This window comes from Nylanderia fulva, unplaced genomic scaffold (genome assembly GCF_048542155.1).
Source record: "Nylanderia fulva isolate GAGA-0341 unplaced genomic scaffold, ASM4854215v1 Scaffold334, whole genome shotgun sequence".
Taxonomy (NCBI): domain Eukaryota; kingdom Metazoa; phylum Arthropoda; class Insecta; order Hymenoptera; family Formicidae; genus Nylanderia; species Nylanderia fulva.
The window spans coordinates 1,246-73,334 of record NW_028190405.1 but is presented as its reverse complement, the minus strand read 5'-3'; the positions used below and the strand labels follow the sequence as shown (position 1 = coordinate 73,334).

The 72,089-nt window shown below is 36.4% G+C and overlaps 4 protein-coding genes, 1 long non-coding RNA gene and 2 pseudogenes across 6 annotated transcripts; 4 read left to right on the top strand and 3 right to left on the bottom strand.

Annotated features, from left to right (window-relative positions):
* Positions 1-9,560: 9,560 nt before the first annotated feature.
* LOC146722307 (uncharacterized) lies at positions 9,561-11,032 on the bottom strand. The gene is made up of 3 exons (XR_014925231.1): positions 10,869-11,032; positions 10,488-10,575; positions 9,561-9,840 (listed from the first exon to the last, which is right to left on the bottom strand). It is a non-coding gene; the product is annotated as an uncharacterized LOC146722307 (long non-coding RNA).
* A 79-nt stretch (positions 11,033-11,111) lies between these two features.
* On the top strand, positions 11,112-27,916 carry LOC114938809 (uncharacterized). Of its 2 annotated transcripts, XM_085485022.1 has the most exons (8): positions 11,112-11,248; positions 12,277-12,553; positions 12,641-12,817; positions 13,459-13,584; positions 14,301-14,459; positions 14,797-14,913; positions 27,397-27,525; positions 27,660-27,916. In XM_085485022.1, the coding sequence occupies exons 2-8, from the start codon at positions 12,352-12,354 to the stop codon at positions 27,863-27,865; spliced, it is 1,116 nt and encodes a 371-aa protein (XP_085341148.1). In that variant the 5' UTR covers positions 11,112-11,248; positions 12,277-12,351; the 3' UTR covers positions 27,866-27,916. The 2 variants fall into 2 exon arrangements, with proteins under 2 accessions (XP_085341148.1, XP_085341149.1); XM_085485023.1 differs by lacking the exons at positions 11,112-11,248; positions 14,301-14,459 and adding an exon at positions 11,539-11,629.
* Positions 27,917-37,506: 9,590 nt separating this feature from the next.
* Positions 37,507-42,515, top strand: LOC114931224 (uncharacterized). The gene is made up of 5 exons (XM_029303184.2): positions 37,507-37,636; positions 38,695-38,924; positions 39,196-39,355; positions 40,816-40,938; positions 42,312-42,515. Exons 1-5 carry the CDS (start codon positions 37,507-37,509, stop codon positions 42,317-42,319), a joined length of 651 nt encoding a protein of 216 aa, XP_029159017.2. The 3' UTR covers positions 42,320-42,515.
* Positions 42,516-54,190: 11,675 nt separating this feature from the next.
* LOC146722306 (uncharacterized) lies at positions 54,191-55,189 on the top strand (annotated as a pseudogene).
* A 5,171-nt stretch (positions 55,190-60,360) lies between these two features.
* On the bottom strand, positions 60,361-61,529 carry LOC146722305 (uncharacterized). Its single transcript, XM_085485027.1, has one exon. The coding sequence runs from the start codon at positions 61,457-61,459 to the stop codon at positions 60,383-60,385; it is 1,077 nt and encodes a 358-aa protein (XP_085341153.1). The 5' UTR covers positions 61,460-61,529; the 3' UTR covers positions 60,361-60,382.
* A 4,805-nt stretch (positions 61,530-66,334) lies between these two features.
* Positions 66,335-67,076, top strand: LOC146722304 (uncharacterized; annotated as a pseudogene).
* A 980-nt stretch (positions 67,077-68,056) lies between these two features.
* Positions 68,057-69,914, bottom strand: LOC114944787 (uncharacterized). The gene is made up of 5 exons (XM_085485026.1): positions 69,789-69,914; positions 68,573-68,702; positions 68,379-68,495; positions 68,209-68,294; positions 68,057-68,170 (listed from the first exon to the last, which is right to left on the bottom strand). The coding sequence occupies exons 1-5, from the start codon at positions 69,912-69,914 to the stop codon at positions 68,057-68,059; spliced, it is 573 nt and encodes a 190-aa protein (XP_085341152.1).
* Positions 69,915-72,089: the final 2,175 nt, after the last annotated feature.

Below are 72,089 nucleotides of genomic sequence, written 5' to 3'. Positions count from 1 at the left end.
CAGTCGAGTCGTGTGTGCCCTCGCTGTTTGCATCGCCAACAGCAACTCGCACGGTCATAGGTAGTGGCGGCAAGATTCGCCTCGGTGGACCGTAATGTTTCGCGGCGTTGTTCTTGGCGACGCCGGTGGATTTCCTCCCACTCGGCGGCACGACTGCATAGCGCGGAAACGGAGTGCAGTTCGTCCAATCGAACGTATAGCTGGAGTTCCGGGTCGGCGTTTTCGTATAATTGCTCGAGCCGTTCCTGGCTAGTGTAGCCGCCAGCCCGACGCATCATTGTCTGTACGGCGGTAGCGTATCGCGTAAACGCCTCTCCTGGCTTCTGTCGCCGGCCTTGTATTTCCCGTCGTAATTGTCGTTTGTACCCGGGTGATAGATACTGGGCCAAGAAATCCTTTCGGAACCCGGCCCATGTGGACCACTGTTCTCTGGTGTTTCGCCACCACAGAAGGGCGTCGCCCTTTAACAGCTCGGACAGACCGGTGAGAAGATTGTGGTCTTCCAGACCATAGGCCACACTGAGTTCCTCCAGATGCTCGAGGAAAGCGAGGGGGTCCTTACCATCAAAATGGCATCCCCATTTGCGTATCTGGTTGAGGGCCTTAGCCGGGTCGGCTTCTGGTGGTTCGGGGGTTCCGCGTGCACTCCGGTAACGTTCTTCGCGGCTAAGCGGTGCGTGGAGCGTTTCGGCCGCTCCGGTGTTTGACTGATTGGCCATTACGTGGTCTCTTATGCGGCGGCGGAGGTCGATTAATCTCCCTTCTGGGTCTAGATCGCGGGTGGCGAGGTATCGGACGGCTTCCTCTTTATCTAGGCGGTAGATCCACCCAAGCATGTGGATTGCAAACCGGAGTCTCAGACGGTCGAGTCAGGTCCCTGTTCGGGCGCCATGTAACGAAGCACCTTTCCCGACGCCACGGATCGGCTCGTCGGTGCCAGGATTCGGGAAGAGGGGAGACTCAGATTTACAATGACACACGGTTGCTCTGGTAAAAGTAGAGTTTATTCGGGGCCACCTTCCTGTGGTTCTCCCGTGATTCAGACCATTATACACAGCACAATATAATCGGACGAAACGCGACCAGATGATACAGACGCGTACACGACTTATTGCTAGGATTGACCGACAGAAATATTACGGACGAGACGCGACCAGATTATACGGACGCGGACACGACTTATTGCTAGGATTGACGGATAGAAATATTACGGACGAGACGCGACCAGATTATACGGACGCGGACACGACTTATTGCTAGGATTGACGGATAGAAATATTACGGACGAGACGCGACCAGATTATACGGACGCGGACACGACTTATTGCTAGAGTTTCCAACGCGGACACGCGTACGGGCGCCCTGAGAAGGGCGAGCTCCGTCGGGCGCCGGTGACTTTCAGGTAGGACCCGGTGACCGAGGACGCTCGGCCTGCACGACGAGAACGCTCGTCGGCCGGGGTGATTTACGGACAGGACCCGGTGACCGAGGACGCTCGGCCTGCACGACGAGAACGCTCGTCGGCCGGGGTGATTTACGGACAGGACCCGGTGACCGAGAACGCTCGGCCTGCACGACGAGAACGCTCGTCGGCCGGGGTGATTTACGGACAGGACCCGGTGACCGAGGACGCTCGGCCTGCACGACGAGAACGCTCGTCGGCCGGGGTGAGTTACGGACAGGACCCGGTGACCGAGAACGCTCGGCCTGCACGACGAGAACGCTCGTCGGCCGGGGTGAGTTACGGACAGGACCCGGTGACCGAGAACGCTCGGCCTGCACGACGAGAACGCTCGTCGGCCGGGGTGATTTACGGACAGGACCCGGTGACCGAGGACGCTCGGCCTGCACGACGAGAACGCTCGTCGGCCGGGGTGAGTTACGGACAGGACCCGGTGACCGAGAACGCTCGGCCTGCACGACGAGAACGCTCGTCGGCCGGGGTGAGTTACGGACAGGACCCGGTGACCGAGAACGCTCGGCCTGCACGACGAGAACGCTCGTCGGCCGGGGTGAGTTACGGACAGGACCCGGTGACCGAGAACGCTCGGCCTGCACAACGAGAACGCTCGTCGGCCGGGGTGATTTACGGACAGGACCCGGTGACCGAGGACGCTCGGCCTGCACGACGAGAACGCTCGTCGGCCGGGGTGAGTTACGGACAGGACCCGGTGACCGAGAACGCTCGGCCTGCACGACGAGAACGCTCGTCGGCCGGGGTGATTTGGAGTGTGGGAGTTGAGGAGTGATCCCTGAGTACGCTCGAGGGACCAGGACGGGACTGGTCACGAAGTCTCGGCTGCGCCGCTCTTTATACCCGTCGGCCACCCCACTCTAAGACTAGCTTGGAGGGGGTCGAGTGACGGGTGGGGGCGAAAAGGCGGATTTCCAACGTATTCGTGTGGTGGCCCCGAAAGGGGCCGTTTACACGAGCGCGGGCGACTAGTGACGGCTAATCGGGTCGTCACAAGTTTATTGTACATACAAATTAAATTGTGTATGTAAATTAATTGTGTATGTGGATAGATCCCGTAAAGTATTTATGCGTGCATTTATCTATAGTATATGTATTGTAAAAGCTCTAGTATTATTTAAAAATAATAGAAATAGGATCACGGAAAGAACGTAGGAAAGTACTCTCTTGCTTTCCTATGTTATTCCTTGTTCCTGTTATTTTTTATTGTGCAAAAGCTTTTTACTCAGCTTCCTTATGATTGTATGCATGTGTGTGTAAATATATACATAATCTTATCTATTTTTTAATTGTATATTATATGGTATAAGGATCTAAAAATATAAAGATAATATAAGAAAAAAAATGTTTTATAACTTCATATAACTTTATTCAAAATAATTTTCATTTTGCAAATGATATACAATAGCGTTACGTTTCTCAATACCTTCTTCTCGTATAATTTGAGGTATATTTTCGATTTCATATTGTACAGGTTCATTTGGCTGTACAATAATTGGAATATCATCAATGTAATCATTTCGTATTAAGCAAATATTATGTAAAACACAACAAGCACAAATATATTTAGGTATCAAATCAGTTCTTCTCATAGGTAATATATCCAAAAGACTTCGAAATCTTCCTTTTAACAAGCCTATTGTTCTTTCTACCATCATTCTCGCTTCAGACAAACAAATATTATATAATATTTTACTTGTGCATCTGTTAAATGTCCATTATCTTTAAACGGAACCATTATATATTTTTGGATGCCGTATGCGGCATCACCTAATAAATGGCTATTCTCTGGGAAGTTTTCTGCGGTACACATGTCTTCAAAGCCAGATAATCTAAAAACTCTCATGTCATGCACTGACCCTACTTGTCCTGCATAAACATAAGTGATTTTTAATTCATTATCACATATTATCTAAAAAAAAGAGGAAATAATATTATTATTACATATGTCTGCAGAATTTTTATTCATAAAAAAATATAATTTAACATTTTTACAAAAATACCTGTGTCTGTATAGAGTGATAGCCTTTTCTATTTATGTAAGCTTCTGGATGTAATTTCGGTGCTGCAATTTTTATATGAGTACCGTCTATCGCTCCTATCACTTTTGGAAATTTGTATTTGTTTTTAACATGTGTCCAAATATTTTCTGCTCTTACTCTGTCTGGCCATGTAATGAATGTATGAAGATGTGAATATAATGCATTCACAACTTTGTGAACACATCTCCAAGCCGTTGCTTTTCCGACATTGAATCAATCAGCAACACATCTATAGAGTTAATAAATAAATGCTAAATATTAATATAAATTATAAATGTTATAAATTAAATGCTAATGTCATTCAATAAAACTTACCTATACGAATTGGGAGTTGCCATCATCCATATTGCCAAGAGTAATGTCTTCTCTGGTGGAATAGTATGCCTCCCACATTCTTCAGACTGTTTCAATAATTGCAGAGTTGACAGCTCCAATAAAAAAGTAAATGTTGGTCGACTAAGGCTATGGAAAAACATTAAAATATAACATTTTCTATTTAAATTAAACGTTATATAGTTTATTATGAATTATTATTTGTTATTATTAATTAATAAAAAACATAGTAAAAATATTTTATCTATTGTTTATTGCATAAATTAATAATAACAAGCAATTAATAATAATTTATTTTTATTAAATAAATAACTTACCGAAAATGGCTTTTAAAAACATTGCCAGTATAATGCCACACTACATTTTCAACATAATTTTGGCACCGTACTTTAGGTACACGTTTTACATTATTTTTCACTAATAAATTTAATACTTCTGCCGAATCTGAATCATCGTTTGATGATTCATCAGATTCAGCTATTAAATTTATATTTGTTGCAATCAAAAATATTTTCTGATCATTTCTCTCCATTTTATAGATTAATCTGTTGTTTACTTTTGTGTTCACTGCCAGCACTGAAAGTAATGTTCCATTTTAGACATCGTATACGCATTTACAGCACGCTCACAAACATAAAACGCTGTTGATAGCATACTTTTATGACGTCACGCTCACGGCACTGGCAGTGAATTTTGGAACATACCCTTAATAAAGGTAACATTTCATGAGCAGTGAAAAGCAGCAGCATTCTGGAAAGTAACTAGATTCGATGACGTACTTCCGGCGCAAGTTTTTGCTGTTTGAAGTTCATCCTGTTAAACAGCAAAGCAGTAAAAGCGCTAAATAGTTATATGCATATGGACATATATTCGAAAATATGGAACCTCCAGAGGTAAGTTTGTATTAACTATAATATAAAAATATACTATATTATAAAAATAATTGTAAGTTAATAATAGTTAGATAATAATTAGTAATAATAGATACATAGATAAATAGATATATTGTTTTATTATTAAAAATTAATTCAGACGAAATCTATACCCACACGGAACAAAACATCCAATGGACGTCCATATAACCTCCATACCTCCATGCGACCTCTACCTCCACGGTGGACAACAGATGGATTTCTAATAGATATCCATACTATCTCCACAATAGATATCGTCTACAAATTCATCATGGATGTACATTAGACATCTATTATGGATATATGATAGATTTATACATCCTTGCATTGAATAAAATAAAAATTAAGTTTTATTTAAAATTCTTATTTCTGAGAATGTTTTAAAAAATATTGAAAAATTTGTAATTATATATATATTATTCAATTTTCAACTTATATATACGTAACATTTATTAAAACAGTTTTTAAAAATATACTTACATAATAATACAATAGTAATAGCAAGATTAACAAATTGTATGAATCAAAACTTTTTAGATTAAACTGTAATATTTATAAAATTTATTATTAAATATAAAAAATTTTTAATTTTTTAATTAAAAATAGAAAGTATTGAATTTGAAATGACTTTAAATCTTGCAAAAAATACATTAGCTAGTTTTTAATAAAATTACTGTTACAAGTACGCAAATAAATAAATAATGATTAAAAAACATTCAACAATTTAGAAATTAATTCGATAAATAAATATCTCCTAATAATTAATGAAAATTAACGTAGACAATTTTTTTATAATAGAATATATATTTTTATTGATAACGTTTATAAATAAAAGTATAATTATATAATACAATATGTTAATATAAAATTACTACAAGTGTATTTTCAATATATATATAAATTTTTTTGCGACCTTTATTACATAACTCCTAGAATGACAAAGAAAGATAACATACCGAATTTACAAAAGGAAGACTTTTCTCGCTTGATTTTCGGTCTCAATACAAAAACAATGTTCCCAGATTATACATATATATATTTTTTTTCCGATGAGTAACGCGAGGACATTATCTTATAATTAGACAAATTAGGTCGATAAAATAATATATAGATACAAATATTTGTATAGTAATGATAATTGTAATGATGACAAACATGAACGCTTATTCTCTTATGAAAAATTTTCGTATACGAAGATGACGCTGAACGAAAATTGTGTGTTGTGTGTTGTGTGTGTGTGTGTGTGTGTGCGTGTGCGTGCGTGCGTGTATGTGTGTATGTGAGATTGGTATATACTTTTACACAGTTAAAAATATATACCAATCAGAGGGATCGCGCAGCATCATTTTCGCATACGAAAAATTTTCTCGCTCCATTTTCGGTTTCTACGAAAAAAATCTTTCCAGATTATACATATATTAATATAGTTTACCCGAGTAAAGCGAGGACGTCTTATAATTAGACAAATTAGGTCGGTAAAACAATATATATATATTAAAGATACAATTATGTGTATAGTAATGCTAATTGTAATTATACTGACAAACATGAACGCTTATTCTCATATAAAAAATTTTCATATGCGAAGTTGACGTTGTACGAATATTGCGTGTGTGCGTGCGTGCGTGTGTATGTGTGTATATAAAATAAAATATATGTATAATATATATGTGTAAATATATGTATAAAATATATAATACAATATGTTAAATATAAGAGATATAAGAGAGTTTTACACATATATATACATACATATATTTAATGAAGAAAATATATATACATTAAATGCGTGTGTGTGTATGTATATACACACACACACGCGGGCGCGCGCAATGAAAATGCTTATAACGTTACGTTTTGCAGGAGGACATGGAGCAGGTGGCAAATTTACACCAGACTCTTCTTCGCTTTCCGACGAAGAGTAAATTTTTCTCGCTCTATGTTTTCGGTAATATTTTGCTTCCTTTTCCGTGTCCATATCTGACGTGTATAAAGCTTTCTCTGCCTTCGCATAAGCCTTCTGTAAGGACGCTGAAAATATTATAAACATTAAATATTATAAATAAGTAAAATATTTATAAAAGTCAGTAAAACCCTATACTTAAATATAGTACTTACAATATTCGCCAAAAATTCTTATAACTTCTAATGCGGGCCAATCAAACTTTGGTATCTCCTGTTTCTCTACCGCTTTTCGGATTTTTATATCCGTCTTAAAATGCGAGGGATATTTGCATTTATCTTTATTTTGCAACCAAATTTTTGGTATTACTTGAATACCATCCGGGAATTCTGCGACGACAAAGCCTTGATTCGACATCTTCCAATGCGATTCTAAAAAAGAGCTTCTGCGTGTAATATTGTAATAAAAAAAGAAATCAATTTATATAGATGTGTTTTGTGTATATGTGTATTGTTATGTATATGCATTTGTTATGTATATGTAATTGTTGTCTCAACCACAATTTTGTCAGTTTATTTAAATTTTGTCAATTTATTTTAATTTTTTATTTATAAAAGATATTACAAAGCGGAGCGCAATATGTAAATATTATAAATGTGCGGTGCTTATAAGCGGTATTACTGCGAAATATCTTTCATTTTTATATGGCAATTTTATAAATTTAGATCTAATTTTATGTAAAGGCCAGACTTGAATGTCAGATAATTTACTCACTTTAAATATATCCAAATGAACAGAACTACATGGATTATTATAAAGTTCTTCGACAACCTTAAATTTACGACCTACTGCAATATAATTGCCTTCACTCGATGTTGCGATATTTTCCAAACAAACGATATCTTTATCTATGAGACAACAATTATCAGGAGATTTGACTGAAATAATAAAATGAGGAAATTCAATCTTCGAAAATTGTGGATTAAAACAACCTGATATTAGCGGTCCTCTCTCGTGTGGATTCTTTACATTTATTTTTGAAATATTAACATTGTCAGAATTTACTTTACAAAAACTCATTTCCGCATAGCGATTGCTAATTTGCTCCAATGGTTTTTCAGATTTTCTTAAAATAGATTTTAATTCTTTCATAAAATTTTCAAACGGAAAGGCACTGAAAGTATCTAACGGCCCAAATTGTTTTACGCAATCAGTAATGTGTAGAAGCCCGTGAATATTATAAGACACAAATTCGGGCCCGTAAATTTTAATAAAACATTCAACGAAATATCTCAATAATTTGCTCGCGTATTCAATATATTCAGCCGTACTATTATTTTGACATAAAATACGAACAGCAACATGCAAAGTGAGAAAGTTGGAAAATACATCAGGCTTTAATTCTTTTTGCAATACAACGGGACCGGTATATAACAAAAATTGTCTCAATTCGGTTGCTTTCCACTGTGCAAAATCTTCAATTTCTCGCGGTCTTCTCGCAAATTCTTTCGGAATAAAATGCCTGATATCGAGAAGAAATTTGGAAATATTTTGTATTCGTTGCGAGGATAAATATCTAGCATTAAGAGGACCGCATATCCATAATTTTATTAGTTTCTTAACAACGCCGATACATATCAAATGCATATAATCTAATGGAATTTGAGACACAATGTCAAAATTTGGAATATTCAATAGAATAGGACGACCGAGATGGTATTCTTCTTGGGTTTGATTACGAAAGTTAGCGTCTGTTCTTTTTTGCCAATCAAAATCGGGAAAACAAATTCTATTAGCGATAAAATCACCTTCAATTGTACATTTCGAACAGCTAAAATAACCAGTATGTCCTTTAGTAAGCGTAATAAAAGATTTAGCCGGAGCATCACAAATGATAGAATGTATCGACACTGGGAATGTTGTTTCGTTATAAGTTATGCCTTCATTAATTAAAACTGTAACATTTTTTACAAATTGTTCTAAGAATTGATTTGCATCCGCTGGTTTGGTTTTGCCGAAATAACAACCAATAAGAAATACTTTCCCGTGAGGCATAATACGACCTAAAATGGGCCATAATTGATTTGAATTGGATCGAGATATTGGTAAACCATCAATACCGATTTGAATTTTAATAGAAGATGAATTATTACTTTTAGATAAAAATTGCAAAATACTATATTCCATACCCAAATGACAATATTGACCAGGAAATATCTCATTAATTACGTTAGAAGATCGTGGTGTACGTAATAATGTCTTTGCACATTTTGGCAAATTAGAAAAAATTGGATGCACTTTTTTTAAACCAGACAATAAATGTGATAAAGCTACATGAGAAATACGATGCGTAATAGCCCATTGTACTAAAAATGTTTCAAAATCATTGTTTTCGTTTTCTGAATTATTATCCTCTCTGATAAAGTGTGGCAATACATTGTTTAAAGAAACATCAGATTCGGAGATTCTCGTTTCACTAGAATGTGTTAAATTTGCCTCTTGTGTTTCGAAAAGAGTATTATTCAAATTAACATTCCCAGAGTCATCATTATCATTACTCGAAGCGGAATTATTTAAAATTATGTGCGAATTGGATCTACATTCATTATTATCCGAATTATCCGAAGTAAAATTATTTTTAATTTCGTGCAAATTGGCTCTACGTTCTTCATTAAAGACAAGTGAAAATAATGCGTCACTCTCTTCTCGAATTAACTTACGGCGATACCTCGCTGAAATACGCAACAGACATTTGCGTTTCGACATGGTTGATTGGATTTATTATGTAATATTTGTAACGTATACGTGATAAATGTAACGTATTTTTAAAATATGTAAATAATATTACTGTGTGGGTGTGCGTGTGTGTGTGTGTGTGCGTGTGTGTGTGTGTGTGTGTGCGTGCGTGCGTGCGTGCGTGCGTACGTGCGCGCGTGTGTGTGTGTGTGTGTGTGTGTGTGTGTGTGTGCGTGTGCGTGCGTGTGCGTGCGTGCGTGCGTGCGTGCGTTTGCGTGACTGTCAAGTAAAATTATTACAGATTACAAATTATACTTGCTAAATTTTTTTGATTACTCTCCTTGAATCTCCGTTGAATTAATGCGTCTTATACGCATCTACAGCCCATGGGAAGTCAGGAGGAAAAGCGCACGGCGACGAGCTTTAAGGTCGATAATCCTAATAACATTCATGCGAATTAGTATATTCATCATTATATTCGACACGGAATTCTTTACAATTATATGCGAATTGAGGACTCTATACGTTTTTTATTATACAGAAAAGTGTGTAAGTCAAATTTATCATTCTCTTTTCGAGTTTACAGCGTCAGACATTTGCGTTTCGGAGCGATTAATTGCATGTATAGTAATATTTAATCAAATTTAACATTTACAATATATATAAATAATATTTACTGTGTATGTATGTGTAACTGTCAAATAAAAATTATTAAAGATTACAGATTACTTGTTTAATTTTTTTTATAACACTCCTTGTCTAATAGTATATATTGTCCGAGTAATATAATCACAGCTGAATTATTAATTGCATGTATTGTAATATTTACCCAGTCAGAAATCATCCATCGAATTGACATATAATCGACGTCGAAATCATCACAATTACATCGAAGTACATGTAATTTCGATAATTTCGACGTCGATTATATGTCAATTCAATGGGTGATATTTGACTGGATAAATATATATATTACAATACATGATGCCGATTCGATTAATTATTTCTCGCCGGATAACGTTTAACTATATATACGTAAATATGCACACTCAAATAAAAACTATTCAATACTACAGATTATATGCCTTATTTTTTGCCAGCTCTCGTTGTCTACAGTTCATCAGAGGAACGGAACAGCGAACAGCGACGGACTTTATCGCCGGCGACGACGTCCTAAACAACATTCATACATGCAAATTGGCTCTATATTCTATATTCATCTCATTATCCGCAACGAAAGAATTTATAATTACGTGCCAATTGGGAACTCTACGTTTATTACAGACGAGTGTATATGATTCATTACTCTCTTTCTGAATTAATTTTTTGGCGGTATCTCTGGTCATATGCGCGACGGACATTTTGGCGCGCTTTTTATTGCATGTATTATTATTACCGTTTAACTACGTACATACGCACTTTATTCAAATAAAAACTACTTAATATGTATTTCAGATTATACTTGCCTTATTTCTTTGATAGCTCTCCTTGTTCAATGCTAATATCTCCTGTAAAATGCTCACGGCTAATCGACGGCGCGTCTTGCACGGATCGCAGACGGGAACGGAAGAGGAGACGAGCACGGCGACGGTCCGCGGCGTCTGCGAGTCCCTAACAACGCTGGTACATAGCAACGATTGTTAGTTACTATTGTATTATTAATTACAACTAACAATCGTTGCTATGTACCAGCGTTGTTAGGGACTCACAGACGCCGCGGACCGTCGCCGTGCTCGTCTCCTCTTCCGTTCCCGTCTGCGATCCGTGCAAGACGCGCCGTCGATTAGCCGTGAGCATTTTACAGGAGATATTAGCATTGGACAAGGAGAGCTATCAAAAAAATAAGGCAAGTATAATCTGAAATACATATTAAGTAGTTTTTATTTGAATAAAGTGAGTATGTACGTAGTTAAACGGTAATAGTAATACATGCAATAAAAAGCGCGCCAAAATGTCCGTCGCGCATTTGACCAGAGATACCGCCAAAAAATTAATTCAGAAAGAGAGTAATGAATCATATATACTCGTCTGTAATAAACGTAGAGCTCCCAATTGGCACGTAATTATAAATTCTTTCGTTGCGGATAATAAGATGAATATAGAATATAGAGCCAATTTGCATGTATGAATGTTGTTTAGGACGTCGTCGCCGGCGATAAAGTCCGTCGCTGTTCGCTGTTCCGTTCCTCTGATGAACTGTAGACAACGAGAGCTGGCAAAAAATAAGGCATATAATCTGTAGTATTGAATAGTTTTTATTTGAGTGTGCATATTTACGTATATATAGTTAAACGTTATCCGGCGAGAAATAATTAATCGAATCGGCATCATGTATTGTAATATATATATTTATCCAGTCAAATATCACCCATTGAATTGACATATAATCAACGTCGACATTATCGAAATTACATGTACTTCGATGTAATTGTGATGATTTCGACGTCGATTATATGTCAATTCGATGGATGATTTCTGACTGGGTAAATATTACAATACATGCAATTAATAATTCAGCTGTGATTATATTACTCGGACAATATATACTATTAGACAAGGAGTGTTATAAAAAAAATTAAACAAGTAATCTGTAATCTTTAATAATTTTTATTTGACAGTTACACATACATACACAGTAAATATTATTTATATATATTGTAAATGTTAAATTTGATTAAATATTACTATACATGCAATCAATCGCTCCGAAACGCAAATGTCTGACGCTGTAAACTCGAAAAGAGAATGATAAATTTGACTTACACACTTTTCTGTATAATAAAAAACGTATAGAGTCCTCAATTCGCATATAATTGTAAAGAATTCCGTGTCGAATATAATGATGAATATACTAATTCGCATGAATGTTATTAGGATTATCGACCTTAAAGCTCGTCGCCGTGCGCTTTTCCTCCTGACTTCCCGTGGGCTGTAGATGCGTATAAGAAGATGTCGAATCAAGGCTTTGTCGTCGCAGAATTCCCGGATGGTATTCAAGTAATACCAAAAATTTGGTTGCAAAATAAAGATGAATGCAAATATCCCTCGCATTTTAAGACGGATATAAAAATCCGAAAAGCGGTAGAGAAACAGGAGATACCAAAGTTTGATTGGCCCGCATTAGAAGTTATAAGAATTTTTGGCGAATATTGTAAGTACTATATTTAAGTATAGGGTTTTACTGACTTTTATAAATATTTTACTTATTTATAATATTTAATGTTTATAATATTTTCAGCGTCCTTACAGAAGGCTTATGCGAAGGCAGAGAAAGCTTTATACACGTCAGATATGGACACGGAAAAGGAAGCAAAATATTACCGAAAACATAGAGCGAGAAAAATTTACTCTTCGTCGGAAAGCGAAGAAGAGTCTGGTGTAAATTTGCCACCTGCTCCATGTCCTCCTGCAAAACGTAACGTTATAAGCATTTTCATTGCGCGCGCCCGCGTGTATGTGTGTATATACATACACACACACGCATTCAATGTATATATATTTTCTTCATTAAATATATGTATGTATATATGTGTAAAACTCTCTTATATCTCTTATATTTAACATATTGTATTATATATTTTATACATACATTTACACATATATATTTTACATATATTTTATTTTATTAATATATAATAATATATTGTTTTTATGATTCATGTAAAATTATATTATATTTAAATTTCTTTAACTTTTCTTTATATTATAGCTTGAATCACTTTGATGATGTCGCGTATTGGAATCAAAGTTTTCAAAACACGTGGTAAAGTATTTATGGCGAACACAAAGTCACCTTACATCGATTCTAATACGTTACATCATCACCGAAATTCAGTATAATTTCGAACGTTGGACCGTTAAGACGTGTTGATACTTTTATTTTTTCTTTTGTAATAAATAAAATTTAGAGTGGGTCCGATGCATCTGGGAAAATGCTAACGATAAATCGTAATCTTAATTTGAAATAAAATTTAGAGTGTTACAGTGAAATGAGAAGTTCATAAAATCCAGACTATATAAATTCTATCAAAATTAATTACTAAAATCTTGACACAGATCAACGACTCAACGATTCAGATGTATCTCGGATACAATGTAAAACTACATCCAATGTACGCTCTTCCGAAAAATCACAATCATCGCAAATTACAAACTCGAGCTCCCATTCATCATTTTTACAAGGTGAGAATTCGCAACATTACATAAAATTTCATATTTATAATTAATATTATTAAAGTTACATATATATATATGTCAAAGGGTTTGTTCCGAGACAGTTAAAAATCTTACAGTTTTTAAATACATTTTAATAAAGCAAACTGATTGTGACTTAAAAAAGGTTAATGTTTCTTTCCGTTCTCGAGATATTATGTTTTAAAGTCTTCCAATACACTTGCATAATGGCAGCTTTCAGGACAATAGTGATTTCCAGGACTGCCCTGGAATAATTCTATGTATAATGGTGTATTCCAGGACAAATAACAGTGTACGATGCTAAAAATGTTTCTATGTTAAGATAAATTCACATTATTACCCCATTTGTCTTGCTCGCTTTCAGGACGAAAGCGAGCAAAATAAACTTGGCCAATGATATTATGGATGCGTTCGGGGAAACGCGGTTAGCGCTATTAACATTTCTCCTTCGTGTTTCTTCTTTCTAAACAAAAGGAAAAACGAAGAAAAAGAAACGCTGGTAGCGCTCTCCCCGAACACACCCTATGTGTATAATGTGATTTATCCTTAAAATACATGTGATCTAACCCTTATTGCAAAACGTTGGTATTACCGAATGCAACACATGCTGTGTGCCGGTTTTGTATGCAGGTTATATAGCCTTGAATTGCGCGGTACTAATATTAGTTTTGATGAAAATATTTCATTATTTTTGGTATTTTTAGCTTTTTACTTTAGCCAAACTATGTTTTCTTTACTCAAATTGAAACATACTAAAACATTAATAGTTGTGAAATCTACTAGTCTAATTAAAAAGAAAAAAGATTATTTGATAAAATTAGACAATGGAAAACGATGGGTTGGAATATTTCTTTGTAAATCGGGTAAGTAAAATAAACTGATTGTGACCTAAAAAAGTTAAATGTTTCTTTCCGTTCTCGAGATATTATGTTTTAAAGTCTTCCAAGACACTTGTATAATGGCAGCTTTCAGGACAATAGTGATTTCCAGGACTGCCCTGGAATAATTCTATGTATAATGGTGAATTCCAGGATGTGAAAAATAAAATATTATTTAAAATTTTTGGATGTTTAGAACATTATAATAAATATAAATAATAATAAAAAATACAAGAAATTGCAATCATATCCAATTGGTTCAAATGAAAAAATATTTAAAAAATGTTACGGAAAAAATGCAATTAATTTTAGTTATTTTCAGATGAAAGACACACTCTTATAGAAATAAAAAAGAACATAGATACCAACTCACCAAAAATTCTAATAAAGGATGTTAACAAAGGGTCAAGTGACCAATGTGAAAATAATGAAACTACTGGTAATTTTTATATACTGATTTTTTTTATAATTATAATTATTGCCTATTATACTGCATAAATTATATGTGAAAGATCAAATTCTTTAATATTGTTACTTTTAGTATTTAAATACTGAAGTTTCAATATTCTAGCACTGTGCTGTAAGAGAATCTTTGTCGAAAGTACATATCTTAAAATATATCTTATCAGACCTCTATTCTAATATTAAGTAAATCAAATGATACAATAATTTAAGCATTTAATAGAATCTTAATTTAATTTTAATAAAATAAATTTAATTTTAAATAATAAAAATGTATTGCGTGTGAAGAAACATAGAAATGATAGAGAAAAGTATAGAATCGAAAGGATCTGAATAGCTCAGCTGGAAGAGCAGTCGCCCGGCAAGCGAAAGGTCTCGGGTTCGATTCCCGATTCAGCGATTTTCGGATCTATATTTTTCTCTTGCATTCATTTATTTATTTTCCGTAGGGGGGTTAAAGGGGTATTGAAATTAAATCTCAAAATATGAGATTATTTCATATTTAAAATCTTGGCCGTGTCCAAGTAAAAATTTGGTGCCTTGTGCACCGGTATTTAATTCTAACGAAAAATTATTTAGTTTCGTTAGGATAACGCATTGTCATCCGCGATTTGGCTCTTGTTGCCCGTCTTATACGTTAAATTTATATTTATATTACAGAGCCTTGTTAAAACTCTTATATTTGATACACGCTGGCTTAAATAATGCGTTTGTTTACCAACATTAATATATATAACAGAGAAAAGTATAGAATCGAAAGGATCTGAATAGCTCAGCTGGAAGAGCAGTCGCCCGGCAAGCGAAAGGTCTCGGGTTCGATTCCCGATTCAGCGATTTTCGGATCTATATTTTTCTCTTGCATTCATTTATTTATTTTCCGTAGGGGGGTTAAAGGGGTATTGAAATTAAATCTCAAAATATGAGATTATTTCATATTTAAAATCTTGGCCGTGTCCAAGTAAAAATTTGGTGCCTTGTGCACCGGTATTTAATTCTAACGAAAAATTATTTAGTTTCGTTAGGATAACGCATTGTCATCCGCGATTTGGCTCTTGTTGCCCGTCTTATACGTTAAATTTATATTTATATTACATAGCCTTGTTAAAACTCTTATATTTGATACTAACGCTATACTAATTATAAGTAATTTCTATACTAATAATTTGTAACAATCTTCAGAATTGCTTCACAAAGTAAATTTAAGAATGCACAGTTTAACATTGTAGATGCAGTTGGTTCACTGATGCAATTTAGAAGAGCAGTGAAAGATATAATAAATTGGATATATGTATCATTAACAAATTATGAAGTATGTAATAAGATAACATAAAGTAAAGTAATTTAATTTATTTCAATAAAAATATATTTAAAAAATGTGTATTATGTTATAATATTATTAAAAAATTGTTATAAATAATAAACTGCTATTCTACCCAGATAGCACAATAGTTTGCAAAGAGTTCAAAAGAGTTCGCAAAGAATTTAGTGAAGCTTCAATAAATTCTTTGCGAACTCTTTTGAACTCTGCGAACTATTGTGATATCTGGGTAGCATTACGCAGTAATGAAATCTTTGTCGAAAGCAATTTTTAATGGACACAAACAACAATAAAAGCCATACGTGTAAGTTATATTATTAAGAGTAATATTTACAAAGATGTTTTTGAATTATTTGCAGGTAATGAGCCAATTAATATAACAAATAATGACAAATGTGCTTCCAATGCAGACACAATAAATCAGTTTCATATTCAACATGAGGAATCAAATACTATAGTAAACTCATATTTAGATTTGGATGTGAAGTCCGATTTTCACAATGATAAATTACAGAGCAATGTTATAACTAATGAAAATTTACAAAGTCATACATTAGATAAAACTAAATCTTCTAAAAACTATCCTCGAATTATAGAAGACAAGAAATGCAAAATAAATATGACTATTTTATCAAAAAGTAGTGACACAACAGCAAATAGTTCATGTAATACATCTATTCTGGGGAATTTGGAACTTTCTGATGTAAATCTTTGTTCGAAATCGAACGGATAAAGAAAGCTGAAAGGAAGGGCATTAATGTATTACAATCAAATTCATGCAATATAAGCATGCAGCATGCACATTACGTATATAAAACCTTAAATTGTAACAGGCAGACTTTAATATTATTTAAATCGCGCTCGGCCGCACAAGTATACATATACCTCGCGCCTGCGAAAAAAGAAGCGCTTGCGTTAACTTTCACTTTAATCGTAAACACCGCGGTCGCGCGAGAGGAGAGAAAATCAAGTGCCAATAACAACAAAATATGACTTGCTAAAAGGTAAATAATTATCGTAAACGTACTTTCGCCCTTAACATCTCGATCGAACAAGGGAAAATGTTCGCGAAGGTTCTCGAAATCCGGGCCTATATAAACCTCCTCTCTCGTGACCGCGGTGCTCTTTCCGATTGCTCGTCGCGAATAGAGTGTGCTTCTACTTTCCGAAAAAGATCGCTTGTCTTTTTCGGTTTTCTCGTCTAATTACCGTTGCTTGCGGAACAGTCAGTAATTTATTTTCGACCCGGCTTTTCTCTCGTTTATTGCATTCATTTCTTATACATTCGACTCGGCTATCTTTTGGTAATTTCTGTGCGGTAAAACAATTGTAAATTTTGTTAATAGTTGAAATATATTTTTTGTTAACGATACGCGTGTGTCGAGTGTAGTGCCTATCTATCGTCTCGCTTCCGACCGCCCTTTCCCGCTATCCGTTGTGCACATTTTTTGGTCCTTCGAGCCGGATACTTATCCGGAACCTCCTGTTAATCCGGTGCCACGGAAGCGATCGTGATTAAGTGTCGGTGACCAGTGCCCCTGGAAAAGAGAGACAGTGTGAGAGATGGCAGAAACAAAGGCGATCATTGCCACCGCCACGGTACTATACGGCAAGATCTCGCGCGCGTACGACAACTTGCGGAAGCTCGGCGAGGCCAACATCACCCTCGGCGCAGTAGAGGCCCGGCTTCAAAACCTCGAGAAGCTGTGGGAAAAGTTCGACGCAATTAACGATACGTTAGCCGATCGTGTGGAAGAGATAAAACATGATGTCTACGCCAAGCAAGACATCCCGTCATTAGGTGAGGAAGCTTACCTGCAGAATAAGGGCCTCATGCTCGACCTAAAGAGCGCTCTCCAGCGGCGGCTGCAGGCAGCCAGCTCTACCTCGGCCGCGCCAACGACCTCCGCTCCTCGGACAGCGCTGCCAAAAATCCAGCCGCCGACCTTCGCCGGGAAGTACGAAGACTGGCCGTCCTTCCGAGACCTCTTTCAATCCATCATCGGCAGGAACCAGGCAGCCAGACCTGTTGAAAAACTGCATTACCTCAAGCTCTGTGTAAAGGGTGATGCGGAACTGCTAATACGCAATTTGAGTACGACGGATGAAAATTACGAGATCGCCTGGAAGACGTTAAGCAATTTCTACGAGAACAAGAGGTTGTTAACTCGTAACTACCTCAACAACTTTCTGGCTCTTACTAAAATGAAGAGCGAATCCGCAGCTGAGCTAGGGCGACTCTTCCACGGCGTAAAAACAACCGTAAGTTCGCTGAAGAGCATCGATCGTCCCATCGACCGCACGGAGGACCTCTTTGTTCACCTTGTAGTTGAGCTGCTCGATAATCGTTCGCGTCGCGAATGGGAGAGCGTCATCAGCCACACCACCAACCCGCCTACCTACGCCGAATTGGAAGGATTCATAGAGCGACGGCTGCATACCTTAGAGGCTCTGTTTCCTGTGAAGAACGACAGCCGCAGCAGCAGCGACACCAAAGCAACTCGAAGCCATCACGTAAAGAAAACTGAGCCGAAAGACAGGTCCAGAAGTCGGTGCGCCGGTTGCCAGGGGGACCACTTCATAATGTTTTGCAGCAGCTATAAGAAGAAGACGGCTACAGCGCGCATGCAGTTTGTACGCGAACAGAACCTTTGTTCTAACTGCCTGGGGCGCCACCAGCTGACTGAGTGCGCGTCAAAAAAGACCTGTATGACGTGCGGCAGTCGGCACCACTCTTCTCTGCACGACGCCTTCCGCGACGCCGAGACCGCTACGACATCACACGTGGCTCAAGGACAGCCCTTCGCCTCTGTCACTGTGCTGCTCGCCACTGCTCGAGTCCGCGTCCTCGATCGTCACGGATCATGGCATCCCGCCCGAGCTCTGATCGACCAGGGCTCAGAGACGACCATAGTTTCGGAGCGGTTGGTTCAACGACTGCGACTGCCTCGCACGTCTGCCGCCGTCAGCGTCTATGGACTCGGCGAGCAAAGGACGGGAATCGCCAAGGGCAAGGTCAAGCTCACCTTTCGAGCGCTCAACGGTGAGACGTCCAACTCCGTCTCCGCCTTGATTTTGCCGAAGCTGACTCTATTCTCCGGAGGATGCCGCCGAAGCCTGCAATCCTGGACACATCTCAGGGACCTGGAGCTAGCCGATCCAGAATTCCATTCCGCTGATCCAGTAGACCTTCTGCTGGGCGCCGACGTCTACGGATTAATCATCCGCCAGGGTCTGAAAAAGGGAGGTCCTCAGGAACCGGTGGCACAGCAAACTTCGCTAGGCTGGATACTCTCAGGAGCCATCAACGAGAATACACGCTGCCAACGTATGTCCTCCCACCATTGCCAAGTGGAGGAAGACCTCACCTGTTTGGTACGTCGCTTTTGGGAGCAGGAAGAGGTTCGACAGCCGTCTCAGCTCTTCACCAAGGTCGAGCGGGAGTGCGAGGAGCACTATCGTCAGTACCACACACGCAACGCCGATGGCCGGTACGTCGTGCGCCTGCCCACGACGGAATCTTTACCGGATCTCTCTGGAACAATCCGCGCCGCCCGCCGGGCTCTGCAACATACAGAGAAGAAATTTGATCGAGAGAGCGAGTTCAGAGGTATGTATGTCAAATTCATGCAACAGTACTTAGACCTGCGCCACATGATGCCTGCTCCGCCTTCGACTACCACGCGTCCTGGAGCTTGCTAGCGACCGCATCACGGGGTCCTGCGTCCTGACAGCACCTCCTCAAAGCTGAGGGTAGTCTTCAACGGCTCGAGCTCCTTGCCAAACGGAGACTCTCTCAACAGATATCTAGCAACGGGACCGAATCTACTACCTTCTCTGGCCGACATCCTACTGAGTTGGCGACGCCATCGCTACGTCTTCGCAACTGACATCGAGAAGATGTACAGGCAGATCCTTGTGCACCCCGACGACCAATGTCTGCAAAGGATATTATGGAGAGAGAGCAGCAACGACGAAGTAAAGGAGTACTGGCTAAGTACCGTTACTTACGGGTTTTCCTGTGCTCCTTATCTGGCGATCCGTACTTTGCGCCAACTTGCCGAGGATGAGGGACATCGCTACCCGAAGGGAGCTCTCATCCTGCTGAGCGACGTTTACATGGACGACATCCTGGCAGGCGCGGAGACCATGGAGGAAGCCGAGGTCATGATCCAACAGCTGAAGGAGATCTGCAGGGCGGGCGGCTTCTCGCTTAAGAAATGGTCGGCAAACCATTCGCTGTTACTGAACCAAGTGGAGCCCGACGACCGGCTTCGACAAGAGTCTAGATGGTGGCTGCCCGGCGAGAGTCACTCTACGCTCGGTCTAAGATGGCAACCTCGTGACAATCTCTTCGCATTCGCTACCAAAGCGATCACACTGTCGACCTTCAGCAAACGGTCGGTACTTTCGTTGACAGTGAAGATGTTCGACCCTCTTGGCTGGCTGGCACCAACAACGATATTGGCAAAAATCTTTATCCAGTCTACCTGGTTGCTAGGTCTGGATTGGGACGCTCCGCTACCTTGCGACGAAGCGAGAAGATGGTTACGATTCCAGAGCGAACTGCCGGCTCTGGAAAAAGTAATCGTACCTCGATGGCTGGGAGGTGTGACTGAATCAATGTTGGAAATCCACGGATTCGCCGATGCCTCCGAGCGTGCCTACTCCGCAGTGATCTACCTGAAGAGCAAAACAAAGGGCATTACTAAGGTGACTCTCTTAGCTGCCAAAACCAAGGTCGCGCCATTGAAGCAGGTATCATTACCTCGACTGGAGCTATCTGCAGCGACTCTTCTGGCCCGTCTCGTCGCCCACACCTTGCCGATCATCGGAGCTGAAAGAGCACCTCTTCACATGTGGTCAGATTCCACAGTCACGCTCGGCTGGATCCGAGGACATCCATCGACGTGGGCCACCTATGTGGCCAACAGGGTCAGCGAGATACAAACGCTGATTCCTGATGCCCACTGGCATCACGTACCAGGACGAGAAAATCCAGCGGACTGCGCTTCTCGGGGACTATATCCTGGTGAGCTGGTTGACCACCCGCTCTGGTGGCAAGGTCCGGAATGGTTAGCAACGGAGAGCAGCCCGTGGATAAATAGTGGAGAGGAGATTCCAACGGAGGACCTCCCAGAGAGACGAGTCCGGGCCCACGCCGCCGCCGTTGCCGAGCTGGAACCCGAGTCAGAATTGCTGCTGCGCTATTCTTCTCTGACCAGACTGCTGTGGATCACTGCATGGTGCCGTCGCTGGTGGCTGATCCACCGCCAGCTTCGTCACCCTCAAAGCCAGTCGAACGAAATCAGCGCCGACGACCTGACGGAAGCCCGCCTCTCCTGGGTTAGATTGATCCAGGCTGGAAAGTTAAAAGAAGAGATTAGACGGTTGCGACATGGAACGCCGCTGCCGTCGCGAAGCGCCCTGCTGAAACTAAATCCATTTCTGGACAGCGAGGGACTCCTACGCGTCGGCGGGCGCCTCAGCAACGCTGACCTGCCGTATGATGCCACTCATCCGCTAATACTGCCCAGCGAGTCTACCTTCACTAACCTCGTCATCGATGACCACCACCAGCGGACTCTACACGGCGGGACGCAGCTGACTTTATGCTCTTTACGCCAGGAATATTGGGTTCCTCGAGGTCGCTCGCTGGTGAAGAGACGCATCAGCCGATGCGTCAGGTGCATAAGATGGCGAGCCGCCATCCCACAGCCTCTCATGGGCGACCTCCCGGAGCCAAGGGTCAAACCAAGCAGGCCGTTCCTCCACGCCGGCATCGACTACGCCGGACCGGTTTGGATGAGAACCTCTAAGGGTCGCGGACACAAGGCATCGAAAGGTTTTATTGTCGTTTTTATCTGTTTAGCCTCTAGAGCCGTTCACCTCGACGTAGCCTCGGATTACTCCGCCGACGCCTTCATCGCTGCCTTGCGCCGGCTGATCTCCAGGCGTGGGATCTGCATCTCATTGTACAGCGACTGTGGAACCAATTTCGTGAGTGCTGACAGGCAGCTAGGCGCTCTCTTCTCTGCTGCCAGTGCCGACGGACGCCGCATCGCCGCCTTCGCCGCACAGGAGAAAATCCGGTGGCATTTTAATCCACCGGCGGCACCTAACTTCGGCGGTTTGTGGGAAGCCGCTGTGAAGTCCATGAAACACTATCTGCGACGAGTAATAGGTGATGCCCGGCTCACCTATGAGGAGATGGCGACGCTGCTCTCACAGATTGAGGCTTGCCTCAATTCTCGACCGTTGCAGCCCCTGTCCGATGATCCTGAGGACGTAGTGGCTCTCACCCCGGGACACTTCCTAATCGGTTCCGCTCTCTCCGCCGTACCGGAACCGTCGCTCGAGAGAGAACCTTCGGCCCGATTATCGCGCTGGCAGCTCCTGCAACAGATGAGGGACCATTTTTGGTCCCGGTGGTCCAGCGAGTACTTACATACGCTGGCCCATCGGCCAAAATGGTCCCGAGTCAACCAGGAGGCTTGCATCGGTCGGCTGTGTTTGATTCGAAGCGAGCATACTCCACCAACGAGGTGGCCGCTCGCGCGCGTCACGCGCTTGCACCCGGGATCCGACGGCCACGTGCGCGTGGTCGAACTACGTACCGCTAATACCAATTTGACGCGACCCGTAAGCAAGTTAGTATTTTTGACCGACGGCGCCGAAGTTTCACTCGAATCAAAATCACACGTCGTAAGCGATTAACCTAATTTAAAAAAAAAAAAAAAAAACTTCACACTTTCCGCTATTAGATATTCACATTCATTTGCACATCACCGTCATATCGTTGCACTCATGTTATCACCATACTTTGTTACAGGTAGAACACTAAAGATTGTTCCGAATTTCCGCGACGCTTAACCGACACGCGTCTATACTGACGCCCGACACAAACTGCTGATCGGCTCAGCATTCTATTGACAAATTCCGTCGGAGCACGTGCGCTCCACGTGCCAGTCACTCGCTAGCGCGTGAATAGGCGCGCGCCCTTACTTTCGCGCTACGGTTCTTATATTGCAGGTGTACTGCAAGGCGGGCGGAATGTTCGAAATCGAACGGATAAAGAAAGCTGAAAGGAAGGGCATTAATGTATTACAATCAAATTCATGCAATATAAGCATGCAGCATGCACATTACGTATATAAAACCTTAAATTGTAACAGGCAGACTTTAATATTATTTAAATCGCGCTCGGCCGCACAAGTATACATATACCTCGCGCCTGCGAAAAAAGAAGCGCTTGCGTTAACTTTCACTTTAATCGTAAACACCGCGGTCGCGCGAGAGGAGAGAAAATCAAGTGCCAATAACAACAAAATATGACTTGCTAAAAGGTAAATAATTATCGTAAACGTACTTTCGCCCTTAACATCTCGATCGAACAAGGGAAAATGTTCGCGAAGGTTCTCGAAATCCGGGCCTATATAAACCTCCTCTCTCGTGACCGCGGTGCTCTTTCCGATTGCTCGTCGCGAATAGAGTGTGCTTCTACTTTCCGAAAAAGATCGCTTGTCTTTTTCGGTTTTCTCGTCTAATTACCGTTGCTTGCGGAACAGTCAGTAATTTATTTTCGACCCGGCTTTTCTCTCGTTTATTGCATTCATTTCTTATACATTCGACTCGGCTATCTTTTGGTAATTTCTGTGCGGTAAAACAATTGTAAATTTTGTTAATAGTTGAAATATATTTTTTGTTAACGATACGCGTGTGTCGAGTGTAGTGCCTATCTATCGTCTCGCTTCCGACCGCCCTTTCCCGCTATCCGTTGTGCACAATCTTTCTGATGTAAATGTTTCTGATATGAATGGAATAGACATAAATAATTTTGAAAATTGTGGTACAAATTTAAATAATAATAATGGAGAAGAAATGATTCACGAAGTACTAGCTGAAAATAAATCCACGTTTACATCTATCACTGAAAATACTGAACTGGACAGCACTATAGTACCATTTTGTGATTTAAACGGAGTTAAGAATTCTTCTATAAACAACGATATAAATAACAATGACAATAAATTATATTGCAGTAACTCACAAATTGAAAATGTCTCGCAAAATACAGGTATGTATATTTTTATTAATTTGTTCCTTTAAAAAGTATTTAATTATGTTCGCAATATTGGTTTCGCTAAAAACAGTATATTTACAGTATATTTAAAAAGAACAATATTATAAAAGTTAAATTTAGATTTGTTATTAAGCTTAAATAAAATATTTAATAATTTTTATCCATCAAATTGTTACGTAGGGTAATATAAACTAATACTAATTTAATAACTAAAAATATAATATAAACTAATTTTTAATTTTTTTTCTTCGCTCACAATAATAAAAAAGTAACAGTTTACGTAGTTAAGCGTCGTTTACAATGAGATTTTAAAACGTAAGACGTAAGAAATTGAACAATCACAGACAAGATTAGAGAAGAATAATCTCTCTTCGACTGTATTGGTCAATTTCTTAAGTCTTACGTCTAAAAATCTCATTGTAGACGACGCGTTACATATTGTTTATAAATTCTTTTGAATTAAGCTAATTTAATGTAAATAATGTGGTATACTTTTTAAATATAATTTAACTTTAATTTGTTATTTTTAAAAATTAAATTCATTAAGTATTAACTTATTAAATTGTCAATAAATAAAATTTATTAATTTTACTCAATTATTTTCTTTACTTAGCATTTCTATAATTTGATAGAATAATTTGATAAAAATAAAGCATAATATTTTTAACATTCATATATTTTTAAAATAAAATCTTTTAAAATGTTTATTATTTCAGATTTTGAGAAAAATAAAATTTCTAATGTAAGCGATAAAGATTCAGATTATGAACCATCTATTCAGAGTTCAAATGATACTGATATTGAACATACTGATATTGAAATAAATGATGATTTAGAAATTGCAAATAATGAATCTAGCATATTAGCAAATTCTTCAGAAAATGCAAACGAAAAAAATATGTTAGAAAAAGAAATAGAAACATGCAAAGATGATGAATTATTTGTAGAATTGTCTCAAGGGCCCAAAGGAGATAAAAAATATAATTTTTGCTTTTACTGCAATACTATGCAAAGTAAAATTGCTCGGCACCTAGAATTAAAACATAAAAATGAAGAAGAAGTAAAAATGTTTTTATTACTTCCAAAAAAATCTAGAGAGCGAAGAGATGCAATTAGTCAAATAAGAAAAAGAGGCAATTTTAAATATAATACACAGGCATATTTAAATGACGGTTCCATGATTGTTGTAAGAAGACCTACTAAAGAAGAGAAGCAATGTGGTTCTTATTTTTTACCATGTTCTAAGTGTAGAGGACATTATGCAATACATAATCTCAGGCATCATTATCGCATTTGTGCTAAGAAGAAAGATACAACTCGAAATGTATTAAAATTAGCACGAAGCGCTGCACAATCTGTTCATAATCGTGCAAGCCATAAATTAAGAAAGGACATTCTTCCTGTCATGCGAAATGACAATATTTATAAATTAATAAAGTACGATTTATTAATTATACTATACGGAAATTACCTCTGTCAAATTCATAGATTGCAGCATTTAGGAGACCACATACGACAACAATTACGACTTCTTGGACGATATTTAGAAGTATTAAAATCAATAGAACCGGCAATACAAGAATTACAAATGCTATTTGACCCGAAATATTATGATATTGCTATAAAAGCAGTAAATATAATTGCTAAATATAATGAAGACACAGAATCATATGATATACCATATAATGCTACAGCTATGGGCACATGTTTAAAAAAATTATGTAAGATCTTAATCAACGAATTTATTAAACAACATGAATACAAAAAACAAAAATCAGAAAAAAATTTTCTAAAGATTTTAGAAGTCGAATATGGTAGTACCGTTAATAAAACAGTTACAGAAATACAGACTAGAAACAGTCAAAAGAAAAAAGTTAATCTTACGAAAACATCAGATATCAAAAAGTTAACCAATTATTTAGAAGAAATAAGAGTATCTAGCATGCGAGAAATAAAAAATGAATTCACGTTTTGTGCTTGGAAATCACTTGCTGAAGCAATATTAATAATGATTCAAATTTTCAATCGGCGACGTGCAGGAGAGATAGAAAGAGCTTACATTGTTGATTACAAAAATTTCATAAAAATTACAAAAGAGGATGAATTATATAAAAGGTTACCACAAAAAGAAAAAATATCTGCTTTAAAGTACATTCGTTTCACAATTCGTGGCAAGCTAAATCGGAACGTCCCAGTCCTTTTGAATGCTAAAATGAAAGAGGCTTTAGACATAATTTTAAGATATCGGAAATTGGCAGGAGTAAGTTCAAAAAATCCATATATATTTGGATTGCCAGGTGCAGATAAAAAACGATTTAGATATTTAAGAGCGAGTAAATTGATGCGTGAATTTGCTAATCTATGTGGAGCAGAGAACAAAGAAAGCTTACGTGGGACTATTTTACGGAAAAACATGGCAACAAAATGTTCACACTTACCAGATAGTAAAATTTCTCTCATTGCTGATTTTATGGGTCACCATAAGGATATACATAAAAATATTTACAGACAGCCTGTAGTAGAATCTGATATTTTAAATATGGCCAAAATTTTAGAGAAAACTCAAGATATATCTACACATAACACTGATATTGACACTACTAATAATACAAATACTAATACTACTAATTCAAACAGTACAACAGATGCTAATACTTCAGAGAATAGTATTAACGAAATTCAAAGCTTAGGTATTTTAAAAGTTCTTCAATTCTTTTATAATTTTAGAGAATACTTTTATAATATTATACTTATTGTTAGTAATTGTATTAGATTGTATCATATGGAATTGCTGATATTTGATAATTGGATTATTTCGTTCGATTTAAAAAGCTCGAATAAAAAAAGGAATATACAATTTAATATTAAGTAGACAGAAAAATATTATTGCTAATAATGTATATTTTGAGTGTATAAAATCTATTTCCTTAAAAATACAACATTTTTATTTTGACACAAAAACGACAATTTCATATGATAATCTATCATATATATATAAATGAAAAAAGAAAATTTGTATTATATATTTTTTTACATAAAGTTTATTTTTAACAATATAGTTGAAGACGAAGCATCAGAGAATAATTTGCCAAAGAAAATTTTGCTAAAACAAAAAAATGTAAAAAAACGCGCCATAGAAAATATAAATAATTCAGATGAAGAATGTGCGCCAAAAAAGAAACGATTCAGTAAGTCAAATAATATTACAATTATACATGTATATAAAATCATTAAAGAAATGCATACCTTTTTCTTAATATTAAAATTACTTTTCTTAATTTGTGACGATATATTTATAGATTTAATTATAATTTATGTTTAGCACCTCCTTACGGAAAGACCAGAAGAATACGTTGGACTTCTGAAGAAAAGCAAACAGCTTTATTACTCTTCGAAACGAATATTAATAATTCTACTTTACCTTCGTTAAAGGAAATAATATCCAAAACGCGCAAAAACATTTTGAAAAATCGACAGCCAGCAGCAATAAAAACTTGGATACACAATCAATTTCGCAATAAAATATAAATGTCATTAAATAAAAGAAAATTAAAAGTCTTTAAGTCTTAATAAACATAAAGTAACTTAACATAATAAAAATAATTGTGTACAATAAATAAATATAATTACAGAATTATATTTATTTACACAATTATTTTTATTATGTTAAGCTACTTTATGTTCATTAAGACTTAAAAACTTTTAATTTTCTTTTATACTTTATCACTTATACTGATATTACATCTAAATAATCTGTTTCTATGTTTTTTAGTATCGCTTTTTAGTATTTATTCAGTTTTGTTTATTTATATATAAATGTAATATCAGTATAACAGTAATAAAGTGTATGAATAGTCATAAACGTGATAAAGTGTAAAAGAATTATTTTTATTTACATATTTATTTTTATTATAGTAAAGCACTTTGTGTTTATTAAAACTTAGAGACTTTAAATTTCTTTTATTTTTAATTATTTTTATTGCGTTAAGTCACTTTGTATTCATTAAAACTTAGGGACATTTAACTTTCTTCTATTTTGTATTATTTTTATTGCGTTAAGAAACTTTGTGTTCAATAAAACTGATTGTTAGAATCTTTAAATTTTCTTTTATTTTTAATTATTTTTATTGCGTTAAGCCATTTTGTGTTCATTAAAACTTAGAGATCTTTAATCTTCATTTACGTAATTATATTTATATTTTATAATGTTACTTTTTAGGAACTCTTTTATATCTTAGCGCACAGCTTAATTACATACATTTGTAATTACATTAAATATTTTGAAATGAGGTAAATGTTAAAGTAACTATTCTTTCCGTATAAGTAACTATATTTTTAAAAATAATTTTCTTTTATACTAAGACAATGTACTGCAAAACATTATATATTTATATGTAGCTTTAATTTTTTATGTAATATTTGTAATTCATATAAAGATATATACTTTTTCGCCCGCAGACCGCGATATCGAATATCTTTTTAATTCGATTTATATTTTTTTAATTTGTAAGTTCTGTGATTTTTTTAATTTGTAGGTTCTGCGAATATTTGTTTCTGAATTAAAACAGGATAATTATATAAATAGTATAATATAATAATTAATAAAGAATAAATTTTATGATGCACGTTTAATCATGTGTTTCATTAATTTCCTTGAGATTAAAAAAAATACATTTTCTTAAAAACAAAATTTTTTTACTTATAAATTAAAGTGTATTCATTAAAAATTTGTCTTAAATATACTTACAAGGGACATGTCACAACTGTCCGGAACCGATTTGATTCTCCTTGAAATATGTTGTTAAATACACAAATCTAAAAGACACGTATTTTTTTATACGTGCGCAATTTGAGTTTTAAGGGGTGAAACACCCCTTTAAAGAATAACGGTATTTTTCTTTAGGATCAAATATCTGCTAAACTATAAGAGATATAAAGAAAAAACGTACAACAAATTTTAATGGCTTGAAGAGTACTTTAAAGTTATATGAACAAAAATTTTTTTTTTTTTTTTTTTTTTTAAAAAACCCTCACCACCTAATTTTTTTTTTCAAAATTAAAAATTTTGTTTTACCTAATTTAAAGCTTATTTTTTTCCAAATTCAACCATGTGTAATAAAGTTATGTTACGAAATATCATTTTCGAAAATTAATTATAAACGCTCCCGTATATACGCTCATCCGTGCTATGTGCGTAAGTAATTACCGTCGAACAATAAAATATATAAAAAATGTTTTTGTATAATTCTTATTTATGTTTTCTATGTATTTATAACTGTGTATTGTGTATATTTAGATTTTTTTAAAAATGTATTTGCATTTTATATTATTCACTCATTATACACATTACAATAATGATATTCGACAAAAAAATGTTTCAAACATAATGACTTCTTGCACCAAGAACATCTTACTACAGCTATATTATTGCAACCTTCGATATCACATTTTGTTAAAGTTTCGTCTAAACTAAAGTGTACTGGATTTTCGAATTCGTCTGGTCTTTCATTCGTATAACCACTTTTAAACCACGAATATTTAAATAAGTTTTGATATCGTGGGGATGACAATTGATTATGTATCAAAGATTGCAATTTTATTATATTATTTCGTTCATGTAAGTTTATATTACTTTCCAACAGTAAAACCGCATCTGAAAATCTTTTAGCAAAATTTTTCCAAATTCTGAATCCATAAACATCTAATGGTTGTATTTTCCCTGTAGTTCCTTTCGGTATTATCATAGTAGTAATATGTGTTCCAGGAGGTGTTAAATCCGAAATCATATTGGGGCAATGTCCAGTCCATGAATCGATAAGAAGAACGCTATTAGGACCAATGTTTGCGAAATAAGCTTCTTCTAACCACATTTTAAAATGATCTGTACAAAATATAAATGTTAATTTAATAGTTTTTTTATGACTCTTATTAAATTGTTAAATAAAATAAGGTTGTTAAAAAAAGTAATTATAAAAGGAAAATACCTGATGTCATTTTACCAGATTTCGATGCTTTTACAATAACATTTTCTGCTTTAAATAAATTTTCTTGTACTCTTGGTCCAAATTTACCATTAGCTTCTTTTAATACAATAAATAAAGGGGACAACAAATTGCCATTACAGGATATTATTGGTTGTATCGTATATGAATGGGTTGTTGATGATATGGATTGCACGACACGTTCTACTTTCTTTTCTCCCTGGTTAGACAATGATCTTCCAGAGTGAAGTTCCAATTGGAAACCACTTTGATCTGAATTGTAAATATTTTCAGATCCAAACTGTTCAATAAGAGGTTTTACTGTTTCCAGAAAATCATCAGCTGATTTTTGCAAATCAGCAGAATCTTCTAATGTTCTTCTAGTGACAAACTTCGTAACTTTTCTTGAAACAATTCGGTGAGACTTCTTAAATCTTGCTATCCAACTGTGAGATGCTTTAAATATAGGATTTAAATTTCCTATTTCTTCTTGAGCTTGTAAAGCCCATCTTTTTAAATCAATATCATGAACCATGAATCCTGATTCGACAGCTGCAGTAAATTTATCATGTGTAAATTTGGAGATGTAAGATAATTTTTCTGTACGACTTCCACCTGATTGTATTTGTTCTTCCCATCGCCTTAACTGACGTTCAGATGAAACTCTTCTAAATTTATTTTGTACTACTCTTAGAGGACGATTCCTTTTTCTGTCATTACTGTTTTCATCAGTGTCCCGAAATCGCCAATACTCAACAGCTCGTCTTTTATAAGAACTATCAAAATTTGTATCATCATTTGAACAATGAGGATGAGAATTTAAACTATCTTCATGCCATGCTTCTTCGTCATCTTCAATTATTTCAAAACTATGTAATTTATAAGGTTCTTCATAATCGAGATATATTTCTTCCGTTACTTCCACCCCATTATAATAAAAAACGCTATCCAGTAATATTTTTTTAATGTTTTCCTTTAATTCCACTTCTGCTTCAGTTACTGGCGTTTCTGTTAAATATATTGAATTTATTGACACCAATAAAAGTCTAACAACGTTAAGCGGATTGATAATCATATTCAAAGATGTTATATTTTGCTTTCTATTGCAATAAAAGAACAGTTTACACAGATATTATTACAACGAAAAGACTACACCGACTGTGAGAATTATGCTGCTACATGAACAATTTATATTAACTTATCAGAAATACGTCATCACATAATCTTATTTTATTATTTATTTTAACGTATTAAAGATTTTATTGTAAAAATTATAACTTATCTGGAACACGTACACATAATCTTATCTTATGATTCATTTAACGTAAGATATAAAATTTGTTTATGCCAAATATTGCGACATTGGTATTCGCAAGATTCAATTAAAAAATAATTTTATTATAAAATATAATTGTTTTTAATTTTTATAGAAGAAATTAAATATTAAAGAAATAATAAGAAAGCAGGGGGTATATTTAAAAAATTCTTATTAATTATATTTAAAAATTTTTTTTTAAATCTAAATATACACAATACGCAGTTATAAATACATAGAAAACATAAATAAGAATTATACAAAAACATTTTTTATATATTTTATTGTTCGACGGTAATTACTTACGCACATAGCACGGATGAGCGTATATACGGGAGCGTTTATAATTAATTTTCGAAAATGATATTTCGTAACATAACTTTATTACACATGGTTGAATTTGGAAAAAAATAAGCTTTAAATTAGGTAAAACAAAATTTTTAATTTTGAAAAAAAAAATTAGGTGGTGAGGGTTTTTTAAAAAAAAAAAAAAAAAAAAAAATTTTTGTTCATATAACTTTAAAGTACTCTTCAAGCCATTAAAATTTGTTGTACGTTTTTTCTTTATATCTCTTATAGTTTAGCAGATATTTGATCCTAAAGAAAAATACCGTTATTCTTTAAAGGGGTGTTTCACCCCTTAAAACTCAAATTGCGCACGTATAAAAAAATACGTGTCTTTTAGATTTGTGTATTTAACAACATATTTCAAGGAGAATCAAATCGGTTCCGGACAGTTGTGACATGTCCCTTGTTAGACGAAAATTAAGTTTCTGCTAATATACAATGTTCTCCTTTGTATTGATTATTGTCTATTGACTTTAAACAATCATTAGTCGTAAGCGCAAATATAAATAATTTTATTCTCTTATAATTATTAATAAAAAAAATTTTTTTTAAATCATTAACAAAAAACTTAGAATAAATGTACTCGAAGGTACGTTGTTTCTCGGATGTTTAATGTCATATTATTTACAATTTATTTTTGTCCTGGAAATGATCGCTAGGCCACAAAATGGGATATTTTTTCAATTAATAGGCATACAACGAAGCGAAAATAATATTATACATATACAAATATTACTTATAGCTATTCTTTCCATGCTTCGTTGCCTGAGATGCGTGTATCGTGTTATAGTGGGCTAATTTTCACGTCGTGTGCCGATATTCATATTGATAAGAATTACAAATATTGTTATTAAGAATTATTCAGGTTTATTGAAGAAAGTTAACTGTTGTTGTCAGATCACGTTTTCAAAAGTTATACGTCCAATGAATTAAATCTAAAAAAGTAAATATTATTTTCTGGCCTAATGTTCGTTTCAAGAGCATAATAGATTATTATCTATTATAACAAATAATGTGATATTAAATATATATAGTATAATATATATAATATATAATATGTAGTATAACAAATAATGTGATATTAAATAATGATATTAAATAATTTGCCTCGAAATATAAATTATCCTGTAAGTATTGCCTCACAATGAGATGATTTTGCTTATTATTCTGTATAACGGGTTGCAAGTCAAAAGATATTTATTGTTTTCTGGAAAATTTAAATAAAAAAATCATATTATGTAAAAACCCATTAATATACTTATATATTACAGGATAAATGTATTCCAAAGCAAATTATTTATTCAAGTAATTATATAATATTACATTATTTGTGAGAATTTGGTTGTGTCCTGTAAACGAACGTTAGGTTATTTACCCCCAGAAAATATGTACACTTTTTTTAGATTTAACTCATTGGACGTACATATTAACATTTAAAAACACGATCTGATAATAACAGATCTGATAATTAATTAATTTCCTTCTGCGAATATGTGTAATTCTTAACAATACAAATCAGTTCTTAACAATATGAGTATATCAGCACGCGGCGAGAAAATCAGCCCCACTATTACGCAATACACGTGTCACGCATATCAGGCAACGACATATTGGAGGAATGGTTATATAAGTAATATGTGTATATGTATAACATTATTTTCGCTTCGTTGTATATCTGGTAATTGAAAAAAATATACAACCATTTGTGGCCTAGCGTTTGTTTCCAGGACATAGCGGGAAAATTAGTTCATTATGACGCTATAAGTATCACGCATATCAGACAACGAAGCATTGGAGCAATGGCTATGTGTAATTAGTGTATATGTATAATATTATTTCCATTTTGTTATATGTCTGGTAATTGAAAAAAATACAATTATTTTGTGGCCTAGCGTTCGTTTCCAGGACACAACAAAATTTTTATCAATAATACAATATTAAATATATAAATGAAGCACTCGGCTTGGACATTTATTCTAAATCTCTCTCAAATGAATTTCATTTTTTATGTAGATTATTCATCCATTTAATTTGAAAGTGACTTGCATTCCTATTATACAGATGTTCGATAATATATAAAAACGATAAAATCTCGCTGCACGAATATTAGCGTTAGATGGGAAGATAAGTGAGCGATGACAGTCTATTGTGACGCGATATGCGTCATGCATATCATGTTACAATAGACTGATCTCATCGCACTAGAATAAATGTCCGAGCTGAGAGTGCTCCATTCAACTATTTAATATTGTATTATTTATAAAAATTTTATTGTGTCCTGGAAACGAACGCTAGGTCACAAAATGATTGTATTTTTTTCAATTACCAAGCATACAACAAAGCAGATATAATATTATACATATACACATATTACTTACAGCCATTCTTCCAATGCTTTGTTGCCAGGTATACGTGATATTTATCGCGTCATAGTGAAGTAATTTTCCCGCCATGTCCTGGAAACGAACTCTGATATATTTTTATCAATTACCAGGCATACAATAAAGCAGAAATAATTTTATACATATACACATATTATTTATAGCCATTCCTCCAATGCTTCTTTGCCTGATATACGTGATATTTATCGCGTCATAGTGAACTAATTTTCCCTCAATGTCCTGGAAACAAACTTTGATATATTTTTATCAATTATACCAGGCATACAACGAAGCGGGAATAATATTACACATATACACATATTACTTATAGTCATTCCTCCAATTCTTCGTTACCTGATGTGCGTGATATGTATTGCGTCATAGTGCGCAGATTTTCCCGCTGTGTGCTGATATACTCATATTGTTAAGAATTACACAGCTTCACAGAAGAGAGTTAACTAACATAGCCAGATCGCGTTTTCAAATGTTAATATGTACGAGTTAAATCTTAAAAAAAGGTAAATATCATTTTATTTGGTCTGTGTTCGTTTTCAGGGCACAACCAAATTCTTACAAATAATGTGACATTAAATAATGATATTAAATACTTAAATAAAAAATTCGCTTCCTAATGCATATTTTATGAGATTGCGTCACAGTAAGATAAACTTATTTATTATCGGATACTCTGTATAACGGGTGTGCAAGTCAAAAAACAAATTGAAGCATATCTTACTTTTTGCAGTTTTGTTATGAGTAAGTTACATTTTTTATAAATAAATATGTTTTTATGTCATTTGTTTTCAATATTGGTATGAAAAAGTCTCGCTTAAAACCAAAATAACGTTGGTGCAACCGGGAATAATTATAGCATCTAAAGGACCACGCACAAATCGTAGGGAAAAATGGATATCAGTCGATTTGGTTGAAAATTTAGTATGATGTGTATGACGTCCTGATTCAAAGTTCCAATGGGCACAAGGTTTGTGTGACCAGTTTTCGAGATATGGGGGTCAAATGTTGGAAATATAGTCATTTATTTATTGAATTAGACGCAATCGCTACGGTTAGAATTCACGGATCAAGATGAAAATTAGTCAAAGAGTCCCTTGGGACAGTACCCGATAAAAGAAATTAATAAATATGTGTATATACAGGGTGTCTCTAAAATCTGTCCCCGCCCCTGGATTTTAGAAACGACTGTAAATATGAAAAAACGTTTTAGACGAAAGTTGTAGGGTTCGAAGCGAGACATAAGAAGATACTATTAGTTTTTAGGCTGCGTTGTTAAGGTCACATAAAGGTCATCGCCATTTTTTTAAATGGAATTACAATAATTGTTTTATGTACGTAAATTCCTTGTAACATTCTGCATAAAAAGTTATAAGGATAACATGGTCAATAATTGCATCGTTTACGAGATATTTAATATGTAAATCTGACATATTTTGACAAAATATAAGATACCTCATGAAATATTTATTTTTCTATAATCTTACTTTGATACTTTTATGTATAGAATAATGAAACGAATCAATTGGTGCAAAAAAATGCATGATTGTTTATAACAAAAAATGTGTAATTTGCAATGTACTTTTTGTTATAAACAACCATGCGTTTTCTTTACACCAATTGATTCGTCTCATTATTCTGTGCATAAAAGTATTGGGGTAAGAACATCGAAACAAATATTTTACGAGGTATCTTATGTTAAAATGTCAGATTTACATATTAAATATCACGTAAGCGATACACTTTTTGGCCATATTATCCTTACTAACTTTTTATGCAGAATGTTACAAGAAATCTATTTACCTAAAACAATTGTAATTCCATTTGAAAGAAGGACTATGACCTTTATGTGACCTTAACAACGCAGCCTAAGATCAATAGTATCTTCTTATATCTCGCTTCAAACCCTACAACTTTCGTCTGAAACGTTTTTTCATATTTACAGTTGTTTCTGAAATCTAGGGGCGGTCAGATTTCGGAGACACCCTGTATATACACATATTTATTTATCTTTTTCATCGGGTACTGTCCCAAAGCACTCTTTGATTAATTTTCATTCTAATCCATAAATTCTATCCGTAACGATTGCGTCTAACTCGATAAAAAATGGCTATATTTCCAACATTTGACCCCCAATATCTCGAAAACTGGCTACACGAACCTTGTGCCCATTGGAACTTTTGATCAGGACGACATAAACTACATCATACTAAATTTTTAACCAAATCGACTAATATCCATTTTTCCCTATGATTTGTGCGTGCTCCTTTCTATTTAAATGTTTCATCTAATTTTACAGAATACAATTAAACTTTAGTAAAGAATTTGCATGTCAACAGTGTTACGAACTACATATATGCACAATAATGTACACTAACATTGTCTGACTGCATTTCTTTGATTGTATATATCTACGTTAAATGCATTAAATAATAGAAAAAATGAAAATAAATTATTTTGTGGCCTAATGTTTGTTTCCAGGACACAAAGGAATCCTTATCCAAAATATTGTAATATTACCGATTATATACGTATATATTGATTATTGTTCTTATCAAAATTAAATAATATATTTTTTATCCTTCAATTGTATATAGGTGTTTAACATTTGTATACATCTGTTTCTTTTGTATATACGTTTAAATATGCAATTCCTATATGTATATACATAAGTTTTCCAGGACTGTCTTGGAAACTGCCATTTGACATATAATTCTTCCAGGTCAGGCCTGGAACCCTGCAAATGTCTCGGAATATGTCAATAAATGTCGGGAAGTGTCCCAGAATAAACCCTTTGACATATATATATGTATATATATATTTAACTTTCATATACAATATTTAAAATAATACATACAATTTTGTTCTCTACAGCTTCGCCTATTAATGAAGATAGGAATGGAGATGATTTCGGTGCTTCATGTGAAACAGATGCTGAGGAACATATGCCACGTACTATTATTGCTCCAAGAGAGAAAACTCGAGATGGCTTGATACATGCCCATGGTCGGTCAGACAATGAATATTCGCATAACAGCCCTATAATAAAAGGGAAAAATCGAATTAATTCGACACATAATTGGTATGACACCATCGATCCACCATTGACGCCATCGATCGGCTCGAGACATAATGACAATGATGCGGGAAAAATTGGCCGAGTTACTAAGAATACGTACAGTTACTAAGTATACGTACAGAGAAATTGAAAAGGAAAAGGAAAATTTTAATAATCAATTTTCACACGCAGAAGGTCCAATTGGTAAGTAAAGCTGCGTTCGGGAACATCACGCGGATGCACACCGGCCGCTGAAAATTTATACTATGCGTTAGGCCTGTTCTACAATAGAGTCGTAAGCTGTAAGACATAAAAAATTGACCAATCACAGACGAATTAAAATAGAAGAAAAATCGACTGTGATTGGTCAATTTCTTACGTCTTACAGCTTACGACTCTATTGTAGAACAGGTCTAACGCATAGAATAGAGTTTTGGCGGCCGGTGTGCACTCGTGTGATGTTTCCGAACGCAGCTTAAATGTAATGCATGTGTGTGTGTGTGTGTGTGTGTGTGTGTGTGTGTGTGTGTGTAAATACGGTTAAAATACACAATTATGCACTCAATTATTATAAAAAAGGATTATTGAAAAGGTTATATTAAACAAAGTACTTAAAGTATTATTAAAGTGATTATTAAAAAATATTATCGTTAAATTATGCGCATTTTATATATATATATATATATATAAATATAAAATGCGCATAATTTAATAATATTTTTTAATAATCTCTTTACTGGTCCTTTTTATGTTTTTAATAATCATTCTTTTATATGATTTTATACATATCAATGTCCGCAGTATTGTGTATTTTAATCGTTTTCTCTCTCACACACACCCACACACACGTACGCACGCACGTACGCACGCCCGCACACGCTCACGCACACGTTCACACACCCGCGCGCGCGCGCGCACACACACACACACACACACACGCGCGCGCGCGCGTGTAATTTAAATATTTTCAACAGTTTACATTTATTCTTGTATATTTCTGGTTTATCGTTTGAAAGCAGCGTGTAATGCGACTAATTTATGTTTTATAAGCTATTCGTATATTTTATATACTATGCACATTTTATAACGTTTTTTTATTATATGTTTTCGTATTTTTTTTATATTATTATTATAAACGTTAACACATTTATTATATAAATTTATATGCTATTGATACATTACAATTACATATCATGTTGATTTTATAAATCAGTCGTATTACACGTTGCCTTCAAGAAAATAAATACTAATAATATTTGTAGTTGATCATTTAAAAAAATTAACGAGGGAAGTAGCATCAGTAAAATATGATGTGAGGCAAATACTGACCTTAGTAGACATAGTGGACAAAATTAATAAAGACACAGAATGTGAGAGAACACAAATTTCCTTTGAGGGCGCTGAAAACCGGTTTCCCTTGCAAACCGTAGTTCAGTTAGCGGAAGTTGAGGAGATCTTGAAAGCGTCAAATTCCCAACATAACACTGAAATAGTAAGTAAACGCATATAAATTTATATATATAAGATATAAATATTTTACCAATAAAATAATCAGACGCGAAATTATATTTTGATAATTGAACAAATACTGTAACTCACAATTACCATGAAGTTTTACAAGCTTTTATTGCATACATTTTATCGTTCAGATTATTAATAATTTAAAATTGTTATAAATGATTGGAAAGATTGAGAATTTAAAAGAATTTTAAGGAATTATTTAATCTGATAATAATATATTATTTTACCTTTTTATTTTATAGCGCGGATATATCAAATCCATCGGAGGGACAAGTGTCGATGATGCCGTAAAGAGAACATTGTATAAAGTATTCTCCAATAAATTGGCGGAGAGATATAACTGGGAAAGCCGACGCGGAAAGGAACCACTGCAGAAACTGGAAGTGATGAAAGTTATTTTCAGTAAGTTTAAATATTAATTAAACGTAAAAATATGTGATTAAGTAATGCTTTCATATATATACACATAATGACAGATAAAAAAACTGCACACACACACACACACACACACGCGCGCGCGCGCGCGCGCAAATGCAAACTCTCTCTCTCTCTCTCTCTCTCTCTCGCTCTTTCTCTCTGTTATTTTACAGGGTGTCACGGAAATTTGTTGACTATAATTAACGGTCAGTTTTTAACGCACATAAGGAACAAAAAAATAAAAAAATCTTTTAACAGATGACATTTTGCATTTATATTTACATTTAAATAAAGATTGGAAATAATTTTATCACTACAAACAAACGTTTATTTTAAAATACTAATTTAATTAACAGTTTCAGTAATTTATCATGACGCATTGTACTATATGCATGGTCCGTATTCAGAACGCTTTTAAAGATGTTAGCGTGCTTTTTTGTCATTCTATCTTTATTGTTCATTAAACGTGAAATAAGGATAGAATGACAAAAAAGCGCGCTAACATTTTTAAAAGCGCATTCCGAATACGGACAATATAGTACAATGCGCCCTTGATAAATTACTGAAATTAACTGTTATATATATATATTTAATTAGCATTTTGAAATAAACGTTTGTTCGTAGTAATAAAATTATTTCCACAATTATCTTTGTTTAAATGTAAATAAATGCAAAATGTCCTCTGTAAAAAAATTTTTTAATTTTTTTGTTTCTTATGTGCGTTAAAAATTGACCGTTCTGAAACGTGCAGTTCTGAATACGGGTCTATATGTATACCTATATATATAGCTGTTATTTTTAAATACACGTAGGGAGCAGAAAAAATTAAAATATCTTTAAATAGAGGACATTCAGCAGTTTTATTTTCACATAGAGTAAAGACATTCTTATCATTTATAATAAAGTTTTTTTTTAATGACATATTTAAAGTGCATCATTAAAACATCATTGAAACAAAATCATATCTCTTGCGGAAACTATAAATAATTTTACGTAACTTTACGTCTCTTTTGAGATGCCATTCATTGCTTTTAATTCTCACAGCTCTGATCAATTTCCTTTATTATCTTGAACCATCTTTTATAAATCGTTTATTAAATAATAAGTATATTTCCGATATTTGTCTTTACTCTATGTATAAATAAAAATGCCTCTCTTAGAAAATATTTTACTTTTACTGCTTCCTCTCTATGTGCATTTGAAAATGACAGCTGTTTATTTTCAGCAATTTTCCATTCGACACCACGTAGATATTCGTAATGTTTATTATTTTAATCAAATTTAAAAAGTTTTCGATGAATCAATTTATGTGAATAAAATTTTGTGTACTTTTAATCTTTTTGCATTATAAAACTAAAAAAGCAAAATTATTCAAATATAATTTATGCACTCTCTATCTCAATGAATATAAAATAAGAAAGTTAAAACAAAGAAAATGTTTACAGGATCCATACTTCACAATATCCCGGATTCCGACCAGAGAAAAATACAACGACGAGTTATGGAGTGGTTCCGACATTCCAAGGCGAGGCATGAAAATGAGGAGAAGCGGATGAATAGACGCGAAGGTAATGCTTTGTCTAATTTCTTGGAGGACTGCAGTGAATAGAGAAATGAAAAGTTATTAATAATGTCAATGAAAACACAGTTCTCTAATATTGTACTTTAGAATTCCAGTAAAGATAAAGTAAAGCCTGAGACACAATGCAAGGCAATAGCGATAGAAATAGCACAGCACAAATTTCAACCTATAAGAAACCACGTACCAATGGAATGTGGTTTCTTATAGATTGAAATTTGTGCTATGTTATTCCTATCGCTATTGCCTCGCATTGTGTCTCAGGCTTAACGGTAACGTAACATTTTTGGGAACTTTCCAGCAGGTAACACAGGCGACATCAGTGTCCATTAGTGTGAGAGAGAACGTATCAGTGTGTCTCACTTATACTAGTGAACATTGTGTTACACTGTGTCTTGCCGGAAAGCTCCTATTAATATTATAATTTCTCACTTAACAAGATAACTGCAACGTAATTGCAATGTAGCATGCCTTATATATGAAAAATTATAATATTAATGTTACACATTATACTGTTACTTAATGTTTATATGTATTTTAGATGTATACTCATCTTTGACGCTCACTGTATATTAACACTACATTTGATCCTTCCACAAGACCGTAAATTACGTCACATATTGTACATACGTCACATACCACTGTTAAGCTCCTGTCGCAAGACTACAAAGACCGACTCAACTGTCGATCGCGACTACCGACTCTTATCTGACTTATAGGACTTATCTGACCTATAGAACGTATAGGATTTGGTACGCGTATTAAGTGCTCGGTGTAAACAAAGCCTTTAAAAGCGAGCTTTGAGCAACACGCAACCATAAGGGCGGGGGGGGGGGGAGATGCGTGTTGCTCGAAGCTTAATTCTTTCTGACATCACTGGCGCGAACGCTTCGCTTTTACGAGCGAGATGACTACGAGTGCTTTCTATTTAGCAACACAAGTCGACACAAGCATCATTCTGTCTTTTTTCAACAACAGTGAACAACAAAGATAGAATGATACTTGTGTCGACTTGTGTCACTAAATGGAAAGCACCCTACGTTTACACGTCACCCTTAAACGTTTGTATTAATAATAATATCGATGTTATAATTGCGGCGTAAATCGGATCGTATAAACGTAGTCATAAATTGCGCGCTTTCATACAAGTCAACGCGTCAACATTAGCAAGAAGAGGGGCAATGTAATTATATTCTCTCTTCGTCTATATTGGAAATTGTGTGACGAAAAAAAAATATAATTCCAGTGCCCCTTTCTTGCAATAATTTTTATCTACTTTTAATATTGCGTTTGCACTTTTTTTTATCACCCATCTGATGTTTTATATTATACGTGTATATCACACATACTTTTATATTTCAGCAATGTAGCGAGATCGCAGAGACTGGACCGATGAAGACCGATGAAGCCAGTGATATGCGCGGACGAAGCCTCTCCCTGTTAGAATTGTTCCAGGACCTCAATTGTTAAAATCGAAAAATTTTCCTATGCGAAAGACGCTACGCGATTCTTCAGATTGGTATATATTTTTAAATTTAAAAGTATATACCAATCACACATACACACACACACACACACACACACACAGACACAGACACACACAGCACACACGCACGCACACGCACAGCACACACACACACACACACACACACGCTAACACACACACACACACACACGCTAACACACACACACACAACACACACACACAATTTTCGTTCAGCGTCATCTTCGCATACGAAAATTTTTCATAAGAGAATAAGCGTTCATGTTTAATTAGCATTACTATACAAATATTTGTATCTATATATTATTTTATCGACCTAATTTGTCTAATTATAAGATATATGTCCTCGCGTTACTCGGAAAAAAAAAATATATATATATGTATGATTTGAGAAGTTTTTGTATTGAGAACGAAAATGGAGCGAGAAAAGTCTTCATAAATTTGTAAATGCGTTTATCTTTCTTTTTGTCGTTCTTGGAGTTAGATAAGTCGCAGAAAAATTTATATGTACATTATAAATACTTATATTAATTTTATTCCATAAAAAATACTTATATTAATTTTATATTAATATATTGTATATTAGTTTTACTTGTATTCATAAACATATTTATTTCATCAATAAAAATATTTTCTGTTAATAAAAAAATTGTCTACATTAATTTACAGCGAAGTAAACTAAAACAAAATCAAAAATCTACATCTATATGTCTTCCAATTAACGTCTATTTATTATCTATCAAAGCTCCATGAAATATCTATGATTGCTCCATATTACGTCCAAATTGCTCCATGGTATACTCCATATTACGTCCATACAATATCCATGAATACGTCTAATGGATGTCGAATGGATATATGAATTGCGGAACTGTGGATGTCTAGTAGACGTCTATAGGAGGTTTCGTGGACGTCTAATAGAGGTTTTGAATTTCCTTGATGGATGTCTAGTGGACATCCATTAGAGGTTTTTGTTCCGTGTGGGTATATAATTGAATTTGTTTACATCATTGGATTAAAAATATTATAGACATATATTTTTGAAACTTTTGAAATTAATAATATATACATACGGTATTTCATTCTTAACTTAGATATGAAATAATTAATCACAAATCATTTGATACATAAATTAGGTTAGATTATAGATTAGGAAACACTCTAATATAATATATATATATATATATATATATATATATTGACAATGCTTACTTTGTTAATAACAATTAACTTATTTATTCTTATTTAAAAATTTATAATGTTTAAATTTTCAGATACAAATGGTAAATACATGTGGAGTATGCGAAATTATTGTTGATGAAAATGAAATTCTTCAACATCCTTGTCTGGAGAATTATAATCGTGTGCATATCGATAACAATCGCTATTTTTATCCAGTGTGTGGTAAGACAAGTAAAGATTTTATTACATATTGTGAAGTAATAATTTTTAATGGATACGTTATTTATATACATAGACAATGGGACTACCATAAGGCGCAGTGATATAGGCAATAACACAGAAGCCATTGTAGAAGACATTATCAATGTTGAAAATGAACCATCCACAAGTTCACTTAGTACTCAAGAAACTGAGGATATAGAGGAATTACTTATCGAAGAAGTATCTCGAAGAGAAATTCTCTATAATTATAACATTCCCATCACACAGCGTAATAGACTGGCAATCAGTGAGCAATGGCAACAAGTATCAATAATGTTAAATGGTATGTGATGTTAATTTTATGATTATTATCAAAAATAAAACAACAATGTTTGCATTATACATACATTAATACTTATACACATATATATATATATATATATATAATATTAATAGGCCGATTGAGTGCAAAAGAAGCTCAAAAGAAATGGAAAATATTGCGAGACACATTCTGCCGCAAAATAGCTGAAGATAAGCAGCCCAGCGGAGCTGCAGGATCAAAGAAAAAAAAATGGAAGCACTTTGACAGAATGCTGTTTTTAAAGGATACTCTCATTACAAAACAGTATGTATAAATCTAAATTACTTTGTTTTTGGAATTTTAGGAATAAACCTAGATTTATGTAACAAATTTGATTGGACTATTATAACTTCATTAGTGCCATTTCTATTATGTAATTATTATTTAACACTATAGGACTACAACAAATTTAGAATCTAGATCAGGAGAAGCAGCAGACCCCCCCTTGAATAAAAAACGTAACGTAATGATATCAATTATAATTTTTATTCATTCACTGAATAATAATACATATATTTATATGTATTATTCAGTGGATACAAGGGAGTTTAATGAATAATTACGTTACCGATGATTTGTCATGATGTTTTAAGATCCTTATCTTAAATCCATCATAATAAATCCCCTTTTATTTATTGTAAAAATTGTTTTTGTTGTAAGTATTATTTTATTTTTTAGGACGCACAACTCATTCAGATATGAAAGAACCAAATACAGCAATTCAGCAAATTGCAGATGCTATATCTACAATTGCAACTCCTATGCAACCATTAACATTGCCACCATCTCCGACCCTAGACGAAGTAGATGGATTATTTTTGATACTTGGGAATCAGTTAAGGCAACAAACAGAAGAGCGAAAAAGGACTTTAATTTTAGAAATATTGCAATTTATGTATGAAAAATTAAACTTCTAAATGCTATCTAATATTACTTCTTACTATGCTTCGCTTTATTTGCAAGAAAAATATTTTGTATTTTTTTTAAACATATATTTTATAGTATACATAATTTATGATAATACATATTTTATATTGTACGTGGTCCTAATAAATAATTAATTTTTTTATGCAAAATCAAATTTATTTATTTAATGATCCAAAACAGTTTAATAAATAAGTAAATAATAAATATTTAGACGGACTGGATTTCATATTACATTCATTTTACAGCTGTTAATTGATTATAAAAGGAAAAAGAGTTTTCAGATAATTTTACAAGTATGCCAAAGACTTTTGTAGTGTTGTTACATTGATATATCTTTTTATCTAAAAATGGCACGCAAAAATTTTAAGTGTGTATTTTTTCGCTTCTGACGTCACGATTCCGACATGATCGACGAGGAACAAGAAACCTTAATAATTTAATAATGAAATCATAGAAACTATTGTAAGACTGATAAATTTAACATTTATTTATTTAAAAACGTGTACAAACTGCCATGGAATATCGCCTTCTTCATTAAAATAATTCATAAATTTTTGTCGGATTTCAGCAGACGTTCTTGTGTATGTGTGTGTTGAGCAAGAAGACAATGGTTGCAGGACACTGTTGTCTAGTTGCACAATTTTTCTCTAGTTGCCTTCAATAATGGAGCCATCATTTGCTTCTTCGTCAATCATACCAGCAGATATAAATGACTGCTCTCTATTTGATATATCTTTTTTGCGTAGCCAATTGTGTAAAGTTATTGTTGCTTTCACTATGTTTTCAATAGTCTCAACTTTTCCTATGATAGGTTTTCTATATATTCGCCATTGAGCAGCAAGAATCCCAAAAACATTTTCTATTGTTCTTCTTGCTCGACTGAGTCGGTAATTGAAAATCTTCTGTTCTGTTGACAAACGATCTCTTCCAGAAAAAGGACGCATCAAGTATGGACTCAGTGGAAATGCTTCGTCTGCAACTAATGCATAAGGGTACTTGGAACTTCCTTCATAAATTTCTTCGGCAGGTGGAACATTCATTTGTCCCTGTGCAAATTTTTGTCCCATTAACGAATTTTTAAAAACACCACCGTCGCTCTGTCTACCATAGACACCAATGTCAACATATGTGAAAACATAGTTCGCATCACAGATTGCTAGTAATACAATACTGAAGGATTTTTTATAGTTGTAATAAGCAGAGCCACTGTGTTGAGGACTCTGAAAGAAAAATAGAATTTGAGTTATAGAGTAACTGCGTGAATTATATGCAAATTTTGATTCAGATATGCAGAAAACCATTTTATACCTGTATAATAACATGTTTGCCATCCATTGCCCCAATACAATGTGGAAATTGCCATTTAATATTCATTTCATTTGCAATCTCCCTCCATTCTTTATGTGTGTGTAATGGAAGTACAAGAGGGTACAATGCATCCCATATAACTTCACATGTTTCACGAATAATTTGAGAAACTACTGTTTGGCTAACCGAGTACTGGTGTGACATGGATGCCATACTGTCACCACTAGCTAAGTATCTAAAATATTAAAATTTTACTTCTTTCTATTTACAATAAAAGGATAATAGAAAAAACTACATATTACATATTACCTTAAACATATTATGAAACGTTGTTCCGTTTCAATGGGTTCTCGAATGGCATATTGTCGGTGTATTCTTGGCGCAATTAATGCAAGTAACTCTTCAAATTGAGTACAGTTCATCCGAAAATAATTCTTAAATCGGAGATCATCTAATTTCAACATTGGGAATACCAAGTAATAAAATCCTATGCGTCGTCGTTGCTTATAAATCTCAGCCATCCAATATCGTTTCTTTTTGTATTTTTTTTAAATACTTGTGTAAGCTGTCGCTACTACAGCTGCCGCTATTACAGCTTGTTTTTGATTTATTTTTGCATTATACTCATTAATTTTAAGTATACACTCTGTTTGCCACTGATATAATTTTTGATTATACGACATAGTGCTAACGATTTAAAACACTGCACTGGAAACCTATTTCATGGGCAGCGCAGCAATTCTGTGAATTCACCAAACAATACTAGTTAGTTACTAAACTGCTGCTTTTCACTGCTCATGAAATGTTACCTTAATAAGCTTATCTTAAAGTCATGTACGGACTGACTTGAAAATAAACTTACTTTCTAATAAACACGATCTTATTTGATTCAAATAAGGCCATCCAGATTTGAATTATGAATCTGACTAGTTTTGTAGACATGCTTAAGAAGAGAAAGGCATCTTAAAAGACTTTGTGCTTAAGACAGTCTTAAATATAAGAACGGACTATGGAATACCGTCCTTTATTTCAAAAAAATGAGTTTAAATTTCAAAAGAGTTAGCTAAAATCTTTACTTTCGAAAGTCACAGTTGTTTTCCGACATATTTGCTAACCAAAAATGTCTCTAAGTGATCTTACAATAAAATTCTGTGCTATTAACATACTGTCCAATAATAATTTAATGGCACTCATTGGTCGTACATATGTATACATATATATTCACAAATATGTTTCGGCAATGCAGCGCGTGGCCTTATATCCTCACTCAGCGGAATTCTAACTGCGAGAAAAGACGCCGCGTAGCGGCGAAAGTACGAACAAGTGCACGACTTTACGGACGGTTTTCCGCGAGTGCTTTCGCGCGCAGTCTTGTCTGGCGGTGTAGCATATGTTACAGGCGTTTTACTATGAAAATATAATTGTTGCTTAAGGAGATTCTGAACGCCTTTGAGAAGTCTGTTGTTTTTTTCCTGTTTTATTGTCAAAATGTGATGTTAGATAAACTATAAATCTATTTATTGGCTATATGGATTGCTTTTTACATAAAAATTGCTCAGAAATGTATATAGTGCTCGCAAAATTTAAAACTACACTGACTTTTTTCTTAAGGGTTTGAACGGCCAATTTCACATTTATTCGAAACATGATATGCTTTTTTTATTTTTGTGTTCTCCAATCCTCAGGTTGCAAAAATATATTTTTCTAATAAATTTTTTTATAACAATTCTATTAATTTCACAAAGCAATTGGTTTTAACATTTCCACATGAAAAAATATGTATGTAAATATATATTTAGAAATATATGTAAATATTACATATATTTTAAAATATATGTATGTATATTTATATTTTTTTATTTGTTATTGCTTTATAATCATTACTATATTTGCAAAATATAATTTATATATATAAATTATATTATAGAATTATATGTATTTATATTAAATTTTTTTATTTGCTATTATACTTAAGTAATAACTCACTTAATAAAGTAATAACAAATAAAAAAATGTATAATTTAATTTTATTTTTATTCGACACATTTGGATAAAAAATGAGAAATTCTAGAACAAAGGAACATTTTACTTACAGACAAGTGACGCAGTTTACTAAACTTACATTTTATTAACGCTCGTATTTTCATTTCTGATAATAATTCTTTCTAATTTGATAATAGATTTGTAATTAACAGAGAAGTGCGTATAAAAGTACAAATATGTTAGAAGAAATTCTGCTCGAAATTTACAGTACAAATACTCTTCTTTCTTCTGCAAGCGAAGGAAATGTTATCACTTTATCTTCTTTTTTATACTCCACATTTTACATGGTAATTTTTTATATTAAGAATTTAATATATTCGATAAATTAACAAATATTCTTAGAAAACTTGACTTCGACGTAACTAGAAAATTTTATTTAATTATTTCACGACGTTTCGACCATTTGGTTGTGGTCCTTTTCAAGTGAAATTTCTACAACATGATATTACACAATAGTTTTTAACATACGAGAACTCATTTAAGTGTTAAATTAATAAAATAAATATAAATTTTGTAAACAAATTTTGCTCTAAAATAAATGAAATTTTAAGTACATTTAATAATTATCATGAACGTTTAAAATTTACACATGAAAGAGAGACCAATTCTTCTATTAATTTTTTAAATTCTACAGTTATCAGCAATGGGAATAAATTGACAACTAATTGGTTTAGGAAACCTACATGTTCTGGCAGATACATCAATTTTCTTTCGAGTCATCCTATTAAGTACAAAATTAATACGCAATTTACAATTTAGTAGACCATGCAATTTTACTTTCTAACGAACAATTTCATAATACGAATATTGAGATTGTAAAGAACATTTTAATTAATAATTGTTTTCCGGATCATATTATTAATAAGTATGTAAATAAAAGAATTAATGCACTGAATAACAACAGGAATGTTAACGGTCACAATGCAGATAATAACGACAGTTTGAGTAATGATTTAGATAATAACGTTAATGTGAATTCGGCTCAAGATAAGAATTATGTAATTCCACTCGCATACGTTAAGGATGTTAGCGACAGTATTAAAAGGTCACTTAAAAATGCTAACATAAATGTCGTTTATAGTTTGCCAAAAAAGTTGAATAGGCTGATAAAACGAGGTAAAGATTTAATAACTAATGATATTAAAACGAATGTAGTATACAAGATTAATTGTGAAAATTGTAATGCATCATACATTGAACAAACGAAAAGACATTTATGCACTAGAGTGAAGGAACATGCTAGCAATATTAAATTACATGAGTCTAATCATTCGGTTTTGAGCAAACACAGATGTGATTTTGGGCATAACTTTGATTGGAAATCACCGACCATTTTACATAATGAGGAACATGTAAGAAAGAGAGAGATTGCTGAAATGTTCTTTATAAAGAAGCATGACAATACGGTTAACCTACAGAAAGACACCGAGAATTTGACAAACATTTATGACAAAATAATAAAGATTGTTTAGTAACGCGTTTCAAATTTAGTCGTTGACGAAACATCATAACGATGGGACGTGTTCCTCTTTTAACTTTTAACTTTCAACATCATAACGATGGAACGTGTTCCTCTTTTAACTTTTAACTTTCGATTTTAAATAACACCAGTGTGATGTTATGTTAACCTCGGTTTAATTGATGGGTATGTTTATAATATTTATATTTATTTTATTAATTTAACACTTAAATGAGTTCTCGTATGTTAAAAACTATTGTGTAATATTATGTTGTAGAAATTTCACTTGAAAAGGACCACAACCAAATGGTTGAAACGTCGTGAAATAATTAAATAAAATTTGCTAGTTACGTCGAAGTCAAGTTTTCTAAGCTTACTTTCACCACTAGCGACCAATATTAATTTTGATTAATATTAATTTTAATTAACAAATATTGTTTGTAAACAAATCAATTATCAATTTTCAAAAAGTTATTGCATGCTTAGTTTAAACTCGAACATATAAAATTACGGAATATTAAAAAAGATATATTGAGATAAATAATTATAATATAATAAGAAAATATATAAATTAAGTAACAAAAAGCAAAAATTATAAATAGTGTAAAGTTTAATCTGGTCTCAAAAAAAATGGTTGAAAAAAGATTTCATTAACAAAAAAGAATACTATTATTTATTTTCAAGCGTCTCTCTTCTTCCTAAAGCCTATGGGCTCCCCAAGATCCACAAGGAAAATATTTCTTTTAGATTAATAGTTCCCTCAATAAATACTTCTCTATATAATATTGCTTCCTTCTTTCATAAAATTTTAAAAGATAGCCTTCCTAGAGCGGACAGTTTTGTAAATAACAGTTTTGATATATGCAACATTCTATCAGGGAAAACAATACAAGATTCCGACATAATAGTTTCTTTGGACGTTGTTTCATTATTTACTAATGTTTCCGTAGATCTTGCATTAAACGGTATCAATAATAGATGGCATTTTATAGAGTCACACACAAAGATTCCCAAAAATGAATTCATAGGTATGGTAAAATTTATATTAACTTCTACATTTTTCACTTTCAATAACATAACTTACAAACAAATTTATGGGACTCCTATGGGTTCCCCACTTTCTCCGATCATTGCCGATATAGTCATGCAGGACTTGGAAACATTGGTAATTAGTAATTTAAATTGCGAAATGACTTTTTATTTCCGTTATGTAGACGACATTATTTTATGCACTTCCGCTGACAATATTACATATGTTTTGAACGAATTCAACAATTATAATGATAGACTACAATTTACATTGGAAAAAGAGGATAATCGGTGTATAAACTTTTTAGACATAATGATCAAAGTAATAGATAATAAAATTTATTTAGATTGGTATCACAAAAAGACATTCTCAGGTAGATTACTTTCATTTTTTTTAAATCATCCAACTTGTCATAAAATAGGAACAATTTATAACTTGGTAGATAGAGCTTTATTACTATCACATCCGCAATTTCACAAAAAAAATATAGAGAAAGCTATTAACATTTTGCTATCCAACGGTTATCCTCTTGATCTAATTTTCACAGAACGTTTTATTTCTGTCTTTATAACTGTCTTTTTGTCTGTCCGACATATGTGGCGTCACAATCGTTGCAATTCAATTTATAAATAACGTTAGAATTCGTGGGGCAATTATTTCTGTCCTTATGAACTTTTATGAAGTCATTCAATTTTTTAATGCAACGATATCCTACCACTACGTTAGGTCTTCTTATTGCTGAAGCAACTTTCTCAGATATTGATTCTATATATGGTATGACAAAATATTTAATGTTAGTATTAATATTATTAGTATCTGTTATATTGTTATTATTAGGCTTGTTAAATTTCTTAGTTGAGAGATTTTTCAATCTTCAAGAAATTTAACAAGCCTAATAATAACAATATAACAGATACTAATAATATTAATACTAACATTAAATATTTTGTCATACCATATATAGAATCAATATCTGAGAAAGTTGTTTCAGCAATAAGAAGACCTAACGTAGTGGTAGGATATCGTTGCATTAAAAAATTGAATGACTTCATAAAAGTTCATAAGGACAGAAATAATTGCCCCACGAATTCTAACGTTATTTATAAATTGAATTGCAACGATTGTGACGCCACATATGTCGGACAGACAAAAAGACAGTTAGGAACGAGACTTAAAGAACATAAAAATAATATTAAATTAGACTCTGCTAGACATTCGGTTGTCACGGAACACATTCTAAACGAACAACATACATTTGACTGGGACAACATTAAAATTATGGATCATGAAAAGAATTACCATAAAAGACTAATATCTGAAATGATCCACATTAAAGAACAGAAAAATGGAATTAATTTAAATAAAGACACCGAATTGTTAGACAGTAGTTATTTTGACATACTTAGTAAATTTGCTGAATCATAATTTAGAAAAAACATTGGTAATAAATAAATACATCACGCTCTCTATTTTGACATTTGTTATTCAGACTTCGCAACACACACTTGAAATATCGGGAAAAAGGACTTGTTAAAACGATAATGTAAGTTGAAAGATTTTTTAATTTTTTCTGACATTGATTTAATTCGCGTATTACATCCGCAGCATGTTTAAATGTCGCATAACTTGGCATCTCAGACCAACCGCCTTGCATATCTATTGGTCAACAGCGAAGAATCGTTTTAATTTTATATTTTAATATTTAACTAACTTTGTATTTTTAACATTTAACTTTGTATTTTAATATTTAACTTTTATGTATTGATAAAGACTGTAGTGCAGTCGAAACGTTTACAATTTATATCGTTTCTGTAACGAAATGTTATTTTAATTATCTAACTATTAATAAATTTTTACACCTTATTTATTTGCTCGTTTAGTTGGCCTACTATATTTGATTTTTTTAATTGTGTAAAGTTTAATAAATTTATAGTTTAATATTTTAATAATTTAATTATTTATATATATAAGTTTAATAGTATATAATTAGTATATTATATGTATATATATATATATATATATATATTATACATAAGTAGGAATACTAGGGGGGTTCTAACCCGGGTCCTCTGAGGGGGGTGCGGGGCGGGGGGGTTTTCGGGGGCGAGGGGATATGACGTCACGCGGGCGGGGGGGTCTTATCAGCAGATAAGCTTATCTATGTTTATAAACAAAAGATAAACAATATCTATTACAAAGGGCTACCGACAATCGGGGGGGGGGGGAGGTTGCGTTTCTTCTCTTCATACGTTTATGTTTATAAACAAAAGATAAACAATATCTATTACAAAAGGGCTGCCGACAATCGGGGGAAGGGGGGGGGGTTGCGTTTCTTCTCCTCATACGTTATCTGTATATTTCTAAGAAATATAATCAAATTCTAAGAAGGGCCACCGCTTGGCATGCGCCGACAATCAAGGGGGTTGCGTTTCTTCCCCCATACGTTATCTGTATATTTCTAAGAAATATAATTAAATTCTAAGAAGGGCCGCTTGGATCCGAGCGCCGACAATCAGTTCTCTGAAAATCTAAGATAATCAAATTTTAAGAAGGGCCACCGCTTGGCATACGCCGACAATCAAGGGGGTTGATACATGATCTATACGTATATTTCTAAGAAATATCCAGCGCCGATAACCAGCGGCTGCAGGAATTTATAAACAAAACAAGCGCCGAAAATTTACGTCATCTAAATTTTTCTCGTTCGTACGTTGACGAACAAAGGGTTGATTGGGATATATAACGAGGACCGATGCCGCTGCCGGGCCATAGTACCACTGGCGAGCGCACGCTCTCTTCATTCAAGATGTTTGTCATGCTATCAAGTGCTTCCGACATTCTCAGTTTAAGTGCCGAACAGTTACAATATATTCCGAAGATTGTTTTACTACAAAAGTGTGGATATTTCGTAGAGCATTTGTGGGACAAACTTCCAGAGCATATCAAGACGGATCCGGAGGTTCAGACATATCGTCGCTGCCTCGAACATTACAATCGGCCGTGGATGCGAACGCATATTGACGGTCCAGCACCGATGATCAGGGATTGCAGCGAATGTCAGCGAAAATAGGCTGAGGTTAAAAGTGTGAAAAAGTGCCAGACATAAAAAATGGAGAACATTGAGCGCGACCTGTTGGAGCGTTCCCGCCAAGTCGGCACCTTGGGCGAATATTTCGGATAGCTGCAAGAGTGCGAAGAATTTATCGAAGAGCTGGAAGAACGCAGCCGTGCCAAGCGTCCGCGTCTCTCGATTGGACATAGGCAATCTCTCGTGGCGAGAATAGCGCGACTCGAGGGTGCGAAGGTGCGCTTGCAGAGACAGTATGTCGGTGAATCCATGTTTAGTGGTGGATCCATACCTAGTGGCAGCGGCGGCGGCAATAACGCGCAAAGACTCGTTTGGCGCGAGATCGATACGGCGTTCGATAGCCGTATACTTACCGGTGCGGTAATTAACGTCGACTATATCGAACCGCGTCAGTTTTTGGAAAATGCAGCAGACATTGTAGTCGAGAACATGGAGAATGTGCTGCAGAGACACATCAGTGTAAAAGTGAACACTGTTTTCAACGGCGAATTTGTGTCCGGTGACAAGCGTGCCAATAAAAGTATTAATACGAGAAACTTTGAACTCTTTCGCACGTCCGATGTACGCGAGTGGTACGAGCGCCGCGTAATCGAGCCCACGCTAGCATCGCTAGAAGAGTTCCAGGAACGCGATAGCGGCTGGGCATTGTCGCGGATAATAGATTTGACAGTAAATATCAACAAGTATAATCCTATGCGCGCTGGATGCCATGTCAAATTACCGCAAAAAATTATGGTAAAATGAGCGGTTGTTAATGTGCTATCAGCGGACAATGCGTGTTTCGCATGGTCAGTAGTAGCCGCTCTGTACCCCGCTGAAAGACATATGGAACGAGAATCCTCCTATCCGCATTACACCACAGTGCTGAATCTCCAAAACATTGAGTTTCCAGTGACTGTGAATCAAATTAAAAAGTTTGAACTTGCAAACGACATCTCCGTGAATGTGTACATCATCGAGAACGAGAACATTGTCCCGTTGCGTCTTTCGGAAAAAAAGAAGGACAGGCACGTCAATCTGCTGTACGTGGAAGACGAAAACAGCGTCGGGCATTTTGTTTTGATAAAAAATCTGTCTCGCCTCGTGAGCTCACAGCTGAGCAAAAAGAAATGTAAAAAATTTATATGCGCTCGGTAAGTATATATATATTTATTACACGTAAATTATATTTTAATTAAATTTTCATTAAATTTTTTATTTTTTACAGACGCCTACATTATTTCGGAGCGGTGGATAAATTGCAAGCGCATACGGAAGATTGCGGGAAATTGAACGACTGTGCTATTCGGTTGCCGAGCGACAAGGACAAGTGGCTCAGCTTCGACAACTACACGAGGAAGGAGCGGCTGCCGTTTGTAGTGTACGCCGATCTCGAGTGTGTTTTGGCAAAGACCGAAGATGCCAAAAATTATCAACACCATCAAGTGTTCAGCATCGCGTACTATGTACAGTGTTCGTATGACAGTTCGTTGTCCGCGTACAATTCCCGCCGTAGTGTCGATTGCGTCGCATGGTTCGCCGAACAGCTTAAAAATTTAGCAATCCGCGTAAAAAATATTTTAACGACCAATGTCCCCATGGTAAATTTAACGCCTGACGAGTGGTTAAAATTTCGCACCGCGACGCATTGTCACATTTGTGAAAAACCGTTTGACGAAGACGATACACGCGTCCGCGATCATTGCCACCTCACCGGGCGGTACAGGGGTCCTGCGCATTCAAATTGTAACTTAAATTACAAAGAATCATTTTGTATCCCTATAGTCTTTCACAATCTGTCTGGCTACGACGCACAATTTATTATCAAGGACATAGCCACAGCGTTCGAAGGGGAAATCGAATTACTGCCGATAACAAAGGAAAAATATATATCATTCTCGAAAACTGTTAGATTGACACAAGACAAAAATGCAAAAAATTATATCAAATTACGCTTTATCGATTCGTATAAGTTTCTCAGTGCTAGTCTCGACAAATTAGCGTCATTTTTGGATAAAGATAAACTAAAAATTTTACATTCGGAATATCAAAATTTAACTAATGAAAAATTCAATTTATTGACACGAAAGGGTGTCTTTCCATACGAATATATAGACTGCGTGGACAGATTACAAGACACACGTTTACCGCCGCGCGACTCATTTTACAGTTCCCTGACCGGCGACACAGTATCCGAGAGTGATTACGCGCACGCCGAGACCGTCTGGAGCCGATTCTCCCTTCGAACGCTAGGCGAATATAGCGATTTATATTTAAAAATTGATGTCTTGTTATTGGCCGATATATTTGAGAATTTTCGCGATAGTTGTATAAAAAGTTACGGACTCGATCCCGCGTATTATTATACTCTCCCCGGATATACATGGGACGCCATGTTAAAACATACGAATATAAAATTTGAATTATTAACAGACATTAACATGGTTATGTTTGTCGAACGAGGTATACGCGGCGGCCTTAGTCAATGTTCAGGCCGATACGCACAGGCTAATAACAAGTACATGCAATCGTACGACCCATCGAAACCCTCATCGTACCTCATGTATTTCGATGTAAATAATTTGTACGGATGGGCAATGTGTCAACCATTGCCATATGCTGATTTTCGGTGGGTCGACGATATATCGAATTTTGACGTATCATCTATCGCGTTCGATTCACCTATAGGCTATGTTCTCGAAGTAGATTTAGAGTATCCGCAGCATCTTCATGACGCGCACATTAACCTACCGTTTTGCCCGACGCGCGATAAGCCGCCCGGCAAGCGGGAATATAAACTCCTAGCAACGCTTTACGATAAGAAGCGCTACGTAATACACTATCGTAATCTGCAGCAGTGCACGCGCCACGGGCTACGCATAACAAAAATATATCGCATACTACAATTCACGCAGTCAGCGTGGCTTCAAAAATACATCGAACTTAACACACAGTTTAGAACACGAGCGAAAAACGATTTTGAAAAAAATTTATATAAATTGATGAATAACGCGGTATTCGGCAAGACGATGGAAAATGTGCGCAATCATATGGATGTAAAATTATTAACAAAATGGGACGAACGGTACGGTGCGGAGGCAATGATCGCTAAACCAAATTTTCATAGTACAAGCATATTTTCGGAAAAATTAGTTGCCATAGAATTACGCAAACTCGAAGTTAAATTCTACAAACCAATCTACGTCGGCATGTGCATACTCGACGTATCAAAAGTATGTCTTTATGAATTTCACCACGAATACATGTCACCGCTCTATCGTGACAATTGTAGAGTAATGTACACCGACACGGATAGTTTAATATATCAAATTAAATGTCAGGATGTCTATGAAAATTTGAAACGCGATCGACATCGCTCGATTCGATACCAGCGATTACGCCGCGAATAATGCGTACGGTATACCGCTCGCGAATAAAAAGGTGCCGGGTCTGATGAAAGATGAGAATAATGGCGCGATAATGACCGAATTCGTCGGGCTTAGAGCAAAAATGTATGCTTTGCGGGTGGATGGTAAAAAGGACACTAAAAAGGCAAAAGGTGTCAAAAGTAACGTCGTAGCGCGTAGTATAACATTCGACGATTATACACGCTGTCTTAATGACGAGATTGAAATGACGCGTCAACAGTCATGTATAAGATCGAAATTGCATAAAGTGTATACCATCAGCGAGACGAAAATTGCTCTAAGTCCCTACGACGACAAGCGGTATGTCGTACCTGATTCGACCGACACCTTGCCGTGGGGACATTATCAAATACCGTTGTAAATAAATTATATTGTAAGGACGTATTAATAAGAATTATATATATTTTGTTATATATTTCATATATTTCATATGTTATACAATATATATATTGTTATACAATGATTGAATAAAATACATTAAATAACATTGTTTTTATGTATCCAAGAGTTGTGCGAACTGTCGAATCCCAGCCATTTCACATAAACCTCGTCACCCCTCCTGCGCAGTATTTTCTCCACGAGGTACACATCCGGATAATTTGCACAATGCAGCTCATGCTCGTAAAACGCTCCAGCGATAGATGTCTTGTGATAATCCTCGAGTAGATATGTTACGGGATTAGTATGCTGCACTTTAACAATCTTAAACACCTCGGTTGTCCAATTTGGCGTGTATCCCTTCTCGAAAAGTTGTTTGTACTTGCTGACGCGTACCTGATCACCTACTTTGAACTTTGCCGGACCCGCGATTTTTACACGATTGTACACGGTAGCCAAGAGTCTTTCGGCGATCGCGGGGGTAACGTCGGCGGGTCGCATACCAATCGTTCGATGCTTGCGTCCGTTGTAATCTGATACGAGACGTGGCAGCATGTCGAACCACTTGTAAGTACCATTCAGCGTAAACATCTTCCACATATCGTTCTTTAGTGTGCGATTGAATCGCTCGACGACCGACGCCTTCTAAATCGAATATGTAGAATAGTGATTAATGTCATGTCTTCGCATAAGTCGTTGCACATCGGCATTGTAAAATTCCTTTCCGTTATCGGTTTGCATGTTTTTCGGGCATCTCTTGCTATCCCGAATTATCTTGGCGATTGCGTCAGCTGTCTCGCTTCCTCCTTTACTCTTGAGTGGTACAGCCCACGCATACTTGCTCAACACATCGATGATGGTGAGTATGTAGTGGTAACCTCTGTTGAAACGGGAGTATGGACGCATCTCGACAATGTCGGCTTGCCACAAATAATCGTATCCTCGCACTATGACATGTCTTCGAAGGAAATTTTTTCTCGCTGACGCGTGCAACTCGTTTACCAACTGCCGTCTCTCCAAACTATGTTGCTCGTTGTTATTTTCACTATTCATTCTCGTTCTTTCGGGTTCTTTCGGGTTCGTGCCTCGTTGTTTCGGGTTCTTTTGCGTTCGCGCCTCGTTGTTTCGGGTTCTTTCGGGTTCGTGCCTCGTTGTTTCGGGTTCTTTCGGGTTAAATTCTCGTTGTTTCGGGTTCGTGCCTTGTTTTTTTTAAGTTAAATTCTCGTTCTTTTGGGTTCTTTCGGGTTTTTTCGGGTTCGTGCCTCGTTGTTTCGGGTTCTTTCGGGTTCGTGCCTCGTTGTTTCGGGTTCGTGCCTCGTTGTTTCGGGTTCTTTCGGGTTCGTGCCTCGTTGTTTCGGGTTCTTTCGGGTTCGTGCCTCGTTGTTTCGGGTTTTTTCGGGTTCGTGCCTCGTTGTTTCGGTTTCGTGCCTCGTTGTTTCGGGTTTGTGTCTTGTTCTTTCAGGTTCTTTCGGGTTTTTTCGGGTTCGTGCCTCGTTGTTTCGGGTTCTTTCGGGTTCGTGCCTCGTTGTTTCGGGTTCGTGCCTCGTTGTTTCGGGTTCGTGCTTCGTTGTTTCGGGTTCTTTCGGGTTCGTGCCTCGTTGTTTCGGTTTCGTGCCTCGTTGTTTCGGGTTTGTGCCTTGTTCTTTCAGGTTCTTTCGGGTTAAATTCTCGTTGTTTCGGGTTCTTTCGGGTTCTTTCGCGTTCGTTCACTCACGTCCTTGGCCCATTCGAAAATCGTTCCTGACTCGATCACAGCCTCGTCCCAAGTCGTTTCTGATCCGTTTGTAGCCCGCCTTGGCCCGTTCGCAGCCGTCCCTGACCTGTTCGCAACCCTTACTGAGTTGTTGATAGCCTTTTATGTAACCTTTAAGGACTTGTTCGTAGCCTCGTTCGCAACCCTGTTTGACATGATCGTAACCTCGATCGTAGCGGTCGCGTTCACTACCGTTTCCAGGTCGTTCACTGCTGCTTCCGGGTCGTTCACTGCTGCTTCCAGGTCGGTCACTGATGCCACTCATTGTTGTTTGGTAGCACGCTGATAATCCTCCGTAGCTGTTCAACAATTGTTTGCAACCACTCGAAAATCCTTTCTAGACGTTTCACAACTGTTTGATAGACGTTTCTGAGCCAACCGCTCATTAGATGCCTGTGTCTGAGGTAGTGTTTGGCGCACGCAAAAGCTCTTTTATCGCAGTTTCCAACGCTCGTACATCCTTCTCTAACGCAGCCAGCTTCTCATCTGACTCTTTCTGTTGGATCATCAATGTTTTAAAGCACTCTTCCAGGTACAATTTGTTGACGACATCGGTATCCGCCTCAGGTTGCGCTACACGGCGAATCTTGCCCCATCTCGCGTCATCATCTGTAGCGACGCGATGCAGAGCGTTTTTGCGCACGCATTTTCTAATCAATCTATACCATTGATCGTTTGTGCCAGGGGTTGCATCATTTCTCCTCTCGAATAATCCAAATTTATTGATAGACATTTTTTTAATGCTTTGTAAAGTGTCACACGATAAACTGAATAGATTGTCGGGAACCTTGTTTAATTTATAATAATGCCCGCTTCCCGCAGTTCCTCGATAATCGACAAGATCTCGTTGTCATGCGCGTTGTTGCCAGCTTGGTGCAAAGCATCGAGCAATCGTAGGCGATCCACTAGCTCGTTGGGGTCGTCCCAGTGCACGTAATCAATCTTATTGTTGGTTAGCGTCATAGCGCGAGGCATTCCCATGCCAGATTTTGGGTCGTCCGATTCCACCCGCGTCAACGGTGCGATTATATATTTGTACTTGTCCCCCTTGCTACTCTTCACACGGCCTTGCACATCAAAGTTGCCTTTATGCGCATTTGTCGCCAATAATATATGTTTGTATTTTTGCAAATCATCCTCCTGGTAATCAGGTCTTTTCTTGAAGATCAACTCGTACAATCCGGGCGTTCCAATGTACCGCGTGTCGCCTATGATTATATTGTCATCTTTGTCAATCGCGAATCGCTTGTTTCCGATGCGCATTTCATTCTCGTCGAAATAGACTCCGTATACATTATCAATTTCTTTCTTCTCATCAGCACCGAGGAGAGCGTCCATGTACTTTTGTCCTAATGGCCCCCAATCCTTTCGTATCATTTGTCGACCTTCCAACGATCTTAACCAGTGTCGAAGGGATATTTCGGGCGGGTTACGCGCGGTTTCGAAAACATTTTCGTCTACGAGTGTTTTGGGTATCACAGGTTGTGCGTTTTTCGGTGTAGATGTTGTCGGCAATGAAGCGTCCAATGGCTTCAAAATATCATATTTTCTTTTTTTCAATGTCTCCTCCTCCTCTTCTTTATATCGCTTGATGGTTTTATGTTTACTCTTTTTCGGTGTTTCCTCCTCATACCGTGTCTCGATCTTCACACCGTCGTCGTCGTCGGTGTTAGGCTCGTTTTTCACCGAAATCGTCGCGTTGTCGACAATCTTTTGTAGCGGCTCGATAATAGGTTTAAAGTGAGTCTTGACGGCGATATCATCATCGATCTTTCCGGTCTTCAGAGCGCGGTGTTTCTTGCGGATCGATTCGGCCGTCTTCGCAATCTCCTTGGCAACCTTTTCACGCTCGCGAATATTATCAGCCATGTCGGCAGCACTCTCTCTAGAGTTTCTCTCGACTGGGAGGATTGTTGGCGACGACTAATGGCTCTGCGGTATCGCGAACTCATTAAATCCTTTTCTGTATCGCCCGTTCGTAAGCGAGCTGTCCTTGTCTATCACTAGAAATCCATACTTTTGCTGCCAACAAGTACGACATAACTCACTGAAATCCTCATACGACATGTCGGTATTCACGTGATCGTTGTACACGTGCTTCAAATTGGTGGCGTCCTGTTTAAACAGGATTAGCAGGTTTGCGTTGTCGCGTATAAGATGTTTCGATATTCTCGCGTATGTCTGACAGAGATAGAAGCAGTCGATGTTCGAGTGGCGCCCCATTGAGAAGTACTCTCTTATCGTATCTTGCTTGTCGCATGCCACGTCATCAAAGACAAAAATTGAATTTGGATAAGCCTCGCCCGGTGGAATGACGTCACTGTTATTGGAGAATGTAAAGTAGCCGATTTCGTCAATCGGCGTCAATAAATCTTCCAAATAGCGATATTTCGGCTGTTGCAGCGATTTAGAGTACACGTACACGTTCTCGAAACGCACACCGTGCGGACTTTCCAGCAGGCTTATCAACACGTTGGTTTTACCGCAGTTTGAGGGGCCGCAAACGATCGCGCGTATAGTTGTCGGTAGCATCGTACCGTGTTTGCGCACACCTTCGTTCACGCTGCAGCGTACTCTGTCGTAATTCATCACTCGTATCGTCAGAGGTTGTTGCACAAATTTCATTTTCTCACTCCCGATTTGACCTCCAACGTCCGCCTATTTATAGCTGCGCGGACTCGCGCTTTGCTCAGTAATGTCTAGAGATTGCAACGGATGTCAACGAAAATAGGCACAGGTCTATTAAATCGTGCGATAAACGCACTTCCGGTCGAGCTTCATATCCTCGGCTATCAATTTTGCGGCCCGGGAACTCGTTTGGAAAAGCGATTGGCTAGAGGTGATCAAGGTGTCAACCCATTGGACGCGGCGTGCCGTGAACACGATATAGCGTACTCTCGGAGCAGCGAACTCACCGAGAGACACGCGGCGGATAAGGTACTCGCCGAGAAAGCGAAAACTCGCATCGTCGCGAAAGACTCGAGTCTCGGTGAGAGAGCCGCGGCCGCAGTTGTCTGGACAGCGATGAAGGCCAAGACGAAGCTCGGCATGGGCTTGAAAACGAAAAAGAGGACGAAGAAGAGGAGGATACTTTCGGCAGCGAAACGAGGCGGATTTTTGCCGATTTTACCAATGCTGGGCGCGCTCGGATCCCTGGTTGGCGGAGCAGCTGGCGTAGCAAAAGCGGTAAACGATAGAAAAGTCGCGCAACGTCAGTTGCAAGAGATACTACGCCACAATCGCGCCATGGAAGGTCGCGGACTGTATCTCGCCCCTTACAAATATGGACGAGGAGCGAAGAAAAAAAAAAACGTCAAAAAAACGTTAAAAATGCCGAAAGGTGTAACTACAAATGTGCAATTGCTACAACTTGCAAAACGTATGCACATTCCATACTTTAGAGGTGTATTTATGCGCAATAATTTACTGATAAATGGCGCGCGAGAAAATGAGAGTGGTATCGTTAATCTAGACAGTACAGACGGTCCTGGCACTCATTGGGTGGCGTATGCAAAAAGAGGAAATCGCGCAATTTATTTCGACAGTTTTGGCAATCTTCGACCACCCGAGGATTGGTGCGATATTTAAATGTGCCGAAATTGGAATACAATTACACCTCTTATCAAACGTATGATCAGAGTATCTGCGGACAGTTGTGCTTGCAGTTTCTCCGAGATTTCTCGCCGCAAATTTAAAGACTAACATTGCGTTATTTAACTCAGTTTTGTCAACATGTCGCTAACACTAACATTGACTGGGAAGAGTAGCGTCCTCGCGGCGACCTACTTTCCGCCCATAGATTTGAGCGACGCGGACTACGAGCTCGGTCTGACGGATTTTGAAACTTATCACACTATATCGAATGTGAATTCCTCGAATAATAAATTTTACTACGGTACAGACGACGCGGAAATTACGATTCCCGAGGGATCGTACGAGCTGCAAGCGATACATGAATTTTTGAAACGTGCACTTTCCCGAAAACATAATGCTGTTAGCGATAAAGGTGTCGACGATGAAGATTATCCAATCGTGCTCCGCGCTAATTACAATACGATGAGAAGCGAGATCAAGTGTGCCTACAGAATAAACTTTAGCATGCCCAACAACATTGGATCGCTGCTGGGATTCTCGAATCGTATACTGCAACCGCGAAAATGGCACAAATCGAACATGGCGATTATTATTATCAACGTGAACATTATCCGCATAGAGTGTAACGTGACCGCGGGTGCATACAGCAACAATAAACTCGTTCACACGATACACGAATTTTCACCGAGGGTACCACCAGGATATAAGATATCGGAAACGCCGGCGCAGATCATTTACCTGCCGATCTTCGTACGGAGCATTACTGATTTAGTGTTACGCGTTACTGACCAGGAGGGACGATTGCTCGATTTTCGCGGTGAAGAGATAACAATTAGATTGCACGTACGACGGCGGGCCACCTTCGTGCGACGGGATGCTCGTGTTGAATAAAGACACGAAGAACACAATCAGACCAGCAGCAACATCATTCGCTAATATCAAATCAACTACGAAGAAGAGACTCACCTCGTCAAACGTTGCGTTTTTACAATCTTTGGGATTTGCGGTGCGCACCATCTGAACAATGACTGAGATTCTCAACATCGAGGAAGAGCCAGTCTTTGACGATCGCATCGTCAAGATTGAGACTCACACATACAACCCGTTTGCCAACACAACATTTGGATACAGCGACGAGATAAGAATACCCATACAACAACAGGATTTATATACATTGCCGTATGAGAGTTTCTTATATATCGAGGGAGAACTAAAGATAAACCATCCAATTGAGGGATCCAATGTGACACTGGGAAATAATTGTGTCGCATTCATGTTTGACGAAATTCGCTATGAGCTCGATGGTGTGGAGATTGATCGCAACAGAAATGTAGGAATAACAAGTTTGCTCAAAAACTATGTAACGATATCATTCGATAGAAGCATGGTTATGAGTAACGCTGGCTGGAGTGATCCGATTTCTGCGAGTGGGCACTTCAATTTCTGCGTACCGCTCTACATGTTGCTGGGATTTTGTGATGACTACAAACGAGTAGTGATTAATGCGCGTCATGAGTTGATCTTAATACGATCGCGCAACGACAATAATTGCCTGTATGGAGATTCTGCACTAAAGCCTGTGATCAACATATTCAAGATACAATGGCGAATGCCACACGTGTTGTTGAGCGAGATTAAGAAGCTGTCGATGCTGCGCGCTCTGGAAAGCGGACGTTACCTCAGCATGGGTTTCCGCTCGTGGGATCTATACGAATTTCCGCTATTGCAGCGTACGACCAAGCATTCGTGGGCCATTAAGACCGCGACTCAACTGGAGAAGCCGCGATATGTAATTTTTGCTCTGCAGACAGGGCGTAAAAATGTCATGTCCGAGGATACGAGTCGATTCGACGACTGTAAATTAACCAACGTGAAACTCTTTCTGAACTCGGAAAGTTATCCGTACGACGACATGAATCTGGATTTTGATAAAAACAGATGGTCAATTCTGTACGACACCTACACACGTTTCTGCAAGAACTATTACAGATACGAATACCTCGAGCCCAATCTCACCATCACACGGTTTTTACAAAACGGTCCGTTTGTGATTATCGATTGTTCTCGACAAAACGAATCGATCAAGAGCGCAACGGTGGATGTGAGATTGGAATTTGAGTGTAAGGAAAACGTGCCTAATAATACCACTGCGTACTGCCTCATTATACACGATCGTGTGATCCAGTACAACCCGTTGACCAACGTTGTGCGCAAAATCACCTAAAAAATGTTTACACAAATACGCGTGTGAAAGAGGGGGAGGTGGAGGATACATAATCAAGATGATGTGAGATGTTTGATGTTAGTGAAGTAATACCTCTCGACTGACTCGCATCGAAGAGATCATGTCCGCACCAACGTTTGTCGACCTGCAAGGATTTATACTAAACAAACGATTTATCGTAAAGGAAGCGGCAATCCTGAGAAGAGGATATATCCTGTCGCACTATTTCTTCGCATGCCCTGTGCCATGGAGCGTGCTTATAAAGTCGGAAAGGCGTCAGGCCTCGTGGCTAACTCAACATCATCACAGCTTACAATGGGAGGATGGAAATGTTCCATACGGCATGGCTCAGCGCTTGATTACGGCAGCTATCGTTGGCATAAATGAGCAAGAAGACGATGAAGAGTCCTCTCTCGTGTATGTAAAAGGACTCGAAAAGCGAGAATGGCTGGCCGAAATAATGGACGATGCGAGCAGCGGTTTCACCATTGAGACCTTGGATGCCATATATGAAGATGTACCTGCATTAAATAAGTTAGATCCCACATATACTCTACAATGTAATAAACATGTAAAAAATTGTGCGTTACAAAATGTATTTAAATTATTCAATTGGTGGTCGGCCGCAAAATCGAGGCTTGGATCCGACGATCATCCGTTTTTTTGAATAAACATATTGTTTACATACTATTTTCTTTGTTATTTCTCTCCCTCACCAGATATATATTTCTAAGAAATCCTTTCTCCTAATATTTTTAAATATTTCTCTTTGTTCCCCTCCAGATATATAATTCTAAGAATTCCTTTCTCCTAATATTTAATTTTTTATCCCCACTACTTTTAAATATTTCTCTTTATTCCCCCTCCAGATATATATTTCTAGGAATCTCCTTCTCCTAATATTTTAAAAATTAGTGTTACTCGATTATTAGTACTTTTGTACGATCAGTCTCTCGTCGACTGTTCTGACTGGTGGTTCACTTTTTAATACCCTCGAGAAAAATATTCTGCACCAAAAAAGCAGCAGCATGAATTACTACATGCCGAGACGCGATGAAACGTGCGAGAAGAAATGCGACGAGTAAGTATAACTTTTTCTATTTTATATATTTTATATTTTTTCTATTTTTATATTTTTTTATGAGATATAATTTTTTTTTTTCCTAATTTAGTTTTAATTTTTTTTCCTAATTTTTTTACAGCGTTTCGCTGGAGTCTCGTGCGGTTCGTATACTTGGAAGACGATACGCATTGACGACCACGGAATTCAAATTCCTCGAAATCGGCATCAGAGTGGATCCGCCGAGTTACGTGGAGATCGCCATAGGAGATCATCGGGGAAAACAGCTAATACTATCTCTCGAAACGTGGAAAGGACTCTACTAGCAACGTCACACTATTCAAAATTATTTGAACAATGACTCTCTCAACAACGATGTGTATAACTTCATAAGTGTCGGGCCGCTAACAGTACGTTTTCACAAGATAAACGACACCAAGCTCATAAGTCTCGAATCGGCGGACGTGCGCATGATGATGGTCGAATCGACGTTACGTCGTATGTTCGAGCTCGATTCATGCATCGAAATAATGTTCGATCGATTGACGAGGTTCATCGCAACGTCGATATCAAACATACGCAATTCTCCAATATTGCATCCACTGTAACGAATGCGAGAGAATTGCCGAATGTGATACGCGCTAGCAACGCCTTCGACATGCACCAACTTGTCGATTGCGAGCTGGTGGCTTTAGTTTTTAATATGTAATAAAACTTTATATAATTATGTATTAAATATAAGACAAATAAATACTTATATGTATATCATGGTGTACTTTATTTGCGCGCCACCCGTTACATACTTTGCGAGAGAGCAACCACTAGAAAAGAAAGAGACAGCGCGCGAGAGAGAAATCGGATGTGGCGGCGAGAGAGAGAGATTCGGCGGCTCGCGGCGAGAGAGAGACGGCGAATTAAGACGCGAGAGAGAGAAAGAAGACGGGCTGCAGCGAGAGACGTACGCGAGAGAGAAAAAGAGACATACGAGTTTTGAGAGAGACGTCGAAATAAGACGCGAGAGAAATGTGAAGGAGAGAGAGAGAGAAAAAGAGACATATGAGTTTTGAGAGAGACGGCAAAATAAGACGCGAGAGAGAGAAAGAAGACGGGCTGCAGCGAGAGACGTACGCGAGAGAGAGAAAGAAGACGGGCTGCAGCGAGAGACGTACGCGAGAGAGAGAAAGAAGACGGGCTGCAGCGAGAGACGTACGCGAAAGATAGAGAAAAAGAGACATACGAGTTTTGAGAGAGACGGCGAAATAAGATGCGAGAGAGACGCAAAGGAGAGAGAGCTTTTAAAGATAATTTTTAATAATTTCTTTATATTTTTCTAATATTTAAAAGGGAACAAGAGGTAAGGAGGACATTTTAATCTAAAATAAATACACTCATTTGATAATAATATTTTTTTTAATCTATAAAATATGTGTAAATTTACAAAATTTGTGTGTGTGTGTGTGTGTAAAATTAAAAATGAAAAAATATAAAAATAAAAAATTAAAAAATAGAAAAATAGAAAATAGAAAAATATAAAATATAAAATATATAAAAATAAGGATATAAATGAAAAATAAAAAAATAAAATAGTTTACATTATGGATGATTGGGGTGGCGACGGTGACGGCGGCGGTGATTGCGGCGGTGATTGCGGCGGTGACGGCGGCGGTGACGGCGACGGCGTGGCGGCGGTGTAGGCTGAGGCCTAACATCGTACGGGGGTGGTAGAGTGAAAAGCTGCACCAGACCCCAATCAGCTTCGTCGTCGCCTCTTAAATATGCGTCCCAATCCGACATCTCTGGAACCATTATTGGAACGTATGGTTCATCTGTAAACATAACAATTATTAATTTAAAAATATAACAATTATTCATTTAAATATATAATACAATATTATAAATTTTATTCTTACCGTCCCAATTTTCATACACAGGTACAGGTTCCGGCTCGAACAGCCACACCAGACCCCAATCATAGAAATCGCCGTCATCGTCTCTTATATATGGATCCCAATCCCAATCACACATATCTGGAACCATTATTGAAATGTAAACATAACATTATTCATTTAAAAATATAATACAATATTATAAATTTTATTCTTACCGTCCCATTCGTCATCCCCTATCCATTCTTCAAAGTCGTCATCTGAATAATTTTCCCATTCTGCATCCCTTAATATATCATAAACGAGGTCCTTGATCACCCAACAACAACAAATAATAGAGAGGGCAAACTACAAAAAAAATATTAATATTAATATATTTTTTCCTCCACTATTAATTAATATTTTTGCACTTAAAAAGCACTACCATTTTCGTTGCAATGTCCCGACACTTCGTTGAGGACCGTTCGAAACTTTATGATTGCAGAGACAGCCCTGCTCTCCACAGGCTGTACCCCACTTAAAAAATCTTCACAAAGAACTATATCTATTTCAAAAAACATTCCAAGTGTCGAATGTTTACATCTCACGTTCGAGAGAGCCGGCGGGTCGCATCCATGCGAGGGACACGTGGAGAGGCGCGCGCTCTTCCATGCATATGCGAGAGAGAAAACAAGCCGCAGCGGCGACAGCGCGAGAGAGAGACGGCAAAATAAGACGCGAGAGAGAGAAAAAGAGACATACGAGTTTTGAGAGAGACGGCGAAATAAGATGCGAGAGAGACGCGAAGGAGAGAAAGCTTTTAAAGATAATTTTTAATAATTTCTTTATATTTTCCTAATATTTAAAAGAGAACAAGAGGTAAGGAGGACATTTTAATCTAAAATAAATACACTCATTTGATAATAATATTTTTTTTAATCTATAAAATATGTGTAAATTTACAAAATTTGTGTGTGTGTGTGTGTGTGTGTGTGTGTGTGTAATTATTTATAATATAAAATTTATAAAATTATAAAAAGATACAAATATAAAAAAGATATATGAAATCAAAATTATATAAAATAAACATATAAATAATATATAAAATTATATAAAATTATATAAAATATATATATAAAAAAAAGCCGTCGGAGGCGAGAGAAATTCGGCTCGGGCCTGCGGCGAGAGAGAGCCGGCGGCTCGAGGTAGCGGCGAGAGAGAGCCAGCGGGCCTGCTGCGACTGCGAGAGAGGGGGTCGCGTTAACCATCGCTGTCAGACTGTGTCTCGGCATCTGCACATAGAAATATAATAAATTATTATACTATTTTATAGATTTTTTGGTATTTTAATATATATACTTACAGCCTTGACAGATTGGGCACAAGTTGGCCAGGAAGAGTACGAACACTCTTTCTAAACAATCGATGCAATAAAGATGCGGTACATCCCTGTACCGCATCGTCACGTGCCTGTGCGTTAGTGTAGTTGCTGCGAATCTTTCCCTGTTTCTCATGAAACAGGGAATGTAGATTTTCACTGACCCTCCTGGTGAGACGTATGCTGTTATAACGCATACCCATGTATCTTCGTCGAGGGATGCAACTGCTCGTACATCTAACGTACGCGAGTGGCACGACTCCCGAACAGCGTTTTCGCTTTCGTACCTATCGTCATGCAAATCTTCTTCTTCTGTTTCTTCTTGCTCAACAATGGGTATGACATCACCCTCCATTTCTTCTATATCATCTAAGATGATATTCACCTCCCTGTCGTACACATCTCGGCGTCGCTCTCGCTGTCGCTGTCGGAGATCGTGATGACCTCCATCTCGTCATCAGAAACGTTGATCGCAATGTCTTTTTCCATTTTTTTTTCAACACGCGTTTGCACAATTATGATACAAGTCAATGAATTTTTTCCGCACTTCCGTAAATAAGTATAGCCACTAAACTTTTTTCACGGACTGGTCAGGGTGCTGTCAAATCCTAGACTAGATGATTTTTGAGAGCGCATAGGTCCTCAATATATATATTTCGTTCAGCCCTTTGTGCTTCACATGCGATCGAACTTATCTCAGAAAGAAAGATGATCGGTCGTAAAAGAGCAGCCGCTGCAGCAGTTGATTATTGTTTTGTTTACACCTCGTGAAAATATGTCTTGACACATTTACTACAATCCTCTCTTTCACGCGTGATAAAACTTATCTCATAAACACTGCTATACTCTTCGCATATATTGTACACCTATTTTATCACAGAAAAGATAAATAGGCTGCCGACAAGAAATCTGGCGATGATGACGATGACGACGATGGCGGTGGTGACGGTTCTCTCCTATCTGACTCCTCTATTTCTTGGTCCGAATCATAATCAGATGATTGTGTTTTGCATGATACCGATGGTGAAGGCATATCCATGTCGGCAAAATAAAGGTTGTCCACAGTAAAATATTCTGCGCAATTTTTGTAGCGATGCTGATAACATGCAACTCGTTTGTGTCGTTTAGACGATCTGGTGCATTTGGCTAACCCACCAGTCACTCTTAAAATGTCTTCGTGAATTTCCAGGAAATAGGCAACTTGTATGCGGTTTTTGCACACCAAGTTCGCGATTTCTTACGAATTGCACAACTGAAGTCACCGCTTCACGTTTAAAATCAAACGGGTCATCTTTTTTTTCATCATAATAGCATTCATCGAGATGTCTATACCATCTCTCGGCAGTCTTATAACACCCCTTTTCATGACACTCTGCATGATTTTGCGGTGCGCTCTCCATTTTGCAAAAATTCACTTGTACTGCACAGAAATAACTACTTTAATTGCACACTAAACTTTTTTTCTCACAGCTATTTTTCCTTGAGGAAAGCGTGCGCTCGCCAGTGGTACTATGGCCCGGCAGCGGCATCGGTCCTCGTTATATATCCCAATCAACCCTTTGTTCGTCAACGTACGAACGCGAAAAATTTAGATGACGTAAATTTTCGGCGCTTGTTTTGTTTATAAATTCCTGCAGCCGCTGGTTATCGGCGCTGGTATTTCTTAGAAATATACGTATAGATCATGTATCAACCCCCTTGATTGTCGGCGTATGCCAAGCGGTGGCCCTTCTTAGAATTTGATTATCTTAGATTTTCAGAGAACTGATTGTCGGCGCTCGGCTCCAAGCGGCCCTTCTTAGAATTTAATTATATTTCTTAGAAATATACAGATAACGTATGGGGGAAGAAACGCAACCCCCTTGATTGTCGGCGCATGCCAAGCGGTGGCTCTTCTTAGAATTTGATTATATTTCTTAGAAATATACAGATAACGTATAAGGAGAAGAAACGCAACCCCCCCCCCCCCCTCCCCTGATTGTCGGCGGCCCTTTTGTAATAGATATTGTTTATCTTTTGTTTATAAACATAAACGTATGAAGAGAAGAAACGCAACCTCCCCCCCCCCCCCCGATTGTCGGCAGCCCTTTGTAATAGATATTGTTTATCTTTTGTTTATAAACATAGATAAGCTTATCTGCTGATAAGACCCCCCCGCCCGCGTGACGTTATACCCCCTCGCCACCGAAAACCCCCCCGCCCCGCACCCCCCTCAGAGGACCCGGGTTAGAACCCCCCTAGTATTCCTACTTACATACATACATATATATATATATATATATATATATATATATTTTTATCATATATTTTATATATATATATATTTTTATCAAATATTCCAATTTATATTATGTACGTAAAAATGCGCGTCAGATCTT

Bases quoted from the DNA above. Each gene is read 5' to 3' on its own strand.
- LOC114938809 (XM_085485022.1), top strand. From the start codon at position 12,352: ATGTCGAATCAAGGCTTTGTCGTCGCAGAATTCCCGGATGGTATTCAA. The intron at 12,554-12,640 runs GTAAGTACTATA...TAATATTTTCAG, and splicing joins AAGAATTTTTGGCGAATATT to CGTCCTTACAGAAGGCTTAT. The intron at 13,585-14,300 runs GTGAGAATTCGC...TGGTATTTTTAG, and splicing joins CCATTCATCATTTTTACAAG to CTTTTTACTTTAGCCAAACT.
- LOC114931224 (XM_029303184.2), top strand. From the start codon at position 37,507: ATGACAATGATGCGGGAAAAATTGGCCGAGTTACTAAGAATACGTACA. The intron at 38,925-39,195 runs GTAAGTAAACGC...TTTATTTTATAG, and splicing joins CCCAACATAACACTGAAATA to CGCGGATATATCAAATCCAT. The intron at 39,356-40,815 runs GTAAGTTTAAAT...AAATGTTTACAG, and splicing joins AGTGATGAAAGTTATTTTCA to GATCCATACTTCACAATATC.
- LOC146722305 (XM_085485027.1), bottom strand. From the start codon at position 61,459: ATGGCTGATAATATTCGCGAGCGTGAAAAGGTTGCCAAGGAGATTGCG.
- LOC114944787 (XM_085485026.1), bottom strand. From the start codon at position 69,914: ATGGGTATGCGTTATAACAGCATACGTCTCACCAGGAGGGTCAGTGAA. The intron at 68,496-68,572 runs GTAAGAATAAAA...TAATGGTTCCAG, and splicing joins AGGGGATGACGAATGGGACG to ATATGTGTGATTGGGATTGG. The intron at 68,295-68,378 runs GTAAGAATAAAA...TTATGTTTACAG, and splicing joins TGTGTATGAAAATTGGGACG to ATGAACCATACGTTCCAATA.